This window comes from Triticum urartu, chromosome 7 (assembly GCF_003073215.2).
Source record: "Triticum urartu cultivar G1812 chromosome 7, Tu2.1, whole genome shotgun sequence".
NCBI lineage: Eukaryota > Viridiplantae > Streptophyta > Magnoliopsida > Poales > Poaceae > Triticum > Triticum urartu.
The window spans coordinates 707,729,929-707,802,017 of NC_053028.1; the positions used below are offsets into that span (position 1 = coordinate 707,729,929).

At 46.1% G+C, this 72,089-nt stretch overlaps 2 long non-coding RNA genes across 3 annotated transcripts; one reads left to right on the top strand and one right to left on the bottom strand.

Annotated features, from left to right (window-relative positions):
- Positions 1 to 40,170: 40,170 nt before the first annotated feature.
- On the top strand, positions 40,171 to 44,797 carry LOC125523057. Its single transcript, XR_007290091.1, has 3 exons — positions 40,171 to 40,439; positions 44,107 to 44,178; positions 44,271 to 44,797. It is a non-coding gene; the product is annotated as an uncharacterized LOC125523057 (long non-coding RNA).
- Positions 44,798 to 53,501: 8,704 nt separating this feature from the next.
- Positions 53,502 to 55,309, bottom strand: LOC125524737. 2 transcript variants are annotated; one of them, XR_007290927.1, is made up of 4 exons: positions 55,059 to 55,309; positions 54,875 to 54,967; positions 54,275 to 54,346; positions 53,502 to 53,823 (listed from the first exon to the last, which is right to left on the bottom strand). It is a non-coding gene; the product is annotated as an uncharacterized LOC125524737 (long non-coding RNA). The 2 variants fall into 2 exon arrangements; XR_007290926.1 differs by lacking the exon at positions 53,502 to 53,823 and having other exon boundaries at positions 53,865 to 54,346.
- Between the last annotated feature and the right edge of the window lie 16,780 nt (positions 55,310 to 72,089).

The following is a 72,089-nucleotide window of genomic DNA, read 5'->3' on the forward strand; positions in this document are numbered from 1 at the left end:
AGTGTGAAAGAATTTATGATTTTTCAAAAGAATTTTAATGCTTTGCTTGAAGAAAAGTTGCTCAAAGTTGATGATTTGGCTAGGAACGTTGATAGACTTTCGCTTGATGTTGATTCTCTTAAACTTAGATATTCTCCTCCTAAGCATGACATCAATGAGTCTCTCAAAGCAATGAGAATTTCCATTGATGAGTGCAAGGAAAGAACCGCTAGATTGCGTGCTAAGAAAGATTGCTTTATAAAGGCGTGTTCTTCTAGTTTCCATGAAAATAATGATGAGGATCTTAAAGTTATCGATGCGTCTCCTATTAGATCTATGTTTTGCAATACGAATCTTGATAATTACGGGACTGTTGATGAGTCAACTTTACCTAGAAGGCGTCCCAAAAATTCGGAGTTTTTAGATCTTGATGCTAAATTTGGTAAAAGTGGGATTGGAGAGGTCACAACTTTAAATAGCATTGAACCCACTATCTTGGATTTCAAGGAATTTGATTATGATAATTGTTCTTTAGAAGGTTGTATTTCCTTGTTGCAATCCGTTGTTAATTTTCCTCATGCTTATAGTCAAAATAAAGCTTTTATCGAACATATTGTTGATGCCTTGATGCAATCTTATGATGAAAAACTTAATTTGGAAGTTTCTATACCTAGAAAACTTAATGATGAATGGGAACCTACTATAAATATTAGAATTAAAGATCATGAGTGTTTTGCTTTGTGTGATTTGGGTGCTAGTGTTTCCACGATTCTGAAAACTTTATGTGATATTCTAGGTTTCCATGATCTTGATGATTGCTCTTTAAATTTGCACCTTGCGGATTCCACCATTAAAAAGCTAATGGGAAGAATCAATGATGTTCTCATTGTTGCAAATAGAAATTTGGTGCCCGTGGATTTTATCGTTCTTGATATAGATTGCAATCTTTCTTGCCCTATTATTCGTGGTAGACCTTTCCTTAGAACGATTGGTGCGATTATTGATATGAAGGAAGGGAACATTAGATTCCAATTTCCATTAAAGAAAGGCATGGAGCACTTTTCCAAGAAAGAAAGTCAAATTACCTTATGAATCTATCATGCGGGCTACTTATGAATTTAGTGCCAAAGATGGCACTAGTTAGAACTATCTTCGCTTTTATGCCTAGCTAGGGGCGTTAAACGATAGCGCTAGTTGGGAGGCAACCCAATTTTCTTTATGTTTTTTGTTTTTGTTCCTGTTTAGTAATAAATCTTGCATCTACCTTCTGTTTAGATGTGTTTTTATCTTTTAGTTAGTGTTTGTTCCAAGTAGAACCTATAGGATAACCTATGATGATAGTTGATTTGATCCTGCTGAAAAACAGAAACTTTGCGCGCACGAATTTAGTTTTGTTAAATCACAGAAACGTGCTTTTGCGTTGATTCTTTTTGATGCTGATCAATATACAAATTGTACAGTACTTCCTATTTTGGTAGGAGTTTTAGAGTTCTAGAAGTTTGAGTTAGTTACAGATTGCTACAGACTGTTCTGTTTTTGACAGATTCTGTTTTTCGTGTGTTGTTTGCTTATTTTGATGCATCTATGGCTAGTAAAATAGCTTATAAACCATAGAGAAGTTGGAATACAGTAGGTTTAACACCAAAATAAATAAAGAATGAGTTCATTACAGTACCTTATGTGGTGGTTTTGTTTTCTTTCACTAACGGAGCTTATAAGATTTCCTGTTGAGTTTTGTGTTGTGAAGTTTTCAAGTTTTTGGTAAAGATTTTATGGACTATGGAATAAGGAGTGCAAGATCCTAAGCTTGGGGATGCCCAAGGCACCCCAAGATATTCAAGGATAGCCAAAAGCCTAAGCTTGGGGATGCCCCGGGAAGGCATCCCCTCTTTCGTCTTCGTTCATTGGTAACTTTACTTGGAGCTATATTTTTATTCGCCACATGATATGTGTTTTGCTTGGAGCATCGTGTATTATATTAGTCCTTGCTTTTTAGTTTACCACAATCATCCTTGCTGTACACACCTTTTGGGAGAAGCCTATTTGATTAGAATGTGCTAGAATACTCTATGTGCTTCACTTATATCTTTTGAGCTTGATAGTTTTTGCTCTAGTGCTTCACTTATATCTTTTAGAGCACGGCGGTGGATTATTTTGAAGAAATTGCTAGTCTCTCATGCTTCACTTATATCTTTTTGAGAGTATTTTAGAACAGCATGGTATTTGCTATGGTTACAAAGTTGGTCATAGAATGATGAGCATCCAAGTTGGGTATAATAAAAACTATCATAGGAAGAGAATTGGATGCTATGATCAATTTGATGCTTGATAATTGTTTTGAGATATAAAGGTAGTAATGTTAGGGTCATGCTAGTGGGTAATTATGAAATTGATAAATACTTTTGTTGAAGTTGGCAAGTCCCATAGCACGCACGTATGGTAAAAGTTGTGTGACAAATTTGTTGCATGAGGTGCTCTTTTGATTGTCTTCCTTATGAGTGGCAGTCGGGGACGAGCGATGGTCTTTTCCTACCAATCTATCCCTCTTGGGGCATGCGTAGTAGTACTTTGCTTCGAGGGCTAAGTAGACTTTTGCAATAAGTATATGAGTTCATTTTGACTAATGTGAATCCATGGATATACACACACTCATCCTTCCACTTTGCTAGCCTTTATTATTACCGCGCAACTTTCGCTAGTATCATGAACCCCTTATTTACCTTCCTCAAAACAGCCACCATACCTACCTATTATGGCATTTCCATAGCCATTCCGAGATATATTGCCATGCAACTTTCCACCGTTCCGTTTATTATGACACGTTCCATAATTGTCATATTGCTCTTTGCATGATCATGTAGTTGACATCGTATTTGTGGAAAGGCCACCTTCATAATTTTCATACATGTCGCTCTTGATTCATTGCATATCTCGGTACACCGCCGGAGGCATTCATATAGACTCATATCTTGTTCTAGCTTTGATTTGTAATTCTTGAGTTGTAAATCCATAGAAGTGTGATGATCTTCATTATTAGAGCATTGTCCCAGTGAGGAAAGGATGATGAAGACTATGATTCCCCCACAAGTCGGGATGAGACTTCGGACTTCATAAAAAGAAAAAAAAGAGAAAAGCCAGAAAGAAAAAAAAAGAAAAAAAAGAAGAAAGGCCAAAGAAAAAAAAGAAGAAAAAAATGAAAAAAAAGAAAATGAGAGAAAAAGAGAGAAGGGACAATGCTACTATCTCTTTTTCCACACTTGTGCTTCAAAGTAGCACCATGATCTTCATGATAGAGAGTCTCCTATGTTGTCACTTTCATATACTAGTGGGAATTTTTCATTATAGAACTTGGCTTGTATATTCCAATGATGGGCTTCCTCAAAATGCCCTAGGTCTTCGTGAGCAAGCGAGTTGGATGCACACCCACTTAGTTTCTTTTGTTGAGCTTTCATATATTTATAGCTCTAGTGCATCCGTTGCATGGCAATCCCTACTCACTCACATTGATATCTATTAATGGGCATCTCCATAGCCCGTTGATATGCCTAGTTGATGTGAGACTATCTTCTCCCTTTTTGTCCTCACAACCACCACCATATACCACCATAGTGCTATGTCCATGGCTTGCGCTCATGTATTGCGTAAGAGTTGAAAAAGCTGAAGCGCGTTAAAAAGTATGAAACAATTGCTCGGCTCATCATCGGGATTGTGCATGATGGGAGTATTTTGTGTAATGAAAATGAAGCATGGCCTAACTATATGATTTTGTAGGGATAAGCTTTCTTTGGCTATGCTATTTTGATAGGACACGATTATTTGTTAGTATGCTTTGAAGCATTATTATTTTTATGTTTTATAAGCTTTTATTTTGAATCATTTGGATCTCAACATTCATGCCACAATAAAGAAAATTACATTGAGAATTATGCTAGGTAGCATTCCACATCAAAAATTTCTTTTTTATCATTTACCTACTCGAGGATGAGCAGGAATTAAGCTTGGGGATGCTTGATACGTCTCCAATGTATCTATAATTTTTGATTGTTCCATGCTATTATATTACCCCTTTTTGATGTTTATGGGCTTTATTTTACACATTTATATCATTTTTGGGACTAACCTACTAATCGGGGGCCCAGCCCGTATTGCTATTTTTTTGCCTATTTTAGTATTTCGAAGAAAAGGAATATCAAACAGAGTCCGAACGGAATGAAACTTCGGGAGCGTGATTTTTGGAACGAACGTGATCCAGAGGACTTGGAGTGCAAGTCAAGAAGCAGCCGAGGCCTCCATGAGATAGGAGGGCGCCCCCCCTATAGGGCGCGCCCCCTGTCTCGTGGGCCCCTCAGGCGTCCACCGACGTACTTCTTCCTCCTATATAAGCCTACGTACCCCAAAAACGTCCAAGGAGCAACCGAAACACAATTTCCACCGCCGTAACCTTCTGTATCCGCGAGATCCCATCTTGGAGCCTTCGCCGGCGTTCTGCCGGAGGGGGAATCGACCACGGAGGGCCTCTACATCAACATCCTTGCCCATCCGATGAGTTGTGAGTAGTTTACCATAGACCTACGGGTCCATAGTTATTAGCTAGATGGCTTCTTCTCTCTTTTTGGATCTTAATACAATGTTCTCCCCCTCTCTTGTGGAGATCTATTCGATGTAAACTCTTTTTGCGGTGTGTTTGTCGAGATCCGACGAATTGTGGGTTTATGATGAAGTTTATCTATGAATAATATTTGAATCTTCTCTGAATTCTTTTATGTATGATTGAGTTATCTTTGCAAGTCTCTTTGAATTATCAGTTTGGTTTGGCCTACTAGATTGATCTTTCTTTCCATGGGAGAAGTGCTTAGCTTTGGGTTCAATCTTGCAGTGTCCTTAACCAGTGACAGAAAGGGTTGCAAGGCACGTATTGTATTGTTGCCATCGAGGATAACAAGATGGGGTTTATATCATAGTGCCATATTTTATCCCTCTACATCATGTCATCTTGCTTAAGGCATTACTCTGTTCTTATGAACTTAATACTCTAGATGCAGGCAGGAGTCGGTCGATGTCTGGAGTAATAGTAGTAGATGCAGGCAGGAGTCGGTCTACTTGTTGCGGACGTGATGCCTATATACATGATCATGCCTAGATAATCTCATAATTATTCATTTTTCTATCAATTGCTCGACAGTAATTTGTTCACCCACCGTAATACTTATGCTATCTTGAGAGAAGCCACTAGTGAAACCTATGGCCCCCGGGTCTATTTCTTATCATATTTGCTTCTTATCTAATTTTATTTGCATCTTTACTTTTTGCATCTATATTATAAAATACCAAAAATATATTTATCTTATCTTACTATCTTTATTAGATCTCACTTTCGCAAGTGGCCGTGAAGGGATTGACAACCCCTTTATTGCGTTGGTTGCGAGTTCTTTGTTTGTTTGTGTAGGTGCGTGGGACTTTTGAGGAGCCTCCTACTGGATTGATACCTTGGTTCTCAAAAACTGAGGGAAATACTTACGCTACTATTGCTGCATCACCCTTTTCTCTTCAAGGAAAACCAACGCAAGCTCAAGACGTAGCATCACCCTCAAGAACTCTCTAGTTATTCTTCTTTGGGATCCAGATCTACTTGATGGGAATTCTTGGAGGTGTAGTAGTACTTGATGAAGTAGAACTTGAAGTAGTCTTGGGAACCCACTTGACCATGGCCTTTGGAGCTTCTTCAAATGCGTCAATCTCATCTTCAAGCTTGTCCTTGCCTTTTAGCTTGTTGTCTTGTGGTGGAAGATCATCTTGATCTTGTGTTCCCTTGAAGGAAGTAGGGTCATACTTCTCTTGTTGAGGAACTAACTTTGTCTTGGGGTATTGATATTCTTCCCACTCAACTCCATTGGCATTGAACTTTTGTTCAAAACCAACACCTTGGATTCTTCCGGTGCCTTCCTTGCTTGCGTACAATTTCCTCAAATTGCTTACTTCTAGCAAGGCTCTTGTAAACACCTTTCTCTATAATTCCCTTCAATAAGCTATTTGCTTGCTCAAGTGTGTCTTGGCTAAGAGAATCGTTAGTGGAATTAAGAGAACTAGTAGAAGCAACAATATTGGATTTAGCATGATTATTGTTACTACTAGAAGAAGAATCTTTCTTACTCTTGTTGCTTGATTTTACTTGTGGCATGTACGCAGACAAGAGTAAACGCTTGGCAATGTAAGAGGAACTTTTCTCACGAAGATCTTCATTGATTTCTTTTAAGAACTCATGCTCTTCCTCTAAGTTGAGCTTTTCAAAGCATACCTTATCATGAGTTTTTAAAAGTTCTCGATGATCCTATAAAGTAGTTTCATTACCTAACTTAAGAGTGTTTACTTCTGTACTTAAATGCTCAATCTCCTTCTTATCATTGTCATTCATTTTATCTTGATTAGCATGATTAATAGCAATTTCATAATAGATTTCATCACTAGCACTGTCAACAAGTAACTCATCATCACCTAGCAAATCATCTTCATCACTATTGAAATCAATATACTCGGGGTGTGTTACCTTAGGGAATTTAGCCATGAAGCATCTTCCAATTCCTTCATTTGGTGAGTCAAATATTTCATAGGAGTTGGTTGACACAAGTGCAAGACCAACACCTTCATCTTGAGTATATTCGGAGTCGGAGTGATAACTTCTCTCGGAGTAGTTGTCGAAGTCGGAACCGGATACCCATTCACCAACATGAGCTTGATGTCTTCATCTTGTGTAGCTCGTTGATGACATGTCCTTACTTTCCGAATCCTTGCTTCTGCGAGAGGATATTCGTTCATAACGATCATCTCCGCTCCTTCTCTCTCTTGGAGGTGATTCATCTCCTCTACTTATCCTTTTAGGTGATCCTTCTTTTCTTCTGTAGGGAGCCGTAAACTCATTGGACTAGTGTTCGGGTCTTCCACAATTGTAGCAATTGCGATCACGACTAGAAGATCTTTTATCATGGTAGGATCATGACTTGGAGCTTCTCTCTTTGCTTCTACGCTTGTAGAATTTGTTGAAATTCTTCACCATTAAGCTCATTTCTTCATTGAAGACTTGTTTTTCACTTGATGTGGCAGGAGCATCACACATGAAGCTTTATAAGCACCACTAGACTTGTTGTGAAGCTCTTCTTTATCCTTGAGTGACATCCCATGAGCAACAATTCTTCCAATGACTTCCGTTGGCTTGAGATCTTTGTAATTGGGCATCATTTGGATCAAAGTGCACACAGTATCATATTTTCCATCCAAGGGTCTTAGGATCTTCTTGATGATGAATCTGTCGGTCATCTCTTCACTTCCTAAGCCAGCAATCTCATTTCCGATGAGAGCAAGCCTAGAATACATCTCAGCGACACCTTCACCATCCTTCATTTTGAACTTGTCAAGTTGACTTTGAAGCACATCCAGTTTGGATTCCTTGACGAACTCGGTACCTTCGTGCATATCAATCAAAGTATCCCAAATTTCCTTTGCATTCTCAAGACGACTGATTTTGTTGAATTCTTCGGGGCACAATCCATTGAAGAGGATATCGCAAGCTTGTGCATTGTATTGCAGCATCTTCAATTCTTCCGCAGTTGCTTCACGATTTGGTTCTCTCACATCGAAGAATTCACCTTGCAAACCAATACACACAATAGCCCAAATGGCGGGGTTATGTCCAAGAATATGCATTTTCATCTTATGCTTCCAACTAGCAAAATTAGTACCATCAAAGTAAGCACCTCTACGGTGGTAATTTCGCTCGCTAGACGCCATACTCCCCTAGGTTGTGAAACCAAGGCTATATATGATCACCAAAGCTATGGAAATCAAGGCAAATGGAAAGCAAAGCTCTGATATCACTTGTAGGATCAAAAGTAGGTCTAGAGGGGGGTGATTAGCCTACTTGACCAAATAAAAATCTAGCCTTTTCCGAATTTTAGGTCTTGGCAGATTTTAGCAACTTAGCACAAGTCAAGCAATCAAACTACACATGCAATTCTTAGAGTTTGGCAGCGGAAAGTAAAACATTGCATATGAAGGTAAAAGGGAAGTGTTTGGAGAGGGCAAACGCAATGTAGATATGGAGATTTTTGGCGTGGTTCCGATAGGTGGTGCTATCGTACATCCACGTTGATGGAGACTTCAACCCACGAAGGGTAACGGCTGCGCGAGTCCAAGGAGAGCTCCACCCACGAAGTGTCCACGAAGAAGTAACCTTGTCTATCACACCATGGCCATCTCCCAAGAAGGACTTGCCTCACTCGCGGAGATCTTCACGAAGTAGGCGATCTCCATGCCCTTTCAAACTTCTTGGTTCAACTCCACAATCTTGACGGAGGCTCCCAAGTGACACCTAACCAATCAAGGAGACACCACTCTCCAAAAGGTAATAGATGGTGTGTTGATGATGAACTCCTTGCTCTTGTGCTTCAAATGATAGTCTCCCCAACACTCAACTCTCTATCACAGATTTGGCTATGGTGTAAAGATGATTTGAGTGGAAAGCAACTTGGGGAAGGCTAGAGATCAAGTTTCTTGTGGTAGGATTGGGATGTCTTGGTCTCAACACATGAGTAGGTGGTTCTCTATCAGAAAATGAGTACTGGAAGTGTAGGCACATTCTGATGTCTCTCTCGCAAATGGAGAAGGGGGTGGAGGGGTATATATAGCCTCCACCCAAAATCTAGCCATTACACACATACCAAACTCGGTCAGACCGAATAGAGAAACTCGGTGGGACCGATCTAGTTCAAAATGCGAACATTAGGGTTTTCGGTGGGACCGATCTAGTTCAAAATGTGAATGTTAGGGTTTTCGGTGGGACCGACGGGTTCAACTCGGTGGGACCGATGAGCTAGGGTTAGGGGAAAACCTCATCTCGAGGAGACTGATCGCATAAGCTCAGTGAGACCGATTTCAGCGATGAGCAAACAGAGACTCGGCCAAGCAAACTCGGTGGGACCGATCGCTCATTTCGATGAGACCGAAATGTTACGAAAAGGAAACAGAGAGTTTGCAATGCGAACTCGGTGGGACGGATCGCTCATTTTGGTGAGACCGAAACGTTACGAAGGGAAGCAGAGAGTTTGCAAAGCCATCATGGTGGGACCGAGAACCTTATCAGTGAGACCGAACTGATTAGGGTTTCTGGCTATGGCTATGTCAAGTGAACTCGGTGGCGCCGGATAGATCAAATCGGTGGGGCCAAGTTTGACTTTAGGTTTAGGACAAATGTGGAAATGAGAAAGTGGTTGAGGGTTTTTGGAGCATATCACTAAGAATTTTGAGCAATTAGACCATTAAGAAACACCTCATCCTGCCCCTTTTAATAGTATTGGCTTTTCCTATGGACTCAATGTGATCTTGGATCACTAAAATGAAAATGAAGAGGCTTGAGCCTTTGCCAATCTTTGTCCTTAGTATTTCAAGGGGTCCACATCTCTAGTCCATGCCTTGCTAATCACTGAACTTTCTAAAACACTTAACTTGAATGGATATTAGTTTAATGAGCTATATGTTGTTATGAATTACCAAAACCACCCGGGGATTAGTTACACTTTCATCCTCGACCATCGACCCCTTGCCCCTGGACCCCTCGCCCCTCGACGCCTTGACCCCTCGGTGACCCTCGACCCCTCGGCGACCCTCGACCCCTCGATCCCTGACCCATCGGCAATCTTCGATCCTCGACCCCTCGGTGATCGTCGACCCCTCGATCCCTGACCCCTCAGCAATCCTCGACCCTCGACCCCTTTGAGGTCCTGTCGAACATCTTCACTTTGAGCATGGTGCGGATGTTGTCCGAGCTGAAGGTCATCAGCGCGAGCGAACTGCTTCCATCTGTTCTTCATGCAAGGATGGAAGAAGTTGACCCATGCTCATGACCTTCAGCTCGAGGAAGTCCTCATCTTAAGCTACGACACCAGTCGGTCAGCACTCGGCCCGGAAGACCCTCGACAGTCGACCCCTAGACCCTCGCTCCCTTGCCCCTCGATCCTCGACCCTCTGCCCCGACCCTCGACCCGGTTCCGTCGGCGCTGACGCACCCCTAACCTTGACCCGGTTCCGTCGGCACCGACGCACCCCCAACCTCCAACTCTTCTTCTTCTTCTTCTTCTTCTTCTTCCTCCTCCTCCTCCTCCTCTTCTTCTTCTTCCTCCACTTCTTCTTCTTCTTCTTCTTGTCTTTTTTTTCATCTTTCTTCTTTCTTTTTAACTAAACCTAAACTAAACTAAATATAAACCTAAACCTAAAAAACAGAAAAAACCTAAACTAAACCTAAACTACACTAACTAAACCTAAAAAACAGAAGAAAAAACATAAACTAAACCTAACCTAATTAACAGAGAAAAAATTGAAAACAAAAGAGAGGGGGAGGGGGCTCACCGGAGTGGGGTAGGTCGAGGAGGCCGACACCAGCGGGTCGTGGCGGCGGGGCGTCGGGGGGGCTGGGCGGCGGGGCGGCGGGGAGGCCGGGCGGCGAGGGGGCTAGGGCAGTAGGGCATCGGGCGGCCCGGAGCGACGGAGGGTAGGAGGGGCTGGGCGGCGGGCCGGGGCGGTGTGCCGGCGCGGCAGGGCATCGGGGGGGTGTGGCCGGAGCGGCGGGCCGGCACAGCGGGGTGTCGGGGGGGCTGGAGTGGGCGGTGGCAGTGGGCGGCAGGGCGACTTGGACGGGGCGGCGGGGGCGCAGTGGGCGGCGGCAGTTAATTGGGGTCAGGTGGAGGGTCGGGTAGGGGAGGCAGTGAGAGAAGAGAGAGAGAGAGAGAGAGAGAGAGAGAGAGAGAGAGAGAGAGAGAGAGAGAGAGAGAGAGAGAGGAGGGGACGGGACTGCCGTTAGGTAGTGAATTCTTGGTCGTCTGCTAGCAGACGGCAAAGAGCTGACTGATGGCAAATATATATTCCAGTGCACTGTTTATTTCTCAGTTATTCAAGCTAGCTTGGCGGCCCTCGCAAATATGACAGAATCATTATTAGTGTGTCAAACATTTCAATGACTATGTCTTGTCCTTACATTTTCTTCGATGGCATCCAGAGTTAATAATAAGATGTAGATTTTATGAGACGGTTTTTGGCAACATGGAACAGGTCATCTTAGTGGTTAATGTATAGTGTGTTTTGCACAAAGCCCGACATTGAGCCACAATAGACCTTCAAATCCGAAGCATTTGACACACACAAATTGACCAGAACAAAGTTAAAAAAGATGTGATTAGAATCTTCATACATGCCATCATTAGCATGCAATCTATCACTAGGGTTGTGTTGCTTAAATATGTTATTTTTTGAATGTATTCTCACTGTTATAATTTGAATTAAAGGGACATGATCGATGTAATTATCATTTGAATGCAAATGAAACTAACTCGGTTTGATGGGCTTCAAGAGGATGGATATATTTGAAGAATGGGATTAGCGGAAGATATGATTATTGGAATAGATCTCAAGGCCAAACTAATCATATTCTCTGTGTCAACCGCAAAGGAAAACAATGCAGTAAATTTGATATATGGAGGCCCATCGCACCCACTTGTCTAGAATATGTTATTGATTCGGCATTTGTAACTTATAATCCCCCCCCCCACACACACACACTTGAAAGAAACGACTTAAAACAAAAGTAACACCAGTTCAATTAAAGTTATAATGTGCTTTTCTATCGCAAAAATGCATCAGGTTGCCTACATATTGAAGACCAGAGAATGACTTAGAATTATATCACACCCTTCATATGGTCGACCGTTCGGATGCATCCCGAAGCCATAAACCCCACGCATTTCATAGAAGGGTCAGACTTACTCATTCATGTTAATCCCTGTTTCCCACACTGAGAGAACTTTGAGTACTTGGTTAATCTCAAATGCATGCAACCGCTTTCAACCAAGCGCTGCCTAATACTCCCTCCGTCCCAAAATAACTGTCTCAACTTTGTACTAGCTCTAGTACAAATTTGTACTAAGCTCAAGACACTCATTTTGACACTTATTTTGGGACGGAGGGAGTATTTCATTATAATCTACAAATTTATCACATATGTATTAATTTGGCATGACTTGAAATATTTTGACCATCATTATTTTATTTTGTGTAAAAGGTAAGGCCGTGGTGACACATCTAGCCAGGTTGATGATTCTTACTCCAATATTATGATACTCAAATATATGTTGCACTAGTTCATGAGTTAACTATACAATATGCATGTTACGTGCTAGTGATGTAGATGATAATGAGAGCCATGATGAGAAGTCAAAACTGGTAGATGCAAGTTGCAATTAAAACATTTATGAAGTCAACTAGTGTCGGATGGTTCATGTTGAATGTGCCCCACTGATTACAAGAGGAGCGTTCCACGAGCTAATCACCTAATCTTCATGATGTTAACATGTAAACCTACAAGCTACATGTAATTTGATGCCTATAAATAGCATGGCAGATGGCCTCATATTGGCATCCCAACCTTATCCATTGTAGTACCTATCTCCCTAACTTGCCTTGTAGAATTGCTACACACATATTCTAGTCAACTAGAACCAATGGCTTCCGTGCATGCATCCGTGCACAAGAGGGCCACACTTATCCTCTGCGTCATGCTAGCTATGGCGTCAATGGGGATAGCCGATGAGGCATGCTCGGCGGCCTGCTCAACTTCATGCAGAGATACTGCAAGAGTGGCATGCCAGGGTGTGGCTGGCACAACGGTGCCAGCGTTAGGCCCAACTTGCGAGCAAATAAACTATGTCCCATGTGTGGTCGGTTGTGACAACCAGTGCTCTACCAAGCTGCCGTGACTAAGCTCTTCATTCGTCGTGTGGGACTATATATGTATATTTACTTCCCAATTACTTTTGTTGAATAAGAAGTGAATGCGTGCAAACTAGATTCCATCAGGTCAAGTCAACAAGGTCGAATCATGCGAGTATGCAGGCACCTCGTCTTTCACTTTTCATGTTTTTGCGCTAATTTCAGTAACACATGACTTGTCAGTGGTCGGATCATGATCACACTATTGTGTAATATTGTAATAATGTTTCACACATATATTGTTTATATATATATATATGGCAAGCTAAGATAGATTTATATATATATTGTTTGTTTGTGTGTGTGTGTATGTATGTATGTATGTATGTATGTATGTATGTATGTATATTTGAGTGCTCAGTTTATTTCTCAAATCATCAAACTAGCTAGCTCGCCCACTTAAATTTGACCGAATCATTATTAGTTTGTCAAACATTTCAATGACGCTATCTTGTCCTTACATTTTCGTCCAGGGCATCCACAGTTAATTTTAAGATGCAGATTTGATGAGACGGTTTGTTGGTAACATGGAAATGGCCATCTTCGTGGTTAACCTATAGCGCGTTTTGCACAAAGCCTGACACTGAGCCACAAAAGACCTTCAAATCCGAAGCATCTGACACACACAACAGTATACGAACAAAGTAAAAAAGGTGATCAATATCTTCATACAGGCCACCATTAGCATGCAATCTATCGCTAGGTTCATGTTGCTTAAACATATTGTTTTCTGAATGTAATATCACTACTATAATTTGAATTAGAGGTACATGATTGATGTAATTATCGTTTGAATGGGAATGCAACAAACTCAGTGTGAAGGACTTCAAAAGGGTGGTTAGATGTGAAGAATGGGATTAGTGGAAGATATAACAATTGAACTAGATCTCAAGGCCGAACTAATAATATTCTCTGGCTCGATCGCAAAGGAAAACAATGGAGTGAATTTTTAAATATAGCGACCCTATCGCATGTCTAGAAAATGTAGTTGATTCGAGGTTTGTGACTTCAAATTTCCACCCACTTCAAAAGAACGACCTCAAGCAAAAGTAACACCAGTTCGACTAAAGTTTTGACATGCTTGTCTTGCACAAAAGAGCATCAGGTTCCCCACATATTGGAGTCGAGAAAATGCCTTTAAATTATATCACACCCTTCTTATGGTTGACCATTCTGACGCATCCCCTAGCCATAAACCGCAAGCATTTCATAAAAGGGTCAGACTTACCCATTCTTATTAGCGCACCAAGAGCACTTGGTTAATCCCAAATGCATGAAACTGTTTTCAATCGAGCACCGCCTAATATTTCATTATAATTTATAGATTTATCGCATATATATTAATTTAGCATGATTTGAAATATTTTTACCATTATTATTATATATTGCGCAAAAGCTAGGGCTGTGGTGACACATCTGGCCAAGTTGATGATTCTTACTCCAATATTATGGACTCAAATATATCTTCCACGAGCTCATGAGATAACTATAAAATATGCGTCTCACCCACCGGTGATGTACATGATAATGAGGGAAATAATTCAAAGTCAAAGGCTGGAAGATGCAAGTTGCAACAGAAAATTTGAAGTCAACTAGTGTCGATGGTTCATGTTGCATGTGCCCCACTAATTACAATGGGACCGTTCCACGAGCTAATAACCTAATCTATGTGAGGTCATGATTAGTGTGTCAAATATTTTAGTGACTCTATCGTGTCCTTACATTTTCTTTGAGGGCATCCAAAATTAATAATAAGATGCTGATTTTATGAGACAGTTTGTTGGTAACATGGAAATGGTCATCTTAGTTGTTAACCTATAGTGTGTTTTGCACAAATCCCGACACTGAGCCACACAAGACCTTCAAATCCAAAGCATCTGCCATACACAAATTGACAAGAACAAAGTTAAAAAAAGATGTGATTAGAATCTTCATACATGCCACCATTAGCATGCAATCTACCACTAGGGTCGTGTGATGACCCACAAGTATAGGGGATCTACCGTAGTCCTTTTGATAAGTAAGAGTGTTGAACCCAACGAAGAGCAGAAGGAAATGACAAGCCGTTTTCACCAAGCACTGAAATTGTCGGTAACAGATAGTTTGCTATTAAGATAATTCATAACAGGTAACAAGTAACAAGTGTAGCAAAGGTACAGCAAGGTGGCCCAATCCTTTTTATAGCAAAGGACAAGCCTGGACAAATTCTTATAGCGGGAAAACCGCTCCCGAGGACACATGGGAATTGCTGTCAACTTAGTTTTCATCATGCTCATATGATTCGCGTTCACTACTTTGATAATTTGGTAGGTGGGTGGACCGGTGCTTGGGTGCTGCCCTTACTTGGACAAGCCTCCCACTTATGATTAACCCCTCTCGCAAGCATCCGCAACTACGCAAGAAGAATTAAGATAAATATAACCATGGGATGAAACATATGGATCCAAGTCATCCCCTTACGAAGCAACACATAAACTAGGGTTTATGCTTCTGTCACTCTAGCCACCCATCATCTAATTATTAATTCCCAATGCCTTCCCCTAGGCCCAAATCATGGTGAAGTGTCATGTAGTCGACGTTCAGATAACACCACTAGAGGAAAGACAACATACAACTCATCAAAATATCGAACGAATACCAAATTAACATCATTACTTATAACAAGACTTCTCCCATGTCCTCAGGAACAAAAGTAACTACTCACAAACCATACTCATGTTCATAATCAAAGGGGTATTTAATAGCATCAAGCATCTGAACATATAATCTTCCACTAAATAAACCTACCAGCAACAACTACAAGGAGTAATCAACATTACTGGCGACCTGTAGGTACCAATCTGAGGTTTTGAGACAAAATTTGAATACAAGAGATGAACTAGTGTTTGAGATGAGATGGTGCTGGTGAAGATGTTGATGAAGATTGGTCCTCCCACAATGAGAGGTTCCTTGGTGATGACGATGGCGTCGATTTCCCCCTCCCGGAGGTAATTTTCCCCGGCAGAATCGCTTTGTCGGAGCTCTAGATTGGTTCTGCCCATGTTCTGCCTCGAGACGGCGGTGTCTCGTCCTGAAAGCCTTCTCTTTATTTTCTCTAGGTCAAAACACTTAATATAGCAGAAGATGGGCACCAGACGCTGGCTAGGGGGCCCACATGCTCAGGAGGGCGACCTGGGGTAGGGCGCGCCTCCTAGGCTTGTGGCCACCTGGTGGCTCCCCCGATGTTATTTCTTTGCCCACTATTTTATATATAACCAAATAATTCTCCATAAAGTTTAAAGACATTTGGAGATGTTCAGAAAAAGGGTCTATATTTGCTCCTCTCTGGTCCAGAATTCCAGCCACCGGCATTCTCCCTCTTCTTGTGGATCTTGCAAATTAAGAGATAAAAGGCATAAGGATTGTATCATAAAGTGTTCATAATGCTCAAAAACATAATAAATGATAGTAGGAAATCATGATGCAAAATGGACGTATCAACTCCCCCAAGCTTAGATCTTGCTTGTCCTCAAGTGAAAGCCAAAATCGAGAAATATCACCACATGTTTAGAGATAGAGGTATCGATAAAAACTAATTACGGACACGAGGGCATCACGATCAATGTTATAGCAGCAATGTATATATATTATCATCAGAAAACTTCTCGTGAGAAATTAGCAATTAATCACAACAACAAATTATAACTTGTAAACTTTCTTGAAAATTAACAAACTTTGTTCTTAGTCAACAAAGCAATTGCGATTCATCATCTTTTAAGGAAGGGTCTCATGTAAGAGCTTTTTATTTAGCAAGTCCACATACTCACCTATCATTTAGTCTTCCATGATTGTTGGAACTCATGACATATATCTAATGAAGCAAAAGTTTCAGTCTGACACATAGAAATAGAGGGGCTTATTGTTTCGTCTCCCAACTTAGTTACCTCAAGGGCAATGTCAACAATTATAACTCATGATCACTCATATCGAACTGGATATATATGCCTAGATCTTTCCCCAACACATGTTGCTTGCAAAAGGAGAAAATAAAAAGGAATCGTGCTGATAGACCATGACTTGCATAAAATTGAATAAAGAAGATAGGCCCTTCACAGAGGGAAGCAGATGTTGTCATGCGCTTTCTATTGTTGGATGTGCAACCTCTTAATGCAAAGGAACGTCACTTGATATTGCCCCTTGTAATAGCAACCTTTATTATGCAGTCCGTCCCTTTTATTTCTTTGCCATCACAAGTTTGTACCAAGATTATTTTCCACCACAATAAAAGATCTTACATATTTAGAGAGCAATTTTATTTCTTTGCACCGATGACAACTTACTTGAAGGATCTTACTGAATCCATAGGTAGGTATGCTGGACTCTCATGGCATGAAACTGGGCTTAAGGAATTTGGATGCACAAGTAGTATCTCTACTTAGTGCGGAATTTTTGGGTAGCATGAGTTAGGAAGAAAGCACCACATGTTAGAGGATCCATGAAAATATAACTTCTATTTGAATATAAGCAAACATAACTCAGTACGTTGTCTTCCTTCTCTGATGTCAACTATTTTACACATAGTACTTAATGAGGGTTCACAATCAAGACAGATGTCCAAGATAGTATATTTGCATGTCAATCTTCTCTTCCCTTATTAATGCTTTCATGAATTGCATCATTGACCAATACTATGTTTGTCAACTTTCAATAAACTTTACCAACTATACTTTTCCTTATGTGATATAATTATCTTCTATCAGATTTTCCTATGATCTTTTTCCTTATTTTCTTTACCATTACTTGAAACATTGAAGAAAAGCACTTAACTCAAAAATTAGTCTTTATTATATAACTCTCACACTCTATTACATAGATAGATCATGAAGCAAAAACTAAAAGACAAGATCATACAAAAACTTTTGTTCAACTAAATCATGAGAGAAGGAAAAGGATCAAACTAAAATAGATAATAATGAATAATGAAAAAGAAGTGATGGTGATACGATACCGGGGCACCTCCCCCAAGCTCGGCAAAAGCCAAGGGGAGTGCCATACCCATATACTCAAGTCTCCTTCTTCGGAGGTGGTGACGATGAAGTTGAAGATGTGATAGGCTTGTCCTCCGCCTTCCAAGGGATAGGCTCTCCATCATAGAAATATGAACGAGTCTCTAGGATCCTTAAATCTGCAGCCCAACTCATCCTCTTAAATCTGGACTCATACTCACAGTTCTGGTTTTGAAGATCATATATTTGTGCTCGGAGGTGCTCGAATCGCTCGTGAAGCCTGAAGATGGCGTCCCCAATATTGTCCTTGTCCAGCTAGTGATTCCGCGTGAATTCCCTGATCGCGGAGTGGTTGGTGTTGAGTCCGCATTCCACCATCCCTTGACACCTGAAGATCTCTTGCTCCACCGATTCGAGCCTGGCTTCCATGCTTCCGGTCTTCTTTGGCCCTTGAAAATCCAGGATGTGAAGCATCCCCTCACGCATCTCAATGGCTTGAGGGTGTTTCATCACCTTCGGAAGGCAAGGGCTGATGACCTTCTCATAGAACTTGTCCTTGGGTGAACTTGGAGGCGCCATGGTGATCTAGATCTGTCAGAAAATAGCACGAAACAAAGAGAGAGGAAATTCTCATGATACGATGGTCGAAACCTCCGAGAGTTTATATAATGGATTTTTGCCATGCAAAATAAGTAATCCAGGAGAAAATGGAGTCCGGGCGGTGCACGAGGGCACAACAAGCTCGGGTGGCGCACCGAGGAGGTAGGGCGCGCCCCCAGGCTTGTCTCCTGCTCGTTCGCCTTCCTGACTAATTATTATATTTTAATTTTTCTATATATTACAAAATGGAGAAAAAATGCTTTTATGGAACTTTCGCAGTCGGTTTACTTACCGTATCACATACCTATTGCTTTTCAGGGTTCTAGAGCGTTCCAGAAGGTTTCCTTACCATATTAGCATAGTATGCATACCAAGGAGTTTTACGAGAAGCATTTATAACAGCTAATTGTTCATTAGGGAAAATATGATCAATAGGCAGTGGGCCATCAAGAATGTTTTCCAACCTAGACAGGTTATCAGCTACATGATTCTGAGCTCCCTTCCTATCAATAATATGCAAATCAAATTCTTGTAGCAAAAGAACCCACCTAATAAGCCTAGGTTTAGCATCTTTAATTTCCATAAGATATTTAATAGCAGCGTGATCAGTGTGAACAATTACTTTAGAATCAAAAATGTAAAATCTGAATTTATCACATGCAAACACAACTACTAGAAATTCTTTTTCAATAGTAGCATAATTCTTTGAGCACTGTCTAGGGTTTGACTAGCATAATGGATAACATTTATTTCTCTTATCAACTCTTTGTCCTAGAACAGCATCAACATCATAATCACTCGCATCCACTACTAGGAGAAAGTTTCTAGATAGAATCTTAATAGTAGCGCGGGGCCTGGGAGCAACACTACTGCTAATTAGCAGTAGCGCGTGTGACGGACCATCGCTACGGGTAGCAAAGTAGCAGTAGCGCGGGCTAGACAAGCAGGGCTACTGTGAAGTGGTCCCATCGACACCGACTGGGGCTGCCCGTAGTAGTAGCGCTTGGTAGAAACCAGCGCTACTACTATTCCCACAGTAGTAGCGTGTGTCAGTGGCCCACTGCTACCACTATGTGTGCACGGTGCCAGCAGGTGCGCCCCACTTAGCAGGAGTGCTGGCCAACGGCAGGCGCTACTACTATGGATCTTAGCAGTTGCGATGTTAGCCATCCCGCGCTACTACTATGCATAGTAGCCACCTTTTCCTCCCACCCTTCCCCTCCCCCTCCCCCTTTCCCCTCTCCCTCCTCTACCTCTGTCGGTGTCAAAACCGGCGGATCTCGGGTAGGGGGTCACGAACTATGCGTCTAGGCGGATGGTAACAGGAGACAAGCGACACGATGTTTTTACCCAGGTTCGGGCCCTCTTGATGGAGGTAAAACCCTACTCCTGCTTGATTGATATTGATGATATGGGTAGTACAAGAGTGGATCTACCACGAGATCAAGGAGGCTAAACCCTAGAAGCTAGCCTATGGTATGATTGTTGTTCGTCCTATGGACTAAAACCCTCCGGTTTATATAGACACCGGAGAGGGCTAGGGTTACACAGAGTCGGTTACAATGGTAGGAGATCTACATATCCGTATCGCCAAGCTTGCCTTCCACGCCAAGGAAAGTCCCATCCGGACACGGGACGAAGTCTTCAATCTTGTATCTTCATAGTCTTGGAGTCCGGCCGATGATGATAGTTCGGCTATCCGGACACCCCCTAGTCCAGGACTCCCTCAGTAGCGCCCAAACCAGGCTTCAATGACGACGAGTCCGGCGCGTATATTGTCTTTGGCGTTGCAAGGCGGGTTCTCCTCCAAATTCCATGTGCTTGCCGAATAGTGTCCGACTTCCTTGTAAATGTTGCGCTCCTTGGCTTCCACGCCCAATAATGGCCCTCTTCCATGTGTCGTACGAATGCGAAAGGCCAGGGTATTTTTACATTTTACCCCCAAGCTGCGCGAATAAGCTGCCTATAAGAGAGGCAAGAATCCAGATCCAAATCACACCATCCTCCTTTCGCGAGTACTCATCGGAGCGCTTCTGACAAAAATCCACTCCATCATGGACCGTCGACGCGGCTCCTCTTCTCGCGCTCCCAGCCCTCAGCCAGGAGATTGGAGGAGATGCTCAGTCCCGCACAGCGAGCTGTTGACGCTCCAAGCGGAGAGATACCTTCCTCCGGCCTTTATGGTCCCGGTTCGAGCCAGGCTGGCCACCTACAAAGGTGGAAAGCGGGCGGAGAACACCCCCAGTCCCTCCAAAGGAGAGCGGGTGTGCTTCGTCCCTTATCTAATAAGGGGGCTCGGATTTCCCATACATCCGTTCCTCCGGGGGCTTCTGGAGTTCTACGGACTCCAGCTACATCACCTTACGCCCGCCTCCATTCTGCACATCGCAGGTTTCGTAGCTCTTTGCGAGCTGTTCTTGGGCATCGAGCCCCATTTTTCGCTATGGAAGAGATTGTTTTTCCTCGTACCCCGTTCTCACAAGGGGTCGATATATCAAGTGGGCGGAGCCGAAATATGGCGCATCGCCGGGACCGGATATGTATCCGGAACCCCAAAGAAGGCGTCCAAAGACTGGCCTTCGGAATGGTTTTATGTGGAAGATGCTCCACTGCTGGACCCAGTTCGGATCGGCCTCCCGGAGTTCAGCAACGCTCCTCTGAAGAAACGCCTGAGTTGGCGCCCGCGGAGCCCTCAACGGGAAGATGACAGGAGCGTCCATTATCTGATGGGCTGGATAAGGTTGCTGGCTCATTCTGGATTGACCATGATTGGAGTCATGGCCACGTGCATTATGCGAGGGGTGCATCCGCTCCAATATAGGGGCCACCCCATGTGGGATTTCAACGGGGAGGATGACGCCACCCGTCATGGTCGCAAGGGGCCGGGATCGGCCGCAGATCTGGTGAAGATCCTTTCCAGCTTGTACAAGGGGGAGAAGGAGGACTTTCTCCAAACGAGTCCATTTAACGGGTTCTCCATGAATAACCCTCGGAGCTGGGTAAGCGGACGTTATCTATCCGATCCGTGCTTTCAAAGTTAAATGTCTTACTTTATGATTTCGACGCAGGGACTGCGCCGGGATGTGGAGGGCATACACAGTCCGGCTCCACAACCCGAGGATCCGGGAAGATCCCTTGATCCGGCCTCCAAAGAGGATCCGGACATAAAGGTGGAGCTGATTGACGGGGTGTTCCACCAACTTAGCATGGACAATGCTCTAGTCGCCATTACGGCTGACTACCCCGGTTTATCTCCGGCTTCCCAGGTAAGTATGACCGGAGCCCTGACACCATTACTTCGTCCGTGCTTATTTCTGACCACCGTATACCAACGGTGTCTCGCAGGAGGTGCCTTCAAGGCGGGAAGCTGATCCCGCAGCGTCTGACCAACAAGGGTCAGTTTGACCCAGCAGGCGGAAGAGGGGTGCGGTGCGAATTGAAACGTCGCCGCAACGGTATGGCACGCCACCGTTTTTAAGGAAAAGACTCCTGTGAGATATATTAATGCTCAAGTCTTTTCCAGGAGAAAGAGCGCTCGCCGGACTGTGCCCGGAGAGGTTGCCAACCAAGCCTCCGCCAGCCAGGCTCCAACACCTGGTCCGGAGGGGGGGGCGAGCGCGAGGCGCGAGCCCGATGCTCCTCCAACGGAGGATGCCGACAGGCTATCCGCTACCAGGTCTGAGGTGGAGAGCGCCATGAATCACAGGCGCCGCCGGACAGTTCTTCGTGACGCGTGTTTCTCCCCGGAGGCGTTGAGTCCCTTTAATGCGGGAGACGCGCACCTCCGTGCCTCTCAAGATGGTTTAACCAGAGCCACGGAGCAGTATGTGAAAGACATATGGGTAAGGAATTTTAATAGTTATATATGATAGTAGCCCCCGAGACTTAAAGTAGTTAGAATAACTGATTTAAGGATCATATGATACGCAGGATCTTACGGAGAAGAATACCCAACTGTCCCAGGAGCTGCAAGATTGCAAGGCCCAACTTGAGGCCGCACTAGCCGCAGGAGGAGGCACAGAGGCCCCCACTGGTAACACATATTTCGAAAAGATGAGCAGTTTATGGCGTACGGCGTGCGTATAAATCTGACAATAATATTGCAGATGTTGCCGGACTTGATCCGGACAAGAAACAGCTACTGCGCCAGCTGAAGGCCGGCAAGAGGGTGCTTATGAAGGTGCAGCAGGAGAGGAACAAACTCCAAGATGCCCACACCCAGCTGGGAGAAGAGCTGAAAGGTGTTCGGGCCCAGCTGTCTGGCTCCGTGAAGGAGAATCAGCGGCTTCGTCACGGCATTTATAGTAAGTGCTTGAGCAAACTCCTTTGAAAAGAAGAGTTCGGCGAGGGAGTCGATTGACAGAAATATGTCTGCAGGTGTGCTCACGGGTCGTCCTACGGAGGAAATGCCCGGTTCAACGGGTGACCAACTTCCCGAGCTGGTGCAACTGCACAAACATGTTCGGCAGGTGATGAGTGGCGTCGCCCAGGCCTTATGGCCGTCCATCTCCCTACCCGAGGGCCTTGGAGGGCTTGCGGAGAAGCTTCAGGGAGCACGGTAGCGCTTCCGTCTGTGGAAGATATCGGCCTGCCGTCAAGGCGCCAGGGAGGCCTGGGCCATGGTGAAGACGTGGTACAAGAAGGCGGATCTGAACCACATGGCCGAGGTCGGACCTGTGGATCCCTGTGAGCTTAATGTACGGCCAAGTAGAGTTGGCCGCTAAGTATTCCCAACGGGACTGTAAATTAGACAGCCTATTAGACGGGATTGAAGAGGAGTACAGTCAGTCAATTTGACGATGTATTTTAAAATGACATGTAAAATGCCTTCTAGCCAGATTGTAGATCGTTTGTCTTTGCGGACCTTTTCTCTTCGACCTCGGGACCCTAGAGTCCGGAGTGTGTCCGAATACCCTCGCGGTTATGAAAAAACGGGGGCATGCATGGAGACCAGGCGTAGGGGTCATTAGTGCTTTATCAGACAAGTGCCCAACTAGTTATGTTATATTACATGGTTAGTAAGAAACATCTTCCAGGGAGAATAGTTCCATTAGGGGTTCCTTTCCCTGGGAGGCATGCCCTAAAGTGCATGTCCGGACTGCGAAAAGAGCAGAAAAGCATCTGGGGGCAGATAAATAAATAAATAAATAAATAATCATCTTTCAAGTCACCGACCGAATATTCCCTTAAGAATGCTAGCTTTCGGCTTCACCCAGTCTGAGGCACACATCCGGCTGACCCGGCAGTAACAATCGCAGAGGTGCTCCCTTTACCTCCTAGCCGAACAATCGGGAACATAGGGGTGAGCACAGGAGCCAGGCAACCCAGCTTGGCCAAAACTTAAGTCATATCGATGCATATAATGGTGAATAAAAGGTACATGCGGAAGTGTGACACATGTGTTGGGCATGAAGCCCGTATAAATAAGCTTCTGTTAAAGAAGCCCCCAGGTATAATGAGTGCGGGCAGCACATCAAGTGTGTGCGAACAATGCGCAGATCAGCCCTCAAAGGCTCTGTGAAAAAGGGAGGAGAAGAGAGAAAAACAAAAGACAACTGAAGTATAAAATGTGGACGGAGGAAGGAGACGAACTCTGAGTCCGGTGCTAGGCGTAGAATCTTCAGAGGCGGGCTGCGTTCCATGGGTTCGGCTCGAGTCGGTTGTCCGATGCGTTTCGCAGATGGTATGCTCCGCCGGTCAGGACTTGGTCGATGATGAAGGGACCTTCCCATTTGGGCTTGAGTTTGTCCTTTTTCTTGTCCGACAGGCGTAGAACTAGTTCACCAACATTGTAAGTTTTGGCCCGTACTTCTCTGCTTTGATATCTTCGAGCCTGCTGCTGATAGAATGCGGAACGAGCCTTTGCCACGTCGCGCTCCTCCTCCAATGCGTCCAGACTGTCCTGCCGATCCAACTCGGCTTCTCTTTCTTCATACATGCGCACTCGAGGTGAGTCATGAATTATATCGTAGGGCAAGACTGCCTCTGCGCCGTATACCATAAAGAATGGCGTGAATCCGGTGGTACGATTTGGCGTGGTCCGCAGCCCCCAGAGTACGGAGTCGGGCTCCTCTACCCAGTGCGTGTTAGATTCCGTGAGGGACCGCACTAACCTGGGTTTGATGCCGCTCATGATTAGACCATTTGCTCGTTCGACCTGACCGTTAGTTTGAGGGTGATAGACTGAAGCGTAGTCGAGCTTGATGCCCATATTTTTGCACCAGAGTTTAACCTCGTCGGCCGTGAAGTTCGTGCCATTATCGGTGATGATGCTGTGGGGGACGCCATAACGGTGTACTACCCCGGATATGAAGTCTATCACAGGTCCGGATTCGGCCGTTTTAACTGGCTTGGCCTCTATCCATTTGGTGAATTTGTCCACCATGACCAATAGGTACTTTTGCTTGTGGGTTCCCCCTTTAAGGGGTCCGACCATGTCAAGCCCCCAGACCACGAACAGCCATGTGATGGGTATAGTTTTGAGGGCGGTGGGTGACATGTGGCTCTGATTAGCAAAGAGCTGGCAACCGACGCATTGTTGGACTAAGTCCTGAGCGTCTGCCCGGGCCGTCAGCCAATAAAATCCTGTACGGAAGGCCTTGCCTACAAGGGCCCGGGCTGCAGCGTGGTGTCCGCCTAGTCCAGCGTGAATTTCAGCCAGAAGATTTCGCCCTTCCTCTTCGGAGATGCACCTTGTAGGCTTTAGATCGCCGAACTATGCAGCGGGCCTCATTTTGGTCTTCGGGAAGTTCCTGCCTAATTAAGTAGGCTAGGAATGGTTCTTTCCACGGGGCAATTACTGCCATTATTTCGTGGGCTGAAGGTGTTATTTCATTGGCTGAGCCACCGATTATGTCAGATTGTTCTATGTTGGGTGGTGCAGTTGCTTCCGGGTTTCCGGACTCCTCTTCCCATAATATGGACGGCTTAAAGAGCCGCTCCAGGAAGATGTTTGGAGGGACGGCGTCGCGTTTTGCGCCGATGCGTGCCAACACGTCGGCTGCCTGGTTATTATCCCGGGCTACATGGTGGAATTCGAGTCCTTCGAACCGAGCTGACATTTTTAAGACGGCGTTACGATAGGCTGCCATTTTCGGATCCTTGGCATCAAAGTCTCCATTTACTTGGGATATTGCGAGGTTTGAATCCCTGCGCACCTCTAGGCGTTGAATACCCATGGAGATTGCCATCCGGAGACCATGTAGGAGGGCCTCATATTCGGCTGCATTGTTGGAGTCCGTGTACATTATCTGAAGTACGTATTGGACTGTGTCTCCGGTTGGGGACGTCAATACGACGCCAGCCCCAAAGCCGGCCAACATTTTGGAGCCGTCGAAATGCATGATCCAATTGGAGTATGCGCCATACTCTTTAGGGAGTTCGGCTTCGGTCCATTCAGCGATGAAGTCAGCCAAGACTTGCGACTTTATAGCTCGCCGTGGTTTGTAGGTTATGTCGAATGGTAAGAGCTCGATGGCCCATTTTGCAATCCTACCCGTCGCGTCGCGGTTGTTTATAATGTCGTTGAGGGGTACTTCGGAGGCCACTGTTATCGAACACTCTTGAAAGTAGTGTCGCAGCTTCCGGGATGCCATGAACACCGCGTACGCTATCTTTTGATAATGCGGGTACCTGGACTTGCATGGAGTTAAGACAGTGGATACGTAGTACACTGGTTTTTGAAGAGGGAATTTGTGCCCTTCTGTTTCTCGTTCGACAACGAGCACCGTGCTTACCACTTGATGTGTTGCCACGATATATAACAACATTGGTTCGCCCAAGTTGGGCGCGGCCAGGACCGGATTTGTTGCCAATATGGCCTTTATTTCTTCGAGTCCGGCCGTGGCAGCATCCGTCCATTCGAAGTGTTCGGTGCGCCTGAGGAGGCGATAGAGGGGCAATGCCTTTTCTCCTAAACGGGAGATGAAGCGGCTTAGAGCCGCCACGCATCCAGTCAATTTTTGTATTTGTTTGAGGTCTTTTGGAATATCCAACTGTGATAGAGCTCGAATCTTGGCTGGGTTTGCTTCAATTCCTCTACCGGATACAATGAAGCCCAAGAGCTTTCCGGCTGGTACGCCGAAAACGCATTTTTCCGGGTTGAGCTTAATGTCATATGCTCGGAGGTTGTCGAATGTGAGCCTCAAGTCGTCTACTAGAGTTTTGACGTGTTTGGTTTTGACGACCACGTCGTCTATGTATGCCTCCACTGTTTTGCCGATCTGGGTAGCCAGACATGTCTGAATCATGCGCTGATATGTTGCGCCGGCGTTTTTGAGTCCGAAGGGCATTGTGTTGAAGTGGAATGGTCCGTATGGAGTAATGAATGCCGTTGCGGCTTGGTCTGTCTCCGCCATCTTGATTTGATGGTAGCCGGAGTATGCGTCGAGGAAGCACAATGAATCGTGCCCTGCGGTGGCGTCGATGATTTGATCGATGCGGGGAAGGGGGAAAGGATCCTTTGGACAAGCCTTGTTAAGGTCTTTAAAATCGACACATAGGCGCCAGGATTTGTCCTTTTTTGGTACCATTACCAGGTTTGCTAGCCAGTCCGGATGTTTGATGTCTCTGATGAATCCGGCTTCTAATAGTTTGGCTAGCTCCTCTCCCATTGCCTGTCTTTTGGGTTCGGAAAATCGCCGAAGAGCCTGTTTGACTGGCCTGAATCCTTTTAGGATGTTTAGGCTGTGTTCTGCCAATCTGCGTGAAATTCCTGGCATATCCGAAGGGTGCCAGGCAAAGATGTCCCAATTTTCCCAAAGGAATTCTCGTAGTGCGGCGTCTACATCCAAGTTTAATTGTGCCCCGATGGAGGCCGTCTTTGTGGGGTCCGTTGGATGGACCTGGAATTTGACTATTTCGTCCGCTGGTTTGAAAGAGGTGGACTTGGATCTTTTATCGAGTATTGCATCGTCCCTGTTCACCGTAGAGCGCAGCGCGGTGAGTTCCTCTGCCGCTAGGGCTTCGGATAGTGCCTCTAGGGCTAGTGCGGCTGTCTTGTTTTCGGCGCGGAGTGCTATGTCCGGATCACTGACAAGAGTGATGGTTCCATTGGGCCCGGGCATTTTAAGCTTCATGTACCCGTAATGGGGTATGGCTTGGAAAATTGTGAATGCCTCTCGTCCTAATAAAGCGTGGTATCCGCTGCTGAACGGGGCCACTTGGAACGTGACCTCCTCGGACCTGTAATTGTCCGGCGAGCCGAACACCACATCAAGTGTAATTTTTCCTGTGCAGCGTGCTTCCCGACTAGGGATTATTCCTCTAAAGGTTGTGCTGCTTCGCTCAATGCGGCTCCAGTCTATTTCCATTTTTCGAAGGGTTTCCTCGTAGATGAGGTTTAATCTACTGCTGCCATCCATGAGTACCTTGGTAAGACGAAAGCCGTCCACAATTGGACTGAGGACCAATGCGGCTGGTGCTCGGGCTGTTCGGAATTTAGGTTCGTCGCTGGCGTTGAAGGTGATAGCCATGTCGCTCCATGGATTTGTTGTTGCTACTTGGTAGACTTCGGCGAGGCTGCGGATTGTTCGTTTCCGCATATTATTTGATGCGAAAGTCTCGAAGACTGTTAATACCGTACTGGTACTGTTGGGGTGGTTCTTCGGGGCTAGAAGCTCTTTGCCACTTTTGGCCACCTGCCGCAGTATCCAACATGCTCGAAGGCTATGTGTTGGAGTGGCGCCCTCTGTACTATGAATTTTACAGGGTCCGCTAAGCCATCCCTCCAGTACGGTTCCGTGCCCTTTATGGGGTTTTTGCTTTTTGGTTTTTGCCCCGGGTACCTGAGCATGATGCACCCTTTTGTTTCGGACTAGGGTTGTGTTCGGAGCCGGATTGTCCCAAAATTTACTTTCGGTTTTCCAGACACTCTCCATCGCACCGTACTTTCGTACTATGGACGCCAGGTCGGCGAAGCGTGTGATTTCGCGGCGACTTACGGCGTTAGCGATTCCTATGTCCGTGCAATTGTCGCAGAAAATTGAGATTGTGCTTTCTTCACGGCAGTCCTTTATCCTGTCCATAACCAGGAGGAATCTGGCCCAGTAATGATGTACTGTCTCCGTGGGCTCTTGCCGGATTTGAGATAGATCGCATATGTTTGGGTGGGCGGGTGGAATTAAGTCCTGAACCCTGCCCAACTTGAGGCTCAAAGGCCGAAAAGTTTCCGAATTTGGAAGCTTGGATTGCTGGACGTTGTCCAACGAGTCTGGTCCGCTGCCTGACTTTAGGTTCAGTACTTGATTGACGTCCGTCCCTCCGCGGGAATCCGACATGGAGGGATCAGGAGTCCGGACATAACTAGTTTTTAATACAGAAGAAGAGTTGCCGCGTTGTTCCTCTACCACCGCAACGTGGTGGGTAACCTGGGGAGAGTTAATCTCTCTCAGATCGGTTTTAAGCCCAATCTGATCGTAGTCTGTAGCGACTCCCAGGGCGGCGATGCGATCCAAGAGCTCGTTTACAGAAGAGAGCTCCATTGGATCCAGCTGCTCGGCGAATTCCGAGTTGACGTGAAGATTGCTTTCGATGACCTGAGAGGTCATCGTCGAAGCGGCGGCCGAACAGGCGGTCATGAGAAAACCACCTAGCCGGATAGTTTGGCCGGCGGCCAAAGCTCCTTTGGCAATGGTACCGTCTTTAAAGACGGGAAGAGGCATCCTTCCTGATCGTGACGGCACAGAGGAACTCTCAATGAAAGCACCAATGTCGGTGTCAAAACCAGCGGATCTCGGGTAGGGGGTCCCGAACTGTGCGTCTAGGCGGATGGTAATAGGAGACAAGGGACACGATGTTTTTACCCAGGTTCGGGCCCTCCCGATGGAGGTAAAACCCTACTCCTGCTTGATTGATATTGATGATATGGGTAGTACAAGAGTGGATCTACCACGAGATCAAGGAGGCTAAACCCTAGAAGCTAGCCTATGGTATGATTGTTGTTCGTCCTATGGACTAAAACCCTCCGGTCTATATAGACACCAGAGAGGGCTAGGGTTACACAGAGTCGGTTACAATGGTAGGAGATCTACATATCCGTATCGCCAAGCTTGCCTTCCACGCCAAGGAAAGTCCCATCCGGACACGGGACGAAGTCTTCAATCTTGTATCTTCATAGTCTTGGAGTCCGGCCGATGATGATACTTCGGCTATCCGGACACCCCCTAGTCCAGGACTCCCTCAACCTCCCTCACTTAGTTCCTTGTGCTCCTAACACTCTTCTCTCCCCCATTAATTTCCCTATCCACCATCTCCTCCATTAATGACCTCTCCTTCTCTCTAGCTTCTTCCTCACTTTATTTGTCTCTCTCTCTCTCTCCTTCCCTTTCCCCACTCCTAACTTTTTTTCTCTAGCTAGCTCTCCCTCCCTCTCCACTAGTTATGTAGAGAATCTTCTTCCAACTAGATCTACCCATTTTAGAAGTAAGCCATGCATAATTGTCCACTGCCATCTATCGTGTGCTTGATCCCTCTCTATGGATGATATGTGAGTAAAAACTTGTGCTTTACAAGAATGGAATGTGTGTTTGCGCTATGATGGTGGGAATGTGCGTGTGGCATGAGTTGCCGCCTATGTGTATTTGTGAGATAGTGCGTGACATGAGTTGCTTATGTTTTGCCGAAATGTAGATTTATTTCCGTTTCGGTGAATTTCGGGCAAACTCTATATGTCCTAATTTTAGGGAAGGTCATGCCGAGTTTTTGTATGACTTTGATGTATGCATATATATGCATTCATGGTAATAATTATTTTGCTTATTATACCGTGCAGGCAGTCATGAAGGTTAATGGAAAGGTGGTTGAAAGATGGTTGAAATCTGTGGTGCACGACATGTATTCAAATAACCGGACTTGGATTACATGTCCGTGTAGAAAATGCAAACTAATTTTCATCATGGACCCCTTTGACCGTGGCAATTTTAAGGACCACCTGCTCATGCATGGTTTCATGGATGGATATAGTCGGTTGATAATTGAAGATGATGATGAGGATGTCCACATGGCAGAAAACGACATGGTGGGGCTAGACAAATAGATGACCGACAATGATGGCGCTGGAAATGGCGGGGAAGAGGAGGCCAGACAGGCACTACTAGAAAAACGGCTATAGCTAATATGGACATTAATGGCGCACTATACATGTGGTGCGCCACTGCTATATAGCAGTGGCGCACCATATGTAGGTGCGTCATTAATAACCAAAACAGTAATGGCGCACCAGGTGAAAAGTGCGTCATTACTAAGTTTGACCAAGGTTTGACCAAGTCATACATATAGTAAGGCGCACTTTGTATAGGTGCACCATTACTAAGTTGACATAGTAATGGCGCACCTTTACAAAGTGCGCCATTACTATGTGTATGACTGGGTCAAACCTTGGTCAAACTTAGTAATGGCGCAGTCTGCATAAACATAGTAATGGCGCACCTATACAAAGTGCGCCATTACTAACTTTGACCAAGGTTTGATCAAGTCATACACATACTAATGGCGCACTTTGTGAAGTTGCACTATTACTAATTTTGACCAAGGTTCGTATGCAAAAATGTTCAAAATATGATACGTAATATGACCGGGAAGTTTCAAAAATTTCACCAAATGCACCCCCCCCCCCGACTGCCTTTTCAGTTTTAAAAAAATAAAAGAAAGTGATGGAAATGTCAAAAAAAATAAAAAAAATAAGTTCCCATGTGATATGTGGTCTAGTTTTTGAGAAAATTTACAAATATGAATTTCGACTATATTTGCAAAATCTCTTTGGAATTTAGTAAAATGGGCATAACTTTTGCATACGAACTCGGATTAAAAAGTTTTTTTATATGAAAAAACATCTATTCGAAAAGTTACATCCTACTTCAACCGGGGGAACCCCGTTGAAGATTTTTAGAATCCCCAAAAACCTAACAGAATAAAAGATACGGCGCTTTTAAGATTTAGAGGGGGGAAATGGAAAAAAATTCAAACTTAGTAATGGCGCATCATTTGCTAGGTGCGCCACTAGTAACAGAAAAAAAATTGGTTTCGATTTTTTTTTGAAAAAATGTTCAAAATATGAACGTAATATGACCGGGAAGTTTGAAATCTTTTTTCAAAATTTCATCACATCATGCACATGAACAAAGTCCTAGACATCAACAAGGTTTAATAGGATTGATATGATAGATATATCAACAAGTGCCTGTTAAGTGAGCTGGTGCTGGGATTGGATAGAATTGAGAAGTTAAGCGTGCTTGGGCTGTAGTAGTGTGAGGACGGGTGACCTTCCGGGAAGTTTGACCACGGAGTGCGATTTGACTTGAGATTAAGCATATTGACCCGAGATTAAGAAAGAAAAGAAAAAAAATTGAAAATAATATTTGAAAAAAAATTCTGAAAAAATATTTGAAAAAAAATTGTTAGTAATAGCGCACTTCTATGTCACATAGTAATGGCGCACTGTTGGACATAGTAATGGCGCACTATGTGGTGCGCCACTATTATCTGAGATACTAATGGCCCACCAGAGGTGCGCCATTAATATTTGTTACTAGTGGCGTGTTAATACTGATGCACCTATAGTGCGTCATTAATAGCAAAAAACGGTGCGCCACTAACAGCCTTTTTTCTAGTAGTGTGGCGTAGAAGAGGGCGGACACGGCAGAGAAGGGGTGGATACGCCGTAGTCTTCGACGTGACTAAGTTCAGTTGTGCATGACCCTCATGTTCAAGACCTGCTTGCAAGAATACGACTGGCGACAGAGCTGCTTCAAGAGAGGAGGCCAAGCTGGCGCAACTGGATGGTAGACTCAAAGACTCCATTGTATGACAGTTGCGATCCCGAGGTGACCTGCTTGCAGTTTCATGCTCGAACTTCTAAAGACGAATGCTAAAAACAAATGGACATACGCAAGCCTCGATTAGCATTTGAAGTATCTACATAATAAAGTTCTCCCTGCGGGGAACCTGTGTCCTACTAGTGTCGATGAGGCCAAGAAGATCGTGTGCCCTTTTGATCTGCCCCACATTAGATATCATGGATGCATCAACGATTGCATCATTTATCGGAAGGAGCAAGCGAAAAAAAAGCAGCTGCCCGGTGTGCCATGCTTCTCGATACAAGAAGGCCGAGAAGAAATCTCCTTAGAAAGTTGTATTGTACTTACCGATCACTGATAAGTCTCCAAAGTATCTATAATTTTTTATTGATTTAATGCTATTATAGTATCCATCTTGAATGTTTTATATGCATTATTATGCTATTTTATATCATTTTTGGGACTAACCTACTAACTTTGTGCCCAGTGCTAGTTGTTGTTTTTCCTTGTTTTTGTCTTTTACAGAAAATAAATGTCAAACAGAGTCCAAATGAAACGAAACTTTTTGACAATATTTCTTGGACCACAAGACACCTAGGATGCTTTGGGGAAGGTCAGGAGATCTACGAGCTGACGACAAGTTCGTAGGGCATGGCCTAGGGGGGCGCTCTACAGGCTTGTCGCCGACTCGCGGATCCCCCAACCATAATCTCAACTCCATAAATACCGAAATATTCCCCAGAGACCAGGGGCACACCAAAAATACTTTTCCCCCGCCACAAGCCTCTAACCTTGTGAGATCCCATCTTGGGGCCTTTTCCGGTACTCTTACGAAGGGGGATTCGATCACGGAGGGCCTCTACATCAACCTTGCTGCCCTTCCAATGATGTGTGAGTAGTTTATCAAAGACCTATGGGTTCATAGCTAGTAGCTAGATGACTTCTTTTCTCTCTTTAATCTTCAATACAATGTTCTCCTTGATGTTCTTGGATATCTATTTGATGTAATCTTCTTTTTGCGGTGTGTTTGTTGAGATCCGATGAATTGTGAGTTTATGATCAGATTATCGATGCATATTATTTGAGTCTTCTCTGAATTTTTATATGCGTGATTTCATAGCTTTGTATTTCTCTCCGATCTATTGATTTGGTTTGGCAAACTAAATTGATTTTTCTTGCAATGGGAGAGGTGCTTTGTAATGGGTTCAATCTTGCGGTGTCCTCACCCGGTGACAGAAGGGGTAGCGAGGCACGTATTGTATTGTCGCCATTAAGGATAAAAAGATGGGGTTTATATCATATTGATTGGATCTATCCATCTACATCATGTCATCTTGCATAAGGCATTACTCTATTCTTGTTAACTTAAAACACTAGATGCAGACAGGAGTCGGTCAATGTGTGGAGTAATACTAGTAGATGCATGCAGGAGTCGGTCTACCTGTCATGGACATGACGCCTACATTCATGATCATTGCCTTAGATATTGTCATGATTATTCGCTTTTCTATCAATTGCTCAACAATATTATTTTAAGAGAGAAGCCTCTCGTGAAACCTATGGCCCCCAGGTCTACTTTTATCATATTATTTTCAGATCTATGAAATCAAAAACACAAAAATACCTTGCTGAATTTTATTTACTTTTATTTGTTTTACATCTACCACTATCAGATCTCATCCTTGCAAGTAACCGTGAAGGGATTGACAACCCCTTTATTGCGTTGGCTGCAAGTATTTGTTTGTTTGTGCAGGTGCTATCATTGGAGACTTGTGTGTTCCTCCTACTGGATTGATACATTGGTTCTTAACTCAGGGAAATACTTATCTCTAGTTTGCCGCATCACCCTTTCCTCTTCAAGGGAAAAATGAATGCAAGCTCAAGAAGTAGCAATCACTCCCCGTCTGTAGTGTTATTTCATAGATCCTAAGGAAGCAAAGCTAATGCGCTGGCACGCGGAGATGATGAAGCCCGACGATGGATATGATCCGAAGCTAAGAGACCTCGCCGATTCTAGCCAGTGGTGAACATTCAACGTCGAATATGGATATTTCGCAGATGATGCAAGGAACATCGTTCTTGGCGCGAGTACCGATGTCATGAATCCGTCTGGCAAGAGGAGTTAGACACGTTATGGAAAACACCGGCCAAGACATGTGATGCCAATAAAGGCTCATATTTCTATATGAGAGCCGTGCTAATAACGACAGTGCACGACTATCTCGGTTACGGATATGTCGCGGGCCAGGTGTGCCACGGATATTGCGGACGCACCCGGTGCAATACAATGTCTCAGCAACTAATGAAAGATGGAGGGTCTGCGAAAATGTTGTACATGGGGCATCAAAGATGGTTACGAATGACCCGTGGAGAAACTGTGGATATCTATTCAATGGTGAGGCTAAGCATCGAGGAACTCCACGTAAGAGGAGTGGTGCCGAAATCGATGAGCTGTTGAAACACTAGCAATAGTACTATGCCGGGAAAGATGAAAAAGGCGTCGAAGCCACTGCTGAAGGTATGGAAGACGAGGCCTGCTTTCTGGGACTTGGAGTACTGGCCCAAACTCGACACGCCTCATTGCCTTGATCAAATGCATATCACGAAGAATGTCCTTGAGAGCTTTCTTGCAACAGTGATGAACATGCTGGATAAGACCAAGGCTGGGCCGAAGGCAAGAATAGACATGGAATATTTGAACATCAGGAAAGATCACCACATGCCTCCCCGTAAAAAGTCAGAAGAGACGGAGACGGAGACGGAGGCAGGGGACAAGGGCAAAAAAGTCAACAAAAAGGAAGAGAATTATTGCCCCGCTTTTTGCTTCACCTTAAGTCTAAAGGAGATCGATCAATTCTTCAAGTGCCTTACTGGAATCAAAGTTAGTTCCGGTTACTATGGGAAGATAAGAAGATTTCTAGACACCAAGAAGAAAAGGTTCAGCGGGATGAAGTATCATGACTGTCACGTGATGATGACACAGATCCTTCCGGTTACCATTAGACGGATAATGGACAAGCATGTCCATGAGCCGCTTACTGGTCTCAACAACTTTTTCGGTGTTATCTCTCGAAAGTCGATCAGTGTGAAGAATCTCTGGAGGCTACAGGAAGAGATCATTGTCATACTAAATGAGCTTGAGATTTACTTCCCGCCCGCGTTCTTTGACGTCATGGTGCATCTGTGTGTCCACATTGTGGACGATATCGTCGACCTCGGGCCGTCATTCCTTCACAGCGTGATGTCGTTCGGGAGGAAGGATGGAGTCATCAAAGGATTCGTTTGTAACATGTCCCATCTGGATGGAAGCACCGTGCAGGCCTATCTGACCCAAGAGTGCATCTCCTTCTGCGAGTATTATCTAGGCGGTGAGAACCCTGTTGTTGGTTTGCCTATCAACAAGCACTTTGGGAGGCTCGGAGGAGAAGGTCACATGAACGGTCAAAGGGAATTGCATGTGGACCACTCGGGTCGACGCAATGACTTGGACGGAGCAAACTTAGTAGTGCAACAACACCTAGACGTGGTACATCCTTTCGTGGCACTTCACAAAGAAACCGTCGCAAAGAAGTACCGTGACCGGGGGATGAGCAAGACGGGTGCCGAAGTTACTAGAGAGCATAACTCCACTTTCTTGTGTTGGTTCAAAGAGCATGTTCTTACTAATCCCCCGGAAGAGGGCAGTGCGAACGGATTTCTCATATACGCCTTAGCACATGGCCCCGCGGCCAACCTCGCGACCTTTCAGGCATACGATATCAACGGATACACATTCTACACAGAGGCGAAAGACATAGACAATGATTACCACAACTCAGTGGTGACGATGGAATGCATGACCGGCGGCAACGGCGCAACAGAAAGATTCTATGAAAGGGTCAGAGAGATCTTGGAGCTTGACTATGCTGGACTGCACAGTGTGACGATGTTCCGTGTTAGATTGGCTAAGGCCGTCGAAAAAGAAAATTGGTATTTCACTACCATGTCTATACCCGATGTGAAGAGCGCAGCTACCGTGAACGTCATTGCCAAAACCGACCCATGAGTACACGCTAAGCACGTGACCCGATGCTTCTTCATAACCGACCTGAGCAATCCGAGCCATGTTGTCGTGAGGAGAGGCAACAGGAGCATCATCAGAATGGATGGAGTCGCTAACACGGCGACCCGATGAGGGAAGATGACAATGGCGATGAAGCATATGTCAAAAGAGGAAGCAAGACTACATTACCAGAAAATCGTACTCCATGAAAAAGGAAAAGTCACAACGAGGGGCTTAATTATTCAGCAGTGAACAAGAAAGGAAAGAAGCTCACTCAAAAACGAGAACGTTGACGCTGAGAAACCATCATTTATATATATATATATATATATATATATATATTCCTATTCTGTATACACACTTAACCGTTATCGGTCAAATGTTGTAATATTATATATATATATATACATATATATATATATATATATATATGTATATATAGGAAAATTCCATCCTACCACCCGGTGGTAGTTACCCCACATGTCTCATATACTTCCATTTGATACTATATATACTATTTTATTATTTTAAATATGTTCATATACTAATCTAAGATATTTCAAAGCAAGTTACATGAAAAAATTGCATATGAGCCTATAGTTTTTGTTATATTTGTGAAATACGTATATATTTGTACGTAAAAAAGAGCATACTCAAAAAATGATACATACTACCTAAAAATTATTATATAATACCTAATCATTGTTATATACTACATACTACACGTACATACTGTCGGTTTTGACAGATACTACATACAACATAGAAAACGCAAGTGGTGGTCTAATGGAATCTAGTTTGCATGCATTCACTTTTTTTCGACAAAGGGTGGACTTTATTGGCTCAAAATGGAGCATCAAGAGGATACATACAATGAGCACACACCCGGCCTCTGCATAACTAGGATGCACACAGCCAACCCAACACACTCACGCGGAAGCATACCCGCAACTAGCAAAGTCATAAGACCAAAATCTATGTGCGGGCGAGAAAAAAGGAGAAAAAATAAATCAAAACGATCAGATCAGTGATGGACAAACTACAACTGAGACCATATTCGCACCAACCATTGACACCACATGATGACGAGGAACTTCAACAGTAACGCCTTCACGAAGGAAGCGACACTCATGCGCCGTCGTCACCGGATCTAACCACAAAGGCCAAAATCTAAGTTTTCACCCTGAAGAATCAGTACGAGCAAATCCGAGCAATGCCTCCAACAAGGTAACGACATAAAAACATCGTCATTGCCAGGTGTAACCACTCGGGTCTGACCTAGGCTTTCGCCCCGAAGCTCGAGACCTGGTGCGTGCAGCACCACCATTCAAGTCACACAAGTGTTGTCGCCACCACTTTTCCACAATCCCGGCAGCTACAATTGGACCGCCGCCACTCGACAACTTACCCTCTGCGTCAAGTCATCATCCATAATTTGTATCACACCACTGAAATTATCAACCAGATCAAGAGATAAAACCTTCCGAACTCTTTTCGATGACCTGCGTAGTCGTGGATCCGTAGGAAGTCGCTGGAGAACAATCTACGAACACCATCATCTGACCGATCTGATCACGATCAGCACCACCAACCGAAAAACGTAGCGTCGCCGTTCGGCTGGCACACGCAGAAGGCCAGCACATCGCCGCAACCCCACATGCCCAGCGCAACGACCCTACAGCCGCCGTCGACACCTCGCGTCATCCCGCGTCAGATCCTTGTAGTCATGGCCGCAGATCGGGGGTCGTCGCGGCGCCACAAGGGTAGCCCCAAGGCCAGCCGAGGAGGACATCAGCCCCAACCCCGGGTCCAGCGCCAGCAGGAGAGAAACGCCGGCGACAGGACAGACCTCGCTGGGCCGAGATCTGGCGCGGAAATCGGACGGGGAAGGGAGCAGGGCGAGGTCGGGCGGGGTGGGGAGAAGGTCGCCGCCAGAGACGCGCCGGCGGAGGGCGGTTCGGCCGTCGGAGGGCACAGAGGCCGGCAGACGGGCGTGACGGCAAGGAGGCCGCAGCCGGAGGAGGCGCCCCGCCGCCACCATCCTGGGAGCCGGCGCGGGCTTCGCCGGCCGCTCCTCCGGTGGCGGCGAGGTGGTTGAGGGGCTGGGAAGGGGTTGTGGCGGCTGGTTGCTGGGGTTCCCCCGCCGCCGCCAGAGATAACAAATGTAATAGTGATATAACAATGAAATAGTGATATATATGCTTCCAGTGCCTACATGACGAATGAAGAGCAAAATCACGGGAGATTCCTAGCCTGGATGCCACAGCCGGCCACACATGTGACAAAATTTGTTTGCTCGCAAGTTGGGCCAAATACTGGAACTGTTGTGATATCTGCACACTGGCATGCCGCTCTTGCAGTACCTCTGCATGAAACTAACATGCCTCATCGGCTATCTCCATTGACGCCAAAGCTAGCATGACGCAGCGGACAAGGGGGGCCATCTTGAGCACAGATGCATTTGCACGGAAGCCATTGGTTGTGGTTGACTTGAAGACGTGTGTAGCGATTCCACAAGGCAAGTTATGGAGATCGGTACTACAATGGATAAGGTTGGGATGCCAATATTAGGCCATCTGTTATGCTATTAAGAGGCATCAAATTATATACAGCTTGTAGCTTTACATGTGGACCTCATGAAGATTAGGATATTAGCTCGTGGAACGTACCTCTTTTAATTAGTGGGGCACATGCCACATGAACCATCCAATACTAGTTGACTTCATAAATGTTTTAATTGCAACTTGCATCTACTAGCTTTTGACTTCTTATTATGGTTCTCATTATCATGTACATCATCGGTGGATAAGATTGTATGGTTAACTCATGAACTCATGCAACATATATTTGAATACCATAATATTGGAGTAAGAATCATCAACATGGCTAGATGTGTCACCACGACCTTTCCTTTTACGCAAAATAAAATAATCATGTTAAACATATTTCAAGTCATGCTAAATTAATACATATGTGATAAATATGTAGATTATAATGAAATATTAGGTGGTGCTCGGTTGAAAACAGTTTCATGCATTTGGGATTGACCAAGTACTCAAAGTACCCTAGGCGTGCGAAATAGGGATTAACATGAATGGGTAAGTCTGACCCTTCTATGAAATGCGTGGGGTTTATGGCTTGGCGATGCGTTAGAAAGCTCGACCATATGAAGGGTGTGATATAATACCAAGTCATTCTCTCGGCTCCAATATGCGGGCAACATGATCTCTTTTTTTGCGCTAGACAAGCACGGTATAATTTTAGTCGAACTGGTGTTACTTTTGTTTGAAATTGTTCTTTTCAAGTGTGGGCGACAATTTTAAGTTACAAACGGCAAATGTAACACCCCTAGTGTCACGCTACGGTGACTCACAATAATGGTGCCATGTCATCAGGTTAGCCAAATACCGCTTGTCACAAGACCAATTCAAATTCAAATTTTCAAAACATAAGATAAAAATGTAGGTTGAGTTGAAAATATTCTCTAAAGAATTATCATGAAGAAACCAACATCATTTGACTCATAGATAAATTCCCAGGAATTAATAAATGGGCCAGCAGAATTAAAATAAGTCATTTCAATTAAAATAAATAATTTAACATTTTAAGTTGGCACGAAACGTTGTGTACTAGTGCAAAATATGGCCTAGTATTTATGTGCCAATTTTCATACTAAACTAAAATCATTCAATAGTAAATGAAAATACAAAACAGAAATAAAAGAAAGTAACAGAAAAGAAAAAAGACTAAAAACTAGAGCGCACTGTGCACTTAGGCCTGCTGGCAACAGTAGCCGGCCAACGCACCATCGCCTGTGGTCTTCCTCCGTGTTCCTCCCCGGCGCGTTGGACGCGCACGCTACGTCTGTGGCCGCGAATGACCACGTGTCGGCCATCCGGTGACTCCACGGCGGCCTACAAGTCGCAGTCGACCCCCCTGGCGCAAATCCTAGCCCGCACTTGCCCCGTTCCTCCTTCCCTGCGCCGCTCCTCTCCTCCCCTCGCTGCACCCAGCCACCGTCGCCATGATCGCCGACATCCGCGCGCTCTCCGACCTTCCCGCCACCTAGGAGCTCATCCATCAGCTCCGCCGGGAACCTCTGCTTCATCTACGACCACAGGATCAACCCGGAGAGCCCACAGCGCCAGATCCGTCCTCTTCCTCCCCGTCGGTCGCCAACGTTCATCGTCGTGCTGCTACTAAGCCACCCAGCGAGCCATCTTGAGCTCCACGGTGAGCATCTCGGCGAAATCCCTCTCTTGCTGCTCTCGATCTGTAGCTAGAGCTCACGGCCGCCGTTGACTTCTCCGCCATAGTTCTGTTTCCGCCAACGAGCTCGTGGTGGTCGATGTCGTCCACCCCAGCTCGAACCGAAGCCACTGACGTGCTCCTAGGGATCCCAGGCAACACGTGAACCCCTTGAAGCAACGAACCCGAGCCCAAACGCCCGAGTTCATCGAACTCTTGCTCCGGCCGCTGCTGGGTGAACTATGGCCACCTATAGACACTCCTCTTCACGCTCGTTCGAACGGTAGCCTCCGCGCTCCTATTAGTCGCCGGGCGGCGGATCCCGAAGCTCGCCACCACGACCTGCCTCGCAGGACCACGCGCCGGCGTTCAAACCGGCTCTGTGTCACTAACCAGTGACCCCTGTAACTAGCCATGCTAATTAACCCCTTTAACACTCCCTGACGTGTGGGCCATGCAACTGTAGCATTAGGGTTAAGATTAAATAAAAGATGTTAGTTAATACATCCACTGATAGTGTGGCCCCACCGGTTAATTAAGCTAACTAAAAGGTTTAGTATTTGTTAAATATGCTCTGCCACTAAGAGATGACACCCACTGGTCCAGTTGACCGTCAAAGTTGACCAGTCAACTGCTGACTGGGCAGTTGACTGGACCCCACCGTCAGCCTCCCTGTGCCCACTACTTGGTACACTTCTGGGTACTAATAGCATTATTTCTATTAATTTTCGAATTTAAATCCAGTAATTTCAGAAAATCATTTAAACTTCGAAAAAACATAAGCTAAACCGTAACTCGGATGAAAATAATTTATATATGAAAAACGATCAGAAAAATATGATGAATCCGGATATGCTGTCCACATATCTGTTACATGCCCCCAACACAGTCAACATGGAACCTCCCCCTCCAGATCGTATGTCTGATAATTGCCTAAAGCCGGAAAAATATTCACAGATATTTTTCCGCTCCATCTGTAACGCTTAGCACCGCATTAGGTCACCCCCTACAAGCAATCTTTAATACATGACGGATTACTGATGACATTCTTAGAATCCATCACCACTGTTGACGGTTTCTTTTGGTTTGTCGTGAAAACTGTCATGATGAGAATTGTCATGGGTCGTGTTGGGCCTAGACTTCTCTTATTTGTACGTTTTATTAGTGTTGTCATGGATGGCTTACGCTGATGTGCGAGATCACTAATTGAGGAGTACTTCCTCCAAACATCATACCCATCATCCTAGGTTGCGACAAGTGCCCCGCTGCATATGCGCCACTTGTCGCAACCTGGGAGTTTTCCCTTTTTTTGTAGATCCGTTTATTAAAAATGTTTTATCTCTTAATTGTGCTTCCAAATTACAAACCGTCTTCACCGTTGGATTCCTCGTGTCGAGAATTTCAAAACTAGTTCCCGCGTTAATAGGTTTTGATGAACTTTTTTCCAAAAAGACAGAAGAACAAAACTGGACGAAAAAACCGAATCATGGGAGCATGTTTTTTTCCTTTTCCGGAAGTCGTTTCCAAGATACACGGTCATGCCTCTCGCGGAAGCAAAACCATGTCTCTCATGAAAGAATGAAAAAGAGAAAGCACATTTGTTTTCCATTTCCGAGAGGCACATCCATGCCTCTCGCGGAAGAAAATATGTGCCTCTTAGGAAAGGAAAAAAAAAAGAGAAAACACGTTTTTTACGTTTCCTCTCACGAAAGCAAAGCCATGCCTCTGGCGGAAGTAAAAACGTGCCTCTCGTAAAAGAAAAAGAATAAGAAAAAATATTTTCCTTTTCCGAGAGGCGCCGCCTGCCTCTCGCGGTGCAAAACCGTGCCTCTCACGGACAAAAAAAACACGTTCTTTTTCGTTTTCGAGAGGCATGGCCGTGCCTCTGACGGAAGCAAAACCGTGGCTCTCGCGGAAGGTGGACCATGCCTTTCATGAAAAAAAAAAGAGAAAACGCGTTTTCTCGTGATTTTTTTTCGAAAAAGGTGGAAGGACCGATGGAAAACCAAAAAGCCTAAAAAACCCAAGAAATCAATCTAAAAAGCCGAAAACGTGTGCGAAAAAAATAAAAAAATAAACAAAATGCGGAGGGAGCGTCTAGAGCGTGACACGTGGCAACAACTGAGAGCGCGCCAAGTGACGCGCTCACAGCCCACTCCTAATTGATTGTTGGGAGGCTTCCGAAGAAGCGCTGCTTAATAATTTTCTCTCGCTGATGTGGCTACAGTGCCATTGTTTGTTTGGCTCGGCTCGTGCTAAGCCAAATTAAAAGAAGTTTCTCAGAACTAATCTACCATTCTTAAGAAGTAATTCCCCACTACTTTCTATTCTTTCACCGTGCACACTGTCCACATCAGTGATGTGCCACCTCTCTACTACTTCCTTCGTTCCTAAATATATATCTTTGTAGAGATTCCACTTAGAATCTACATACAGAGCAAAATGAGTGAATCTACAATCTAAAATGCATCTACATACATCCGTATGTGGTCCATAATGAAATCTCTATAAAGACTTATATTTATGAACGGAGGAAGTACATCATTTCTCTTTACATGTGAGCTATACACATCAGCAGCTGCGTCAATATTTTTTTTGGCATGGTAATACGTGTCTCATTCATATCATAAAGATCAAAGTACAAGTCATGTAATGACCGACATGAAAAACTGAAAAGATAGCAGAACATCTCTGAGCTTGACACCAACGCCCTTCACCTGCCTCCGGCATCACCACAGTAACCACCAAAGAAAAGAATGACAGATCACCTCCTCACCTGAGCTCGACACGGCTCCATCGTTGATATGCAGCTTTGCAGACCTCCAAGGTTGCTCACCAAAAGTGAAGTCATTGTTGTTGACCGAATCAGACCGGGGCAACACCCCGGACACGCCATCGAACTCCAGATATAGCACCCCACCAAGACTAAGACGCTGAAGGAGGGAACTATACCTGCCATCCACGAACCACGAACTCAGCACACATTACGTCTTCTAGATGCCGTCGATGCAGAGCACAATCTGCATACGCTCCTGGACTACCTCTCAAGCTCCGCGCCGACGCCGGAGTAAACGCCATCGTAACGGCGGAGCCCGAGGACACAGGCCCACCACGAGGATGCCGCCGCCGCCAAACCATCCTTGTTTGAATAGACTGGTTTCCAAATCCATCTCCAACCATAAGGCCGATGGCCTCGTCAGGGAAGGATCCAAAGAATTTTTATTCAACACCATCATTGTCGTCGCCGAAGCCAAGATGATGAACAGTCTAAAAACCTAGACTACAAGGGAGTAAAAACGCTCCACACGTGTGGATCCGACCAGGGCCGGCCCATAGGCCAGGGTAGCGGGGCACCTGCCCTAGGCCCCGAGGAGGTAGAGGCCCCGACCCAGGTAGTAGAACCCAGTGTGTTTTTGTCTCAGGCCGAAGAAATCTAGAGAAAAAAATATAAAAATGCCCAAGTTGTAATCGTGCAAGTGTAAAGCCCATTACACTGGTGGACATACGAGCAATACTCACGCAGAAGTCAAATCGGTTTCCACCGGATCCACAAGTCCCTCGTTCTCCTCTGCTGCATTCGATGACTCCTCTCCTCCGAGCTTATACTAAATTCACAATCCCTGAACAACGCTGCCGTTTCGGTGTCTTTCAGATTCCAAGGGCGCGACAAGCGATTAACAGATGATCATGGAACCTTCCAATCAGAGAGATCTGCATCCTCCCTGTAATTCTCTTCCTTCGTTTAATGATTCTATTTCAAATAGCTTTGCTCTCCATCTCTGGCTCTAACTCCTTCAGATCTGCTGACTTGCATAGGTCATCTAATAATCTTCTGCTCTTCATTGGTTCTGAGAAAGCATTAAGGAGATTAGGAGAAGGGGAGGCGTTAATTCAATTCATGGTGTTGGCTTCTCATTTGTGCTGACTATTGTGGCATTCGTACAAATTCACATTATGCCATATGATATCCAGATGCTTTTCTGATCTGTATTGAACATGTTTTACACGCCTTATATGGTGACATGTCTTGCCAAAAGCATTTCTCTAGTAGTAGTGATGAAAATATGGGGAAAAACATGTATAGATGAACACGTAGAATTCCCAAAAAATTCGGTTGACAATTTTCTTACCGGACGAGTAGCTCTTTCAGGAAACACTGCAAGTGGCAATATATAGTAAATGTTTGAAATTGTCTTGGTCGATAAATAAATTGTAGAGTTAGTTTTAGAATTCAAAGATAATGGATCTATCTATTCCATCTACTGAATATTTACTTTGGTCTTGACATACAAAATATTTTCAGTTCATGTGTGTCAAGAGAAAAAAAGAACAAGGGCCCCTTGTTGTCTTCCTGCCCCAGGCCACGTATATATGTGGACCGGCCCTGGATCCGACGACCCCCTCACCACCGGCGACCGAGGTCGTCGGTGGAGGGGGGCCGCCGAAGGACGGCACTGGATGATTGGCGTCTCCTGACGGCGGCTAGGGTTGGAGCCACCAGGAACGAGAGGTTCCGTAGCTCGAATCGTACTGCATCAATCTGCCTAGTTATATATGCACCCATCCAGTCATGAGACATGAAGCACTACACTGGGTATTAAACTATTATTAATTGCCTCTCCTGCTGGGTATTTAGAGGATGCTTGGATACGTTTCAATCCCATGACTAAAAGTAGTGAGACTAAAACTTGATAGACTCACCCATACTTGGATCCAAATACTAAAGAGACTAAAATCAAGTTAATGAGCATTTATTATCCTCCAAACCCTCCAATCCAGAACTTGCCTGTGTTAAAGGAGAGGAGTTAAATGAGGAGAGAGAGGACTAATCCACATTTTAGTAGGGGTACCCATGACTAACAAATTTTAGTCTCAAGACTAGTTTTAGCCCCTCTTTAGTCAGGGGTGTTTAAAACTTTAGCCTCTTAAAGAGACTATTTTTAATCAGACTAAAATAAGTCACTTGGATCCAAGCACCCTCTTAGTTGGCCGGAAGCACTGACGACTACCCTCCCTCCGGCCTCTCTATCTTCTCCATAATCCAGCCGGGTATTTAGTTTGGCGAAAGAACTGACGATTACCTCTCCCTTCGGCCTCTCTATCTTCTCCATAATTGCCTCACATCACCTTTGACGATTGAATTTTCTGGTCACATTCGTCTTCTGCCCCTTCCTCGATGAGTCGTATTATCCAATATAAAGCAAGTTTCAGCTGCCGAATCCACCCGCACCGATCAGTAGCACTGGTGGTCGACAAGACCACAGAGCAGCCACTCATTCGCCTGATCGCCAGTGGATGTCCGGTCGATCTCCCGCCAGGCGATCTCAGGACGCTGACACGGTCCGTCACATGATACTCAGGGTTTGTCCACACCGCGTCACTTGCCTCCGTTCAACCCTGTGACACCGTCCTATCCAGGGCAACGCCGAGGCGTCCGATTGCAGCACGTTGCTGGCTACCGTGTTTAATTGATGAACGCCCGGAGTGTGTGTTGTACCGCTTTTATATTAGTTTACAGAGGGAGTACGTTGCAACGGGGCCAGGACACTCCGAGTCGTCCACCCTCTTCTTATGTGCTCACCACCATCCACTAATGCCTCGATTGGGACGCCTTCCGTGTCTCCGCCAAGCAACGCAGTGCATCGCATCATGGTCGACGTCTAGACGATGAGGCATCCGACGCTAGGGCTTCCAAATCCAGCGCATGGCTTTCTGCCATAGTGATGGGCGCCGAGGAGTCTGCGCTCTACGTCGTAGTAGAGGCCGGGGCGCGTGGAGTCATCCGCCTCTTCTCCTACTCACCACCCTACACTGCCGCCTCTACCCCAACGTATTCTATTTGGCCCAGCTGCCTTTCCTCAGCTAGGTACATCAGTTTGAAACTTTGAATATAGGATAAAATTTGATTTGTGTAGTCTTTTGGACCTTACAGTTTGATTGATTGGACTATACATATGTCAGGATATGTTGATTCACAACTCACAAGAGATGTGGCTGTACGAATCGTACAGTACGATTGTTCAGTGGTAACAGTGACCGATTTTGGTACTACTCAAATGATCAAAAACCCCGTGTATATGTTGTGATTAAGACTCCTAAGATTCTCTGGATTTTTTGTAGTTTGCACACCTAATAAATTACAACAATGCAATGGGCCACTATTCTGGATTATTCTTTTGTACCAAGTGTTACTGTATGAGCCATGTAGATTTTCCGTTCCTTATTTTATACGGCATTTGGCTATGTTCAGAAGAGACCATGAAGGTCAAGGTATTCCCGAAGTCAGGAGCTATTCCAGTTCTTGGGTATTCCAATATCTTTCCTTTCAATTGTTCAAATCATCGTGCTGATATGCATGTTATAAAACAAAATTCATTGAATGTAAATATAATTTATCATAAAAGTAATTCCAGTCGTTATCATCTTCACGACAACAAAGTCCGGCAGCGACGTACGGGGTGTCATCTACTCCCTTTATTCCTAAATATAAGACCTTTCAGAGAATTTATTATGAACTATATATATATATATATATATATATATATATATACTTTAGAGTGTAGATTCACTCATTTTGTTCCGTATATAGTCTATAATGAAATCTCTAAAAGGTCTTATATTTAGGAACGGAGGGAGTAGTTAACAGGGTACTTAGGCCACGTCAGTCCGCCCGGGTTTGGTCGCGAGCGACCTTATTTTGCGGCAGAGATGCATCGACGGGCCACGGCGGCAACGTTTAAGGCTACTAGGATGAAGCCGTCACTCGCGCGAGCCTAGGAAACCAAGCAGGGCACCAGGGGTTGCGTGGAAGATCGCCGGTGATGAGGATGCAGATGATGCTACCGGGCACGGGGAGGCTAGCTAATGGGCTCAGAGGAACCCTGGGAGGACTAGGAACTCTAATTCGTGCTCAGTTTTGACAGCGACCATCTCTAGCAACAACAGTGACATGGCAGGCGGCGGCAGAGCTACGGCCATGGCGGAAAAGCAACCTTGTGGATGCAAAGGACAATGGGAGATGAGGCATCACACGTGGAAAAACACCTAGAAGATGATGATATGGTCAAATAGGTAGACGAAGCTCGGGCTTCAGTGAATCGACGATGGCGGCTGGTCACCGTGGCCGGGAAGACGATGTTGAAGCGCTCTGTTCATGATAGCAGAGGTTGATTCGATCTTCTTGGAGGTCCAGCGTGCAGCGGCGGTGTTCCTAGAAAACATGGGGCGCAGGGCGGCGATTTGAGGTCTTTGTCGACCCGGGTAGAGGATGGTGGTGAGTGGTGAGTGGTGACTGCACACACGCGGACATGCTCATGAACACAAGATAGAGAGCGAGATGAGGTCGAGGACATCAGGGGAAAGGAAGAAAATGTCGATGGGGATCCAGCGCGGGTGGGTGGGGGGGCTCGGCCACATCGAAGCAGGAGGTGGCAGCATCCGCGTGCGCGTGTGACTTTTCTTTTGAGAAAAGGAGGAGGACCCCCGGCCTCTGCATCTGGGCGATGCATAGGGCCACTTTATTGCGCGTGTGACTTTACCTCCCCGAGAGGTTGAAGACGACCCCAAGCAGGTCGGACTGGTCCTAAACTACTATGCTAGGTGAGGAGTTATTTCTCTCTCTTTTTTCCTTTATGTTTTCTATTTAATTTAATTGACACTCATTTGTAATCCCAAAGTGATTCAAACAGGTGCTAATTCTTCTTAGTATTTAAATTTAGCACATTAAATACTTTCCAAGGTTACATGTTATTTTCATGAAGTTTAAACTTATATCATTTTTACTATTAATATAATCCAATCGAAATACATTATGGATTAATTCCAAAGTCCAAATAATTTCCTTTAAAAGTTCTAGAAAACTAGGGTGGGACCCGTAATATTTAGGGGTTTTCTTTCTAATTAAAATAAGTGTTTGAATTAATGGTCCATTCAAATAATAACTAATTCATTTTCATCCAAAAAAATGAACAATAAGTAAAATGTTCTCTACGTATTCTAGTGATTTGATTCGTAAAAATTGAACTTTAAGTGCATGAAAATTTTGGCAAAAATGTGTCCAAAAATGCTACTTGTGTTGATGAGTCTATGTTCAGGAATTATCCAAGGACTCAACCCATAGATGGAGCATAATTATTTTTATTTGTACACAATCCAAATTAAGTCTGAAAAATATGAAATCGGTATGCTGTCATTATATGATCCCTAGTTATTGTGGTAAACATTTGAGAAGATTTTGCAAATTTTTTATGTACATTGCTTGGAAAATGGAACATCTGTGAGTAGGAATCATGGTTGCAAGAGGGAACGGGTTGGGTTTGAGGATGAATTGTGAGTTACCACCATTTGACCTTGAAACCTTTTATACACTCAACATAAACCATCACGTGTTCCATGGAACATAATGATTTTTCATGTCTAGAAAATGCAAATGGAGTCTGAAAAACATGGAAACTGGCACGATGTCATCATAAGATCCCTAGTTACTGTGGTAAAAGTTTGAGAAGTTTTCGCAAAAGTTTTGACATACACTACTTAGAAAATGGAACATCTTCGAGGAAGTGTCAGCTGCATTATCGTTTAACTTGAAAGTTTTTATACACTCAACATACACCATCACTCTTTCCATGTCAAAATTTGGCATTTTCTAGGGTTGTTTTTCTATATTGAAGACATTAAGTGCATTTTTAGGAATTATGGATATACTTAAAATTAAAATTGCACGTGCATGAAAAAGTTGGAAAAATGGGTTGAAAAATCCCTTTGTGTTAATGAGTCCTTGTTTAGGCCTTATCCAAGCAAAGGAAAGGATTTCAAGAGGGGACGAGCCGACGCGAATAGTAATTCATCCGTTGGCCTTGGAATGTTTTCTACGCTTAGATACACCATTACATGATCCATATTTGTGTTCCTCTGTCCATGTTTAGGCCCTCTTGAAGGATGATTAATGCAGCTATATATTATTAATATTATAAAATCCAGCAGCCGAACATCGTCGACCAGGAAATAAAGCTAAAACAAACCCGGAGGCCATATACCTCGCGATAGAAACTCCCCCGCATAGCCGTTAACCCTATGATACAAGACACAACATATATGAAAAACATAGCTCCTAGGCTACGCCTTCAACAAGGAATCGCCGCACATGCACCGATGATGGCGAGTCCGCCACAAGGTTGAATTCCGGATTCTCATCCGCAAAGCCAAGTTTCAATCCACCACCTTCAACAAGGACACGACACAGGCGCGCGATGACATAGTCCGATCAGAGATCTTCTGTTTCCACCCGAGTGCATAAACTCATCATTTCCATAGGCGCGCGATGACATACCTCTGGAGGATACAATGGAAGTCAAAGACGTCCCATACCGCTTACCACCCGCTACTCTCGCAATACCTTCGATTCAACAACAACATGCTAAACATGACACCTCAGTTAGAGCCACCGTGCATCACCTGCCGGTGGCAGGCATGACTTGATGTCTCCGTATAAGACGTCGTGCGTAGCGTCCGCCGGTAGCGCATCCATCGGTGGCTTCACCTGCCGACGACAGGCACCACCGGACAACACTAAAAGAGGCACATGTGTCACTTACCGAGCCACATCGAACCGACCTGTTGATGAAAGTGACGTCCCATACCGCCACCAGCCTCAGAAGGCCGTCACCACCTCGAGATCCAGACTCCGAGTCGCCCACACGACCACGGAGTCCACCACCATTGATGAAGAGGGCCGCCGCCCCGATTCCAGGAGCTACAGCGAGCACTCACCGTCGCGCCAGCCGCTGTCGCACCCATACAATGGCAACCGCCGCCAAGGTCCTGCATCAAGCGTCGTCGATGCCGGAGGAAGCTCCGGCCGCCACGCGCGTCCTGCGACGAGCCCGGACACGGGATCCCAAGATCCGCCGCCACAAGGGCCCACGTCCTGGCCCGTGATCCTGGCGGAGGGGATGCCGCCACCACCATGGCCGGATCCGGGCCAGCCGTCATCATTGCCACCGCCAAGACCGGATCCGGGTTGGCCGCCTCCGCCATCGGCCACGCCCAACCCCACCTCCATCCTCAGTCCACACGGAGATGGGAGCTATGGATTGATGGTGATCATAATGCGATGTTTGTTTTGACAAGTGACGGTGTTTTCATGGTCAATCTTGAGTCAATGCAGTAAAAGATAATTTTCGACGTCGAGGACAACCCTTTCTCCGAATCCAAGGTTCCCAATATTGTTCCATTCAAAAGCTTGTATGTTGCTGGTAAGCACACTGCAACAATAATACTACTGAAACATAGTCATCACTGGCAGAACACCCGTGAGTAGCCACGGGCTTTTAATTTATTTATTTTGGATGACACGTAGTTAAATGGCTGTGCGTTGCTACGGGCAACAAAACCTCTTACCAAAACTAAAGCTTGGCATCAGATACTTGTCACGGTATGTTTGTGCATGCATAATTCATACATGTATCTATGCATCATTGGCCTATTTTCCTTCTTGACCTCATCTCCAGTGAGCATCCCATCAACATTCTTGTCGCGCCTGGTAATGTCACACACCCAAAGGAATTTCTTTCAGTAGGTTCAATTGATTTAATCCAAAGCGATGATGCGAACGTAACTTAGCCCAACAATGTGGAGTCAAAGATTTTCCCGCAAAAAACAAACTACAAGATGTGGCCAGTCGTCTCCTTCCGGAACTCCTTGAGCTGATCCTTATAAATGCCTTCCTCCGGCTAGATGTTCCTCTTCCTCGACATGTCCCAAAGGTACTAAGTAACTGTGAGCGGTTCTGCGTAATCGACCATTTCAAAGGTAGTCACTTAAAACTACTTCATGTGTGGTGATTCATTAGGCGTTTAAGGAGGTTGCACTACGTATTTAAGGCGCTGATCCGTTTCATGTATGTGCAGAACGTGAACCCTGAGGAGTAAGCCATCTCTTCTCTTCTGTCTAGTCAAACCTTGTACGTTTTTCCAACGCAAGAATAGCATCCTCTACATGTCCATAAACACCCGTTCATCATCCCACGTCTCATCGGATCAGCACTCCGCACGAGATACGATAACTATTATGACGGCCTTGAAAGATCAGTACTGTACATCAACTCTACCTGCTGCGACATCCTACTCAGACGAAACTGGAGCATTGTTTCTTGTTCAGATATGTGAATTACTTGTATTAAGCGGCATCACAATTTTATAAATACAACTGTTACGGTGATTGGCGATTTTAGGAGCCGTTCATCCACCCTTATCTGACTGTGGGAAAATAGGAGTTACGAGGAATTACGAAATTGAAATTACGTGAAATTACATATAATGGTGGGACCGTTACAAAATTTAGGTGGGACCAGTTAATTTATGAAAGGGTAAATCCGTCACTAGGGCAGTTTTTTTTCTTTTGAGTGAATCATTAGGGAAGCTGTGCCGTGGGATAGAAAGTAAGATGGACGTCGGATCTGATGTTTAAGGCCGGCACGGGATTAGCTCCTTCCGTTCGCTAATTGACTCCGTACGATGGAATAATAGAACGTGGGCCTGCTAGGCAGTTTACATGCAGTTTGCTTCCTGACAACTACCCCCACAAATCACGCCAGGTTTAGCCCTTGTTGATCAGTTTTTTGTGCTTCCTCCATATTCTTTGGTTTCTCTATTCCAAAACTAAAGAAAGCATGCACCGGAAGCATGATGGTACTGAATCATTTCCTCTCATCTAATTCAATGTGTGTCCGAAGCATTTTATATGGACCAACGAAGCACTTGTATTGTGAGGGTTGGAGCATCTACAGCCGGGCGCCCCAAACCCGCTTCATATGCCCGGCGGACGCTGGTGGGTTCCGGAAGCAAGGTAGGGACGCGCGGGTGTGAGACACAAGACATACCTAGGTTTGTGGCCCTCCGGGGGAGGTACCCCTAGTCCTGCTGAAATGGTATGATATGCACAAGGAGCTAGCTGTTTGGTGGAGGAGGAAGGAGCTAGCTGTTCATTCTTGCCTCTCGATCGTGTCGTCGTCTAAGAGAGAGGCGGGAACGAGCGTCCACGAGCAAGTCGATGCGAGGAGCCCCCTGGGGTCTTTTATCGACAGACGCCCTGGGGCAGCTTGCCCGGGCAGGCAGGCACCCTGTCCGGCTCGCAGTCTTGGGGCTACCTGGGGGTCATCCTCCCGGCAGTATGTGTGGGCCCTACGACCCAGAGTGATTCTTAGTTGTATTTGTTAGCCCGGGCGATTCAGAGTGACTAGTAGTGGCATTGGTGGTTCGGACGACATAAAGGGGCACGAGGTGGTATTGGTGGCCCGACCCATAGTGTTACTTGTGGGCACACAACTGGCACTATGGGTAGTTTGATCCCACTACTAGATATGGGTCGTTTAAACCCAGAACTATAAGTATGGGTCATCCGGTTATACAATCACCACTATGGGTCGTCTGAACTTAGAACTTCAAGTATGGGTCGTCTAGGTCCACCAGCACCACTATGGGTCGTCCGGTCCCACAACTAGAACTATTGGTCATCTGATCCCACTTCTAGCATTATGGGTCATCGAACCCAGAACTACTATTATGGGTTGTCTGGACTGACAACTAGCATTACCGGTCATCCGGACCTGCAACTACCTTAACAACTAAGATCAGTACGTGTGGGCCTAAATGATTAACATTGATACTAGTGAGCCCAAACGAGTAAGACCGGTACTTGTGGGTCCAGCCGACTAATATCGATACTTGTGGCTCTGAATGACTAAGAGTGGTACCGCCGCCCGAACGACTAAAAGATCGGTGCGCGTGGACCCGGACAACTGAAATTAGTTATCCCGAACGAGTAAGATCAGTACTTGTGGGACTAGACGACTAAGAAAGATACTTGTGGGCGTGCAATCTAGCAGCCCCAACTTTATCAATCTTCAGGAGCCCCGACAATACAACTCCCAACAAGGTCATGCACCCGTCTAAATTTCTGTAAACCACAAGGCGAGCAATACAACCCCCAATACACACACAAACCCACAAATAAAAAAATGCAACTTGATCGTTACTTTGTCACCTTTGAAGAATGCAATCAAGCTACAGGGATGGAAAACCACAAGGCCTAGTTCATCAAAACAATGCTGCTCATATAACTGTAGGATTAGGCATTCACTATAGTCAGAAGAAATGATCCAAGAATGCATCTGCAAGAACAAGAAACTGCGGTCTCGCTCAACCCTCTGCAGAGATAGCAGCAGGGGAACCCGATATGATCCCAAACACATCCCATTCCGATCAACTCCACCTCATCAACAGTATTTCCTATCTTCATATGCATGACCTCAAAATGCCGCTGTTGAAACAAGTCCCTGCACCCCAGCGTCCATCGTGGACGCCCACAATCACTGTTCATAGGAGACCATGTGAGCAAACATTAGTCCTACTTCTTTTGGTCAAAAGTATTAGTAACACTTTCCTCAATAAATGAGGCAGCAACTTTGCTAGAATAAAAAGACACTTGCAACCTTATAAATCCCTGAAGTCCAACTCTATTAAGTTCCACTCATTAAAAATCAATAGGAGTAGATATTTTGAGCGAAAGATAGATATTTTGTAAAATTAAGGAGCTCAAGTGAGCCACTGTCATTCAGCATGAAACGGATAATACAAGCTTAGGTTTGTCCAGTTCAGGGAAAAAAACATAAACCATCAGCAAGACGTAACAACATGCAAAGCAGAGCAACAACGATGGCTCTCTGCCAAAACAAAGCAAGCTATCCTTGTAATGGATCAATTCACTCCAACACCCTTACAAAACAAGCGACTGGTTTAAAAGAAGCTCATCGATCACGCAACTTCCAGCGAAGCTCGAAAGTTTTTCCATCCTTCAATTCCTTGCCCACCCAACATTTTTGTGCAGCCTGCTACCTGCACATCACACAAGTCTTTTCTCTGTAACTTTATCAACTAAACGCTAGAATCCATAGGGAAGATATTTCTGAAGCAAAGCATCGGTGCTCTTTTTCCAAAAATAACAAATAACTGTCGCTGCCCCATTAGAACCAGATTCTTATCTTTACACCTACAATTTATCACCCAATCACAAAGTCCCTCCAAGCTAACAGAACTGTATTCATCGGAACAAAAAGCACACTGCACAGTCTTCCCAATATTACGTTTGTCCGTAGTTGCCACGGTGAAATTCATCACCCAATCACAAACACCATCCATGCTAACTGAATTGTATCAAAACAAAAGGCACACTCTCCAGTGTTCAAACCGTAACCGGCAACTGAACACTTAAACAAGATATGATATCTACTGACTGTTTTCTACTGCAAAAAAGATTATTTCCTGTACGACACTACCTCTATCATTCGGATTATTCTGGTTAAGATACTATTTCTAAATTTTAACCACAAGAACATGTTGATCATAAGTGAAACATTTACATACCAAAATATTCTACAAGGTCACTTGACCTGTTGAGCTTTCAGAATCGACGGTTATAGACACCGGACCTTCTCCGTCCTCGGCGGCGGCGGACGACTGGGCAGGAGAACGGAGTCAGAGGATGTACATGAAAAAACAGGGCCGTCCTCGGCGGCAGCGGCGGCGGAAGATTAAGCCCCGGGGTTACCTTCCTATGGATTCGGTCGCCGGCGTTGATGGCCTTCAGTGGCTGATCCAGGGAGGAGGCGCTGCCGTGGGGAGGCCCTATTCGACGGGGCGATGCTCGGGGCGCTGGGGCAGCAGAGGAGAGCAGGCGGCTGCGGCTGCGGCTGTGCGAGGGTCGCCGGCGGCGGTGGCACGAGCGATAGGACGCCGACGGCGCCACGGTCAAGGGCAGGGTTGGCGGTGGCTCCTTGTGCGAGGGGATTGAGGAGCCTAACAACGACGAGGGCTGTGTCAGGGATTGACTAGCGATTAGATTGACCTGCTAATTTACAACTCTATCCTTTGCACACAAAAAAAACCCTTTAAGTCATTTCTCAGATCCGACGGTTAGAAAAAAACAGAGACGGAGTTACACGAAATTACGAGTTGTAACTCGCCAATCACCGTAAAAGAGCTCTTTTATAAAATGTCCATATCTGGATTGTGCTTATGATCGATCAAGGGCATATATAATTTCTCAGTGGAGTGGTGAGTGTCCAGATTAGTGCATGTCTGAGAAAGAAAACAATGCAAATTTTGTTTGTGTTTTAGAGGAGATCGAGACCCGAAGGTCCAGCTTATACTTAAAGCTTTACAAGGCTCTCCACCGTCTGCAACAGCAGCAGATTGAATCACAAAGAGAACACCGAGAAAATGAAAACCACCAGCTAGAGCTAACTAGGTGTGCCAAAATGAAACACCGGAAATGAGATTCTCATCCTACACCAAAGGTAAACTGGATATAGCTACCGGCCAAATCCACCTCTGTCGGTCAGGCCGCAGCTGCACTCCAGAGGCGATGTGCTTGGCTCTTAAGCATCACTGTCACATCCCAGAATTAATTATCAATTCTTGGAATGTGAAATACTAAATTTGGATTAATTCAACCAATTGCTTAGAGCATCTACAGCCATAGACAGCAAATCTGACCCCTCAAACGCCCACGGACGCGTCCGGCCTCGTCCGCAGACATTGACCGGGCACGCCTCAAATTTGCCTCTCCGCATCCGCGTATCTCATATCCGGTATCCTATATCCATATTACGTATGCACGTGATGAACTAGCCTACTGCCTACATAATCAAACAACGTTCAAAGAAAAACCGGCATGAAACGGTGAATGAAATGCACATAAACCCACTTTACATCATCCAAAAGATCGGCACAGTTCATCGCCGGAGAAGTTCAAACACTAAAAACGATAATCAAACATATATAGAGACCTTCTTCACCACTTCCTCGCCGCCGGCCCTTTGCCCTTCCAGCGTCCGGCGCTGCTGTAGGAGTCCACAGCTGGTGGAGGATCGTCCGATTCGTCGGACGAGGACCCGTGGTCGTCGGAGGAGGGGGAGGAGGAGTCGACGGTGACGAGGCCCTTGAGGCGCTGGACGGCCCAGTCCTGTTGGCGCCTGAGCTTGGCCAGCCGAGCCGCCTCCGTTTCCTTCTCCCTCGCCTCCCGCTTGGACTGCTTGATGGCAAGCCGGAGAGCCTTTGCGTTCTTCCGGCGGAGCCTTCGAGCGTCCGTCTCCGCCATCGTAAGCGACCGGCGGTAGACTCACTGGAGGAGCTGCTCGTCCTCGTCGAGCTTCGCCGGACCACGCCGGCGGCGGACAGAGCTCTCCACGGTGCCCCTCTCCCTTGCCAGCTGCCTCCCGCGGCGGGCGGCGCGCGCCTCCGACTCCGCCGTGCGCGTCCGGGCCGGCGGGGTGGGCACAAGCACCCACCGCTGCCCATGAAGGGGAGCACCAGCCGGCGGGGTGAGAGCACGGCGTAGGGGAGGCGCGGAATGCGCCGGCCGCCTGTCGGAGCTGCCCATGGGCCGGGAGGGGCCAGCGCCAGCGTCCGAGATGCACCGACGGGGAAGCGGCGGCTGCGGCAAGGCTGCAGATCCGGAGCTGCCCCCGGTGTCCACCTTGGACCGCTCCAAGGCGATGTGGAGGGCAAGCTCATACTCCGGATCCATCTTGTCGTCGGAGCGGCTGCCGGAGCTCGACATTGCGCTGGATTCGATCGGTATCGGTGAGGTGAGAGGAGAGGATGGAGCGAGAGAGGAGAGTGCGTGAGCTAGGGTTTCGGACCGACGAGGCCGATGGGATTTTTTGTGGGACATCCGTGGGGTCGGTGGTGGGCTGGGCTTGTCAGACGGACGCGCCCGGGCCCCATATCCGCCCCATATTTGGGCTAGATATGGGGGGTGCTGGTCAGTCCGGGCGTTTGAGGCCCGTTTGAGGCGTCCGTCTGGGTCGAAAAATCGTGACTGGGAAGTGATCGGGCGGCATATGAGGCGGGTTTGAGAGGTCCGGTTATAGACGCTCTTATTTGCTTGTGGTTGCTTGAACACCTCTTCCTGTAGCTTCTCTGTCAGTCTAACGCAACAGAATTGGAATTGATACATAAATGGTAGCAGCCTAGGTACCCCTACCTACCTGCCTTTTTCAGCTTTGTACCCATGCTACTGAACTGATGTACGTGCATCCCTCGATTAGGGTTGGTTTTCAGTGGTTATTTAAGCATAAATATACAGCTATTTCCACGTTTTGAGCAGGAGTATACATGAGTGTACGCATATGCATTATTTCCTCACATCACCACTCATCGATGCGAACGGCTTCTTCTCCACCACACTTGTCTTCATCCTTCCTCTCACACAATTCACTGTCCATGTCAACACACAAGAAACATCAGCTCCATCGAGAGCCAATGGGTAGGTGAGAACCACTCCTGCATACATACATCAAGCATCATCAACTCTCCTTACGGTGAACTTCTACTGCTCTGAGAGAGAGAGAGAGAGCACCGAGTAGGGAAAATAATCTTCAAGAAAAACACTACGTTTTTTGTTTGTTTTTGAGGCATCAACACAAATACAACCTCCGTTCCTAAATATAAGTCTTTTTTGAGATTTCAATATAAACTTTATATGAGAAAAAATGAATAAATCTACGCTATAAGATACGTCTATAACTCTATATACATCCGTATGTAGTCCTTATTAAAATCTCTAAAAAAGACTTATATTTAGGAGCAATGAAAGTAGCTTTCGACCTTTCGTGCATGTCCCTCGTGGCTGCTAGCTGTGGACGAACTGTCAGTAGCGGCGGCCGTTAAAGCACCACCGTGAGAGGGGGTGAGAGAGGGATCCTAGTGTGTTCAGCTGTGGCCGGGGTGGCACGGCGAGCGGAGGCCGGAGCGGCCAGCGATCCCGGGGTGGGGCATCGCAGGGAGGACTGAGAAGCCAGCGGTGACCGGGGCGACGTGACGTGCGGAGGCCGGAATGCACGGGGCAAACAGCGGCGGCGGTTGGTGGTTTGTGATGGATGGGAAGAATGTTTGGGGTTGGTATGCAATTTTTTAAGCTACGGCTCACTCTATATACGTGTGCCACTTCTAAGTTATACATACTCTTTAGAATGTAAGCATCTTCTTGTAGGCCGGCTTTTCGAATACTGTAGTTCATTAAAATATTTCTTCTTGCAGGCCGTCCTTTCTAATATTATAATTCATTAAAATAATGTTGTATTCAAAAACATGCATTTTTCTGATTGTTGTGTTGTGCATTTTTCGGGTATTATGTTTAATATCATTTTTTTTCAAAATCTTCTACTTAATATTAAGGGATTTCTATTGTCATGCCCCTGGTTGCTATGTAGTGCTTAGTTTTGCCCCACCCAGCAAATATCTCTCGCTTTTCTCCTCATCTACTCAGCCTACACTAAAAAAATGCTCGAAATGGAACCTCGCCGTCGGGTCAAACTATCTGACCATCATCTGGCTCAGATACTGACTCGTGGGAAACCCCAGGGCCCACCTATTAGTGTCCGGTTTATTGGGATAAAAATTGTGGCATAATCTACCGCGGGGTGAGCAATCTATCAGTATCGATTTCGGATACAAGAGAAGGGATTTGAGATGAGAATCAGCAACGAGTGAGATACAGAGAGCTGGAAAGTCAGGAACAGGAGCAAGAGGATGAGAGGCTTCAAGACTATTCAATCGTTAGATGCCCCTTCTGTACTCTCCCGATTGCATAATTAGCTATGGGACTCAGCCTCTACTGATCGGCCTAGCTCATAGCCCAAGCCCATGTTGCAGACATATGCTGATAGCCCATAGTGGGGGTGTTACACGGTGGGAGTCAAACTCGAGAACCACCGTTGAATAGGCATCATACGAGCCATCTGAGCTGTGTGCATGTGTGTGCATATGGGCAGAGCCTCATCCTTTTGACCTGGCATTGTCTACGTGACAGAAGGGCCCATGATTCAGTGACCCAGGAAAGATTGACTGCGGCGGTGTCAAAGTAAGCGATTCAGAGATTCAGAGATAGCACATTGGGATAAACTTAACAAGACATTCATAGATTTAGATTTGTTCAACGCTAACAGAGTTAATTGACATTACATTAATACTAATAGGGGCTACATAAGATGGCTGGCTTGCGCTGACAACGACAATATTTTCCGTTTTTGCTCTTCTCTCACTCTCGGGAGCTAGCAACTGTTGGTTCAGAAGCTTTATTTCATATAAGGATAACATGAATCTTAACGCTAACTGAATAGTCTAGGTAGAGGGTACACTCGTATGGGGGTACAAAAAATCCACTCATTTCATGAGCTGGCACCGGGATATTCAGGTAGTTAAGCTACTGCTTTATTTTCATCAAATAACCCTTCTGCCATTTATCATAACCCTTCTTCTCATAAACAGTTGAATGTGAATTACCATGAAGCTTTTAGGGAAAAACTTTGAAGCTGCAATATCATCCTGGTCCTTGTATTATACCGTCGAGCCAGTAAATTTCAAGCTTTCACTGCATGTCAAACGGGTCAACGTAACTAGTTCTGATGATAACTCCTATATTACTTGATGTTTTCTTTCTGCCAGGAAGTGAACTATAACTTGTAACTGCCACACCCCACACCTCTGTTAGATGTGTATAGTCTCTTTTCGTTATATCTCCATTGTATGAGGGGTTTTATGCATTTTACCACACATGTATATGTAATGGCCTTTGGCCCTCAGTAAAGCTTAGTTGCTCATTATCCAACATGGTATCAGATGCCAGGTTAGCCTTATTCTCCCGCACGCTGCAACTCCGTGCTCCCTCTTCCTAGTTTGCCTCGTCTCTCCGATTCCTGCCAGCTTTTCTGGCCGCTCCTGCCTGCTGCAGCTCAAGCCACCTCTGCTGCCTGCTGCCGTTCCAGTCGCCGCCACCGTTTGCCGCTGTGCCGGTCGCCGCGGTCGCATCTGCTCCGTCCGGCAGCGCCTCCCATGGCTGCTGCGCCGCTCCTAACCCCCGCTTGAGCGGGCCTCTGCCGCGCCGCTTCAGCCCCTGCCGCAGTCGATCCAGCCCCTGCCGCGCCACTCCAGCCCCCATGTGAGCGAGCGTGCGTGCCTCCTCTGCCCGATCCGGTGGATCCGGTCGGGGCGGGTTGTTCTGGTCGGGGCGGGTGCTCCTCCAGCTCCCTTGTCTCGCGCTAGGCCAAGCTCCTCTCTGGGCGGCTGCGGTCGATCCACTCCTACCTCGAGCATGCTCTGCTCGATCCCCTGCGTTGACTCCAACAAAAAAACAGAGCGAGCATCAGCAGTAGAGTGACTTCCTCATGTCCTCTTCGATGGCACCAACTATGTTGAGTTTGTGGGCTTCATGCGCATCCATATGCGTGGACTCCTTCTGTGGGGTGTTCTCTCTGGTGAGGTTCCTTGTCCACCATGCCCTGTTGCGCCCGTGGTCCCAATCCCACTAGTGCCACCGGTCCTTGCTGCTGATGCCTCTCAGGCTGACCGGGATGCCGCCAAGGCTCTAGATGACGTTGCGGTTGATGCTTATGATCAGCAGGTATCTGCTTATTCAGATGCTCTTTCTGTGTACCGTGATGATCTCTCTGCTTACACTCGGTGGTGCAATGATGATGCTCGAGCTGCTGATGTTCTCACTGCGAGTGTCCTCCCTCAGTTTGCTTGGGAGTTCATGGGACTTAGCACAGTTGCAGCGATGTGGTCTTATCTCTATCAGCCCTATCAGCCCTCTGGTTATGCTCTCTATCTGTCTATGGTGTGTCAGGAACACGCACTCTAGCAAGGTGATTCTTCTGTTGATGAGTTCTATTCACAATGCTCTGCCATCTAGCGTCAGCTTGACTCCCTTCGGACAGTTGTTTGTGGAACCTGTCGTTGCTGTCAGATGACTCAGTCTGATCTATTTCAGAGGGTCCATGAGTTCTTATCTCGTCTCCGCTCTGAGTTTGAGGCTCGACGTGCTCACTTGCTTGCTCGTGGCCATGTTCCTCTCTCGGAGGTGCTTGCCGAGCTTCGTGCTGAGGAGACCCGCCTTCACTCTGCGGGGTTGCTGGAGATTCCGTCTGAGTTGGCTACTTGGGCTCAAGTGTCGTCTGGTCGGCTCACTGCTCCACCGCTCCTACCTACACCTTCAGGGGGGTGGGTCGCCCTCCTTATGCTGAGAAGGGCCGGTCGCGTCGTGACACCTTCTGTGGCTACTGCTCTCAGCCAGGTCATCCAGAGTCTGATTGCCGTGAGAAGAAGCGAGACCAGAGGCGCTCCTTTTCCAGTGGGACTCCTGGATCTTCCTCGACTCCGTCACTCATTGACCAGGACATTGTACGGCTTAAACGCCTTCTGGCTTCCTCTGGTTCTTCATCGACAGGGTCTGCTGCTGCTGTGATTGCTTCCACCACTTCATCACCGACGGCATCTACACCGTCAGGTACATCTTTGTGGGTTCTGGATTCTGGAGCTTCCTTTCATATGTCCTCTGATTCTTCAGCGTTGTCTTCTCTTTGCCCTCTTGATTCTGCTATCAATGGTCTTACTGCCGATGGCACATCTCTTCCTGTTGCTAGTCGTGGTATTCTTTCCACTTTATCTTTTTCTGTTCCTAGTGTTTTACATGTTCCTCGCCTTACCATGAATCTTTTTCTGGTGCCCAACTTACTGATTCTGGTTGTTGGGTCATTCTTGATACGGATTCTTGCTCCGTTCAGGATTGTCGCATTAAGGTTTTGGTTGGTGCTGGCCCCCGGCGCCATGAGTCCGAGGGTCTTTAGGAAGTTGACTGGCTTCGTGTTCCTTCCGCTGCCACCACTTCAGTTAGCTCTCATGCTCTTGCTGCCTCTTCGTTTGCGTCCTTCCAGCAGTGGCATCATCGCCTTGGTCACATCTACGGCTCTCGCTTGTCTTCCTTAGTGCGTCAGGGCCTCTTAGGGTCTGTATTTGGAGATGTTTCTTTACCTTGTAATGGTTGTAGACTTGGCAAACAGACCCAGTTACCTTATCCTACCAGTCAGTCAGTATCTCAGCATCCTTTTGACATAGTTCATTCTGATGTCTGGGGTCCAGCCCCCTTTGATTCGAAAGGTGGTCATCGCTACTATGTTTTGTTTATTGATGATTTCTCTCGCTACACTTGGCTCTACTTAATGAAATCTCGTAGCAAGGTTCTCTCTATATACAAACGATTTGCTGCCATGGTTCACACTCAGTTTTCCACGCCTATTCGTACTTTTCGTGCTGACTCCGCTGGAGAGTATATCTCCCAGCTGTTGTGTGGCTTTCTCGCTGAGCAGGGTACCCTTGCCCAGTTCTCCTGTCCTGGTGCTCATGCTCAAAATAGCGTTGCCGAACATAAGCATCGTCATCCGCTTGAGACGGCTCGTGCGCTGATGATTGCCGCCTCCCTTCCACCCCATTTTTGGGCTGAGGCTGTTTCTACATCCACCTATCTCATCAACTTCAGCCATCGACTGCTCTGCAGGGTGGTATTCCTATGGAGTGTCTCTCTGGTCGCTCTCCTGACTACTCCGCTCTTCGTATGTTTGGGTGTGTGTGCTACATCCTTTTTGCCCCGCGCGAACGCACTAAACTGACTGCTCAGTCGGTTGAGTGTGTTTTCCTTAGCTACAGTGATGAGCACAAGGGCTATCGCTGTTGGGACCCTGTAGGTCGTCGCTTGCGCATCTCGCATGATGTGACCTTTGACGAGTCTCGCTCTTACTTTCCACGTCCTTCTTCCTCGAGCTTCTCTGTGGACGATATTTCTTTTCTTCTCCTTCCCGATACACCTTGCTATGTGCCTTATGTTTCACCTTCTCCTCCTACACCTCATCTTCATTCACCACCGACACCATCTTCTCCATCCTCCTCCTCCACCTCTACACCATCATCTCCAGTCCGTCGCCCTCTCTCATCGTTTCCTCTCCACTATACTCGCCGCCCTCATACTGAGGATGCTTCCCCTGATGTGCCTGACGCGCCTTCCACCTCTGGTGAACCTCCGTTCACGCCTACCCCGGTTCACAACCTCCGTGCTCGGCCTCGCCCTCCACCTGATCGCTACTCCCCTGATCGGTATGGTCTCTCTGTTCTTGCTGAGCCCACTTCCTATCGGACTGCCATGACTCAGCCTGAATGGCAGCTTGCGATGGCCGAAGAGCTTGCTACTCTTGAGCGCTCTGGCACATGGGATTTGGTTTCTCTCCCATCTGGTGTTCGTCCCATCACCTGCAAGTGGGTCTACAAGATCAAGACTCGCTCTGATGGTTCTCTTGAGCGTCACAAAGCTCTTCTTGTGGCACGTGGTTTTCAGCAGGAGCAGAGCCGCGATTATGATGAGACATTTGCTCATGTGGCCCACATGACCACTGTCCGCACTCTCCTTGCTGTGGCTTCTGTTCGTCAGTGGTCTATCTCTCAACTTGATGTCAAGAACGCTTTTCTCAATGGCGAGTTGTGAGAGAAGGTTTATATGCAGCCACCACCGGGGTACTATGCTCCTGATGGTATGGTATGTAGACTTCGTCGCTTCCTCTATGGTCTTAAACAGGCCCCTCGCGCCTGGTTTGAGCGCTTTGCCTCTGTGGTGACTGCCGCTGGTTTCTTGCCCAGTGACCATGATCCCGCGTTGTTTGTTCACACATCTCCTCGTCGTCGGACTCTTCTCCTTCTCTATATTGATGACATGATCATCACTGGTGACGACTCTGAGTACATTGCCTTTGTTAAGGCTCGCCTTCAAGACCAGTTCCTCATGATTGATCTTGGTCCACTCCGCTATTTTCTTGGGATTGAGATCTCCTCGACCTCTGATGGCTTCTACATCTCCCAAGAAAAATACATTCAGGATCTTCTTGCTCGCGCTGCTCTCGGCGATGAGCGCACAGTTGTGACTCCCATGGAGCTCAACGTTCAGCTTCGTGCCTCTGATGGTGACCCTCTTCCTAATCCCACGCGCTATCGTCACCTCGTTGGCAGCCTTGTCTATCTTGCTATTACGCGTCCTGACATCTCCTATCATGTCCACATCCTGAGTCAGTTTGTTTCCGCCCCCACCTCTGTCCACTATAGTCACCTCCTCCGTGTTCTACAATATCTTCGTGGCACGATCTCTCAGCGCCTTTTCTTTCCCCGCTCTAGCTCTCTTGAGCTCCAGGCCTACTCTGATGCTACCTGGGCTAGTGATCCCTCTAATCGATGCTCGTTGTCTTCTTATTGTGTCTTTCTTGGTGGCTCCCTTATTGCCTAGAAGACAAAGAAACAGACTGCAGTTTCTCGCTCGAGTACAGAGGCTGAGTTGCGCGCCATGGCTATGTTGACGGCTGAAGTGATCTGGTTATGGTGTTTACTTGAGGACTTTGGTGTGTCTGCTACTACCTCGACTCCCTTACTGTCTGACAGTACCGGTGCTATAAGTATTGCACATGACCCAGTGAAGCATGAGCTCACCAAGCACATCGGTGTGGATGCCCACTTTGTGCATGCTGCTGTACAGGATCAGACTCTCGCTCTTCACTATGTGCCCTCTGAGTTACAGTTGGCTGACTTCTTCACGAAGGCACAGACTCGAGCGCAGCATCAAGCATACTGATGGAGAGCCTAAATTGATGGGGTACAGTGACAGTGATCATGCCGGCGACGTCGATGATCGGAAGAGCACGTCGGGGATCTTCTTCTTCCTCGGGTGCAGTCCGATTTCTTGGGCATCACAGAAGCAAAGGATAGTTGCACAGTCATCATGCGAGGCTGAGTACATTGCAGCCGCACTTGCAGCATCCCAGGGAGTTTGGTTGAGCAGGTTGCTGGCTGATCTTCAAGAGACTGAACCTGACAGATGGAGGCTGCTGATTGACAACAAGTCTGCATAGCTCTGAGTAAGAATCCAGTGTTCCGTGAGCGCACTAAACACATAGATCTCAGATATCATTATATTCGAGAGTGTGTTGAAAACGGGAAAGTGAGGTGGAGCACGTGAGCACAAGTGAGCAGTGAAAGATATCAAGTGTTCCTACTCCATCGAGGGAGCCGCGTGGTAGTTTATATTTATGTGTGGCCGAAGCCTGGCTTGACGTACAAGGTTATGACAGGAAGAGTTTGGGTAGAATACAAGAGAAGGAAGGAGGTTGAGATTACAACTCTATATTCTAACACCCTCCCTTAATCTCAACTAACCTAAGTTAAGATTACTCTTGAATTCTTCAAATGGTCTTGCTGGTAGTGCTTTTGTAAAACCATCAGCCACTTGATCCTTAGAAGGAATAAAACGAATCTCAAGTTTCTTTGCCGCAACCCTTTCTCGCACAAAGTGAAAATCAATTTATATGTGCTTTGTCCTGGCATGGAACACTGGATTTGCAGACAGATATGTTGCTCCCAAATTATCACACCATAAACATGAGATATGATTCTTCTTGATTCCCAATTCCTCAAGAAGTGATTCAACCCAAATGATTTCAGCAGTTGCATTAGCCAAAGATTTGTATTGAGATTCTGTACTTGACTGTGACACAGTAGCTTGCTTTCTAGCACTCCAGGAGATAAGATTAGATCCAAAGAACACTGCAAAACCTCCAGTTGATCTTCTGTCATCACTACATCCTGCCCAGTCAGCATCAGAGAATGCACTCACAAGAGAGGAATTAGACCGTTTGAAATGAAGTCCTATTCCCATAGTATGTTTCACATATCTCACAATCCTCTTGACAGCTGACCAATGTGCAGAAGTAGGTGCATGAAGATATTGACAAACCTTGTTGACAGCAAATGAGATATCTGGACGTGTGAGAGTTAAATATTGTAGTGCTCCCATAGTACTCCTATACCTTGTACTCTCCTCCTCTTGAAGTGCCTCACCCTCATATGCTGAGAGACTTTCTGAGGAGGATAAAGGTGTAGACATTGGCTTGCAATTTTTCATCCCCATGCGAGACAGAAGCTGAAGAATATATTTTTCCTGATTTAACACAATACCATCTTGAGTTTTCTTGACTTCAATACCCAAGAAGAAATGCAAATCACCTAGGTCCTTCAAAGCAAACTCTGAGCTCAAATCATGCAAAAGAGCATTAGTAGCATTTTGTGAAGAACTTGCAACTATGATATCATCAACATATATAAGCACAAAAATGACTACTCCTACCTTGTTATAAATAAATAAGGATGTGTCAGCCTTGGAAGCAACGAAGCCAAGATATTTTAACTGTGAGCTCAATCTGGAATACCATGCTCTGGGTGCTTGCTTTAGACCATAGAGTGCTTTATCAAGCTTGCAGACATACTGTGGCAATTTCTTACTCTCATACCCAGGTGGTTGTCTCATAAACACTTCCTCTTCCAGAACACCGTGCAGAAACGCATTCTGTACATCTAGCTGCCTTAGACTCCATCCTCTGGATACAGCAATGGCTAACACAAGTCTGATAGTTGCAGCTTTCACAACGGGACTAAAGGTGTCCGCATAGTCAATGCCATAACGTTGCTTAAAGCCCTTTGCAACTAGACGTGCCTTATATCTGTCAATGGAGCCATCTGCCTTCTTCTTAATTCTATACACCCATTTGCAATCAATAATATTTTTACCTCTCTGATTTGGTACAAGATGCCAAGTCTTATTCCTCATGAGCGCAGAATACTCCTCATCCATTGCCTTTTTCCATTTAGGATCATCAAGTGCATTCTTCAACGATGTTGGTTCTCCTGAAATACACAACATTCCATATGGTATAGTTCCATCTTTCCTAATTTTAGGATTCCGTATACCTTTCTGTAGCGGGGTCATAACACGTGAAGAAACCTCTGGCTGCACCACTGGTATACTTGCCACAGAAGATCCAGGAGAATCTGCTGATGTAGTGGACTGATTTGTCGTCATATGCGCAGGGGATCCTGTGGCTTCTGGTGTGGCTGCCCCTCCTGCAGGCACCGGCGCAGAGGATCCGCCACCCGACCGCGACTGGACGCGCGCGTGGTGCGAGGAGGATCTGGTCCCGCCGCTGGTCCCGCCTGACGCTGGCGCGCGGGGCGAGGGGGATTCGGCCCCGCTGCTGGTCTTGCCTGAAGCTGACGCGGCAGCACGGGAGTGGCCCGCCCTGGATCCAGGACTGGAGCCATCAGGGGCTCGATCCGAGGTGGATGCGGTCGCGTGATCCGAGATCTGCGCGCGTGCAGGGGTGGCAGGCGCCGCCGGATCTTCTTCGTCATCTGTGCCAGCTTCGTATCCTTCCTCAGCATGAAATATAGGATCAAAAACAGCCAAATTTTCGAAATCTTGGTCATTTTGAGCACCGTTTTCTCCAGGGTCCTGCACAGGCATAAGAGAAAGACCAGTACCAGCAGGAATATCATCACATTGGTTAGTACAATTGTTGTCGCCCCCATGATCAAAAGACCGAAGATGTGAAGGAAGAAGAAGAATTTCTTTGTGGAGAAGTGCACCAGCATTAGGATGAAGGGATGCAAAGGGAAACACGGACTCATCAAATACAACATCTCTGGATATATACACCCGGCCAGTAGGAACATCAAGGCACTTGACCCCTTTATGCATGGGGCTATAGCCTAAAAAGACACGCCGTTTTGAGCGGAAAGCGAGTTTGCGTGTGTTGTAGGGCCTAAGATTGGGCCAACAGGCACAACCAAAAATACGAAGAGATGTATAGTTGGGTGTGACACCAAGAAGTCGTGTAATGGGTGTTTCAAATTTGATGACTTTACTTGGAAGCAAGTTGATGAGATATGTAGCAGTTAAGAATGCTTCATCCCAAAATTTAAGCGGCATGGAAGCATTTGCTAGCAAGGCAAGCCCCATATCAACTATGTGACGGTGCTTTCTTTCAGCGGATCCATTTTGTTGGTGAGCATGAGGACAAGATACATGGTGTGATATGCCAAGCTTTTGAAAGAAAGAATTTAGTTTTTCATACTCACCACCCCAGTCACTTTGCATAGCAACGATTTTAGAGTTCAGTTTGCGTTCAACAAGATTTTGGAAATTGAGGAAAACTTGGAATACATCAGATTGTTTTTTCAATAGATAAATCCAAGTAAATTTACTATAGTCATCAATAAAACTTACATAATAGGAAAATCTACCAACTGAAGTAGGAGCTGGCCCCCATACATCTGAAAAGATAAGTTGTAAAGGGGCAGTAGACACACTAGTAGAAATTGGGTAAGGTAACTGATGACTTTTTGCTTGTTGACACGGATCACAAACTGACTCACTACTAGGCTCATAAGAGAGTTTATTTTTGCTAAGAACATATCTAACTATGACTGAAGATGGATGACCTAAACGACTATGCCACCTTGATGTAGATAGCTTGGTGACAATATTTGCTTGTTTATTGGACCATGAAGAAGATGATGATGATGATGATATGAGTGGGTAGAGGCTCCCACGCACCGTCCACTAAGAATGACTCTCCTTGTTCTCAAGTCCTTAACCAAGAAAAAATAAGGATAGAATTCAATAAGAACATTGTTATCAAGAGTGAATCGATGAACGGAAACAAGATTTTTAGAGGTTTGAGGAACATGCAAGACATTGGTCATGTGTAAATTTTTTACGGGGGTTTTAACAATTGAACTACCAATGTGTGTGATATCCATACCAGAACCGCTTGCCGTGCGAATTTGGTCGCCTCCATTGTACTTCTCCCGCATCGTCAACTTGTCAAGTTCACCTGTGATGTGGTTTGTTGCTGCACTGTCGGTGTACCAGTTGGTGTCCACGCCATAGGAGACTGCATGCGCCTCCTTTTCTTCCTGGTCGTTTTCTTCATAACGCCACCAGCAAACTCGTGCACCTCCTGATGGTGTTTGTAGCATATCTGACACTCTGGATAGTCATGCTGTTGCTCACGAACTTGCTGTTGCTGTTGCTGTCGAGGACGGCCTCTGAATCCGCCGCCTCCATTGGAGGAAGACGACTGTCGGTCACCGCGGTCACCACGATCACCACGGCCACGGCCTCTTCCTCCACACCCGCGAGATCTGCCACGGGACTGGCCACGGCCTCTGTAGACCGCATTAGCGGATGAATGGAAACCGCCTGAAGATGAGTCGCCTAGCATCTCCATCCTTTGATCAAAGGCAGAGATCTGAGAAAAAAGATCGTCGACTGTGATGATGTTTTTGACAGCGCCGATCGCCGCCACCACAGGGTCGTAGTCGCGGTCCAGTCCGGCCAGAATATAGTCCACCATCTCCGGATCAGATACGGGACGACCTGCAGCAGCTAGTTCATCCCCAAGACTTTTCATCTTCGCCATATATGCCGAGCTTGACATCGTGCCCTTCTTGGTATTGGTGATGGCGATTCTCAGATTAGTAATCCGAGACTGAGATTGTGAGGCGAAGAGATTTGTCACCGTCGTCCAGAGCTCAAAGGTGGAATCTTTCCCAACAACTTGTGCAAGAATTTCTGGAGACATGGAATTGAGAAGGTATGATAGAACCTGCTGATCTTTGGCGATCCAGGATCCGTATAGGGGATTCGACTCTAGGGCCGTGGTCTTGTCTGCCTTCGTGATCTCCACCATCTTGGGTGGAGCGGCATCGGTGTTGTCCAGGAGCCCCGTCACCTGCGCGCCTCGCAGGGCTGGGAGGACCTGCGTCTTCCAGAGGATAAAATTACCTCTTGCGAGCTTCTCAGACGGCGGTGATCCAAGGTTGAGGGAGACGCCAGCGGAGGAAGCCATGGAGACGATGATGTGTGGTTTCTAGGGTTTTGGATTGTGGCTAGATGTATGAGAAGAGGTGGCTCTGATACCATGAAAGATATTAAGCGTTCCTACTCTATCGAGGGAGCCGCGTGGTAGTTTATATTGATGTGTGGCCGAAGCCTGGCTTGACGTACAAGGTTATGACAGGAAGAGTTTGGGTAGAATACAAGAAAAGGAAGGAGGTTGAGATTACAACTCTATATTCTAACAAGCAGGTGGCGGATATTCTGACAAAGCTATTGGGGCGAGTCAGGTTCTTGAAGATGCGACAGAAGATGGGGATCATCGAGCTCAAGAGGAAGCGCCATGTTTAAGGGGGTGATTTGTTGTGTTAATCACGTCGCCAGTTTATTTGTTTTTCTGTTAAGTGGGCTACATTAGTTAGTAGGCCCATCAAGTTTGCTTATTCATTGAGATTTGCTTTGGGTCACAGGCGTGCTGCGTTCACACTGCGACCAAGGGTTTAGCGTTGGGTTTGTTAGGCCACGCTGTGGAGATCATGGGATGGCGCGATCGTAGCGCGGCATGGCGATGGAGCCTGGTCAGCCAGCGATCGGCGTTGTAAGCCCAGAATAAGATGAGAAGAAAAAACAGAAAAGCTGAGAGCCAGTTTGGCACAGCGCAAAACCTGAGCGTGTGTGCGTGTATTGTTCTCGGTCTTCCACCTCTGTGAGCGCGAGCGAGTGGCCGATCTGCAACGACAGTAAGATGTATCATTACAATGCCCAGCTTCTCTATATTGTAAGCATTACAGGATTCAGCAACAAGAGCAGAAGACATACGACCACCAAGGAGACTGGGCTTGTGTCAGGCTGCGCTCTAGGACTCATCGTTTCCGGCTTCGCGTCACTGGCAGTAGCCTCGGCCGTTAAAAGAACCAGCCGGCCGTGAGGGGGAGAGAGAGGCAGCCTTTTCTAGCCGTGAGGAGGATGCGTTGGCAGCGTCAGGGAGCTCATCAGACCAGGTGACGCGCCGTCAAGGTGGGCACCAGAGCGAGGCCGGGGGCGTGCTCGACGCACGGAGGCCGGAGCAGCACGGCCCGCGGAGCCCAGCGTGTCCAGCTGTGGCCAGTGCTGCACAGCGAGCTCAGGCCAGAGAGGTCGGCGGTGACCGGGGCAGAGCGGCCAGCCGTGACCCGGGAGACACGACGCGCGAAGGCCGGGATGCTCGAGGCAAGAGGCCGGGGCGGTTGGTGGATTGGGATGGCAAGGAAGAAAGGTTCAGGGTTGGATGCATTATTTTAACCTACGGCTCACTTCATATAATATGTGTGTTAACTGTAAGCTACACCTACTCATTAGAAACGTAAGCATCTTTTTTGAAGGCCGGCCTTTCGAATATTGTAGTTCATTAAATATTATTTTATTTAAAATTGTGTATTTCTTTAGATAGTGCACTGCACGTTCTTATGGTATTCTGTTTAACATTTTTTTTCATAATGCTTTGCTTAATATCAACACTTGTTAAAAAACAAGTATTCTTCGTTAGGTTGATGTCCAAGGAGGATATAGAAAAGGTCATTTCATGTGGTTCCACTAATTCGTTAGAACCAAATGACACATGACCACCTAAGGTTTTTTTTTTTAACGTTTTGGAGAAGGGGAGCATGCCCCTGCCTCTACATCTAGCTATCGCTGTCTCAGATCGACGTCACAGCAGCAGAAATGGAGAAGCGGTGGGCTACTAGCGGTGCTAGACTAACTAAGCTGTTGTTCCAAAACAAGATAATGCCACCCCATGATCCGTTTGCCGACAGGTGGAAGGACTGGTCAAGGAGTCCGCCTCCAATGTCTCTCTCCAGGGGGGGTTTCAATTTCCGATTTTGGTTTCCTGCAAGCATATGGTTGTAGGCCACCAGGACGATGCGGCTTCACATACAGCAGCGCGCTTTGCTGCGGAGTTGAACCCGCGCACATTTTAGGACACAATCGTGCAATTGATTTCACTCATTAATAAACTAAATTACCAGCAGAGAGAAGCATATAAAGCTAATGCAGAGT